Here is a 71,605-nt window from a genome sequence, read left to right on the forward strand (position 1 = left end):
TGGACTGCAGACCTCAAACAAGCCTGAGGTCTGAGTATTGTTATCTCATTGGCGCAATTATGCCCACTGCTGCCTGCTGAAACACACCCACCCACACACACACACACACACACACACACTTTCACTCCATTACCTCCAACCACACCCACTATCCAAATTAGTTCAAGGACAGTAGGGGGTGTATGTGAAGGGGGAGGGGGGGTTCGAGTGTGTTTTTGGAGGGCAGATTTATTGACGGATGAGGCGCCCTGTGACAAGTGTCCTAAATCGGTGCGGTCAGGCATGATCGTGCCATGTGAATCGACTTGTCAGGATCACTTAGAGACAACAATGGAGCGAGGAGAGGAGAGAGTGTGTTTTAGGAGACTACTGTGTGTGTGTGTGTGTGAAGGGATGTCAAACTTACTATAACTAACTTACTGTCTACTATAGTTCACAAAATGCTAGAGTCAGCAATTCATTTATTTATTTGTTATTGTATATTTAATCTAATATTTAATTAAAATTTAAATATTTAAATCAGTCTTGGTCTTGGATCTGTGTCCTGTCCTTGTGGGCTGTGTATAAATAGTGGAAGGAGTGTGTAAGAATTGTCTTTAGAAGGACTCTGGTTATCCTCGTCTTCTTTGCCCCTGGGGGGCTGAGATGACCATCCTGCTCACTGGTATTTTACTGCAGGGCCTTTTGAACAGTGGTCTTCTTGGGCAGGAGCTCCTCTTCACCATCACACCACAACTGTTGTTCCTATCTTCACTGTGGTTTTCACCTTTGGCACTGGTGACATGATGTTGCTATGGGACGAATTTCCAGAGAAGGGACGTTGCACAACAGTCGGTATTTTGTCGACTTTCATGGGACAGACGGTGTCTGAACTTGTGTTGATCTTTTCACATATCTGAACTGATGAACCACTTTGTTGGAGAGGGCACTTCCATGGGGGGGAGCTTGTGTCTGTGCTCGTGTTAACCTTTTGGTGGAACTTGAGCTGACGGTTTCACATCTATATTTTTAGTTTTTGACTCCTCTGAGATGTTTTTGCTACTTTTTGTAGCACGTGGGGCACGTGCTTTAAGAAGCTGTGTTACCCAACAGTTGAGGTTTTTCCAGAGGATTTGATGTCTGTGTTTGTGACTGCTAGTTTTGTCTTTGACACCTCCGAGACATGTTTTGCCACTTGTTGAATAGCCACATTTCGTCTGAGTGGCCACTTTGTCTGTGATGGCGTCTGAACTGAAGTATTTCTGATGACGCTGTCGTCCTCTGAGGTGTTTTTTTGCAACCTGCTGAATTTTCAGCTTTGACAAGTTCCATGAAGTTATTGTAATGTTTTGGTTTCCTTGTGTAGCAGTAACAGTAGCAGACTTTGTGTGTGTGTATTGGTTTCCACAGCTTGTGTTTGTTGTAACTGTGTAATCTGGGTAGACTATACCGAGATTATACACTACAAACAATATGGTATTTTTGTGATGTTGTAAACACAAAAATAGATTCATGTCTGAAACGAGCTCTTGCTTGTTTGATCTTCCAGGCCCTCCAGTGTGAATGATTTGTGATGAGATGAAGACTATTTTGTGTTTATCACAGGACTCCTGTAGTAGGCGATGGAGGTCAGGTCTTCAGACAAGTGGACTCCCAGAAACATATCAGGACATGTTAAATTAAATGTATATATTTAGCAGTAAACAATTAAACAAATATAATATTTGATACAACCATTAACCCAACCATACTTCGTTTTACAGACTTTTATTTTTAAGTTAAATTACAGTGTGATCTTCCAGAGTTTTCTTTAGATTAGCACAATGCTTTTGGCTCTGTTGGCTCTGTGTTTGGCTCTGTGCAAAAATAATCAACAATACTTCACAACATCCATCATATCAAAGGAGGAAACACTGACTGGAACTTGTCTGTTTGGATGTTAGATGAAGGAAGAAATTAAATGTGTGTGTGTAGATATAATATTGGGAAGTGATGGTAGAAGGGGTGTGTTTGTCAGTATGTGTGTGTGTGAGTGTGTGTGTGGTGGGCTCCATTGAAAGGCCTTTCCTTCTGCTCTATTTACCCAGGTGAATAGGGAAGCTGGACCAAGCCTGAGCGGGAAAACATGTCATTTAGTGCTGGGCAAAGTGTGTGTGAGTGTGTGTGTGTGTGAGAGAGAGAGAGAGAGAGTACTTGTGACTGTATGTAGGCACAAGATCTCAAGACAAAAAGTTAGCCGCGTAACCCTGAACCCAGACAAACAGGCACACACACACACGGATGGGAATCACAGTAGTTTCCACAGCTTATAAGACAAGCTTCCTGTTTCATGTGTTTGTGTTGTGTGAAAGTAGACAACTGGAGGGTTAGGAGGAAGTGTCTGCTGCTGCGTGTGTGTGTGCGTGTGCGTGCATATAGTATGATATTAGGGGATGTTTCTGGGAAGTCTGTGACCTGTCTTACAAACCTGACCACACACTTGTGTAGGATGTCAGCCTACAGTACAGTGATGTGTGTGTGTCCATTTGGATGTGTGTGTGTTACTTATAAAGACCCAGTGACGCCTTAATAACACGTTATGCTCACTTTGTAGAGACACAAATGTATCACTGAATCATAAACTGTAATTATATATAGATATTAACAAGATGCTTTAATAAAGAATTATTTTTCATAGTGTTCAAATCTGAAACTAAGCATAAGCTTTGTTGCATAACTTGTAAAATTATTCATAGAAAGTATAATTTCTGTGATTTCATGCAGCTTATGTGCAATAAAATATATCTCAAGCAATTTAATGACTAATTTTGATACAAATACTGAACATTTGACCATATAATGACCACATTTCTCATGTCTTGTATACCAAATTGTGTGATTGCTTAATTAAATAAGCATAAGTTTGAAATATAAATAATTGTATTGACTGTCATGTAAACAAACATTTCCTCTCCTCTTTTATTTTGGTATTTTTCACTCCTTCATATTTCAGTCTTTGTGGTAGATGACCTACAATGTGTGTTTTTCTGCTCTCTGACCCTGTTGGCACTGCTTCTGCAGTCCTGACCCACTTTCTGAAATGTTTACAGTTATTGTTTTTCGGCTATCTGCAGCAGGCACATTGGTCCACATATACATTTTTTTGGTTCTTAAAAACAACAAACAAAAACGGCCAAACGAATGGCAGCCAAATCTGTGAAGACAGTAACTGTTACAGGCCCTGGTCTAATCACCTCAGCAGCAGTCTGCCTCTCTCGCTCTCTCTCTCTCTCTGCACTCACCTCTCTTACCCTCCTATCTCTCCACCCTCAGTCACTCCTTGCTGCTCAATCTGTGTGTTCTGGTTGTGAGTGAGCAATATTGCATGAATGTGCATTTTGTGATTGTGGGCCAGTGGGTGCGTGTGGGTCAAACCGTGGCTGTGCAGTCCCCCTGTGTTATGGTCCTCACGTGCTGGCAGTCAAACTGGGGTCCTGCACCTTTACCTCTATCTGCACAACGCATAACCGAAAACAACAACTATTCTGCAAGAAGCCCAGATAAACAACGCACCACGTCTACACTACACACAGTTTGCATCTTTGTATACAAACAGACACTGGTGTGTATTATATGAAATAGGAAAAGTCATACCTGTTAGAACTGACACAGTGCACAGAATCAGGCCGTTTCATGTGGTTTTTGGTCACATACAGGTTACAGATAAGCCCCACTGAAAGCAAGCATGCCCCATACATACTATTTATCATTCAGTAATTTCACATAGAGCAATTTTTTGAATTAACCAATCACGGTTTACCTCATAGGTTGTGTATATGTGACAGATTGTTGGCCATGTGCCCTAACATAAATACCTGAATAACCAGTTGGCTGAATACACCAGATCTTCTCATTATTTACTATTTACACACAAAACAATATTGAAAATAATCTCCATCCATCCATCCATCCACCCACTCTTTTTAGCAGTTCCTCTTTTCTTTGCACTGTTGACATTAAGTTCATTTATGCGATCACATAACTTCATAACAGTCCTGTTATGTTTTAACATGGAAGTTGGTGTGTTTATCCAACTGCACGTAATATGACTATGTTCTTCTGCATGCCCTTCTAAACTGCTCCACACAAGCCGAACATATTTAGCAATCATCAGACAATGTTTCCTTTTGAAATTAATCGTTGCAGACATGGTATACAAATGTATGTGATATATGATAATTGAATGTTTTTTTTGTCCTGATAACTTTAAAGGACAACCTGCTGGTTGATAAAATCTAGCGGAGAACATGATGAGAAGACTGACACCTCACACTCATATGTCTGATTTAAGATTGGGGATGGACATGGTTGACTGCTACATTAGCTTAGCATAAAGATTCAAGTGTGTCTGCCTGTTTCTCCAAATTTGAAAATACTATTTTGTGTGTTTACTGTTAAAAAACAAATAAAAAAAGTGAAAGTAACAATTGGTACCTGTTTTTGTATGTATTTTTAATTAGAAGTGGAACAATGGACACTTCTTACCCTCAGTGGTCACCACTGTTTGTGTTAATTACACTACCCAGCCTGGCCTGGCTGTTTACTGGCCTCCATTTTTTTTTCCCAGTTCCTCGTCCAGCTCATTAAGCATTTGTAAAGCCTGATGAAGGGTGATGAGGTCAGGCCTTGAGGTCAGGGCAGGAAGATCAGTTCTTTGAGCTTTGTTGTGCTTGGGTTGAAACAGGAAGTCCACAATTGCACAGAGCTATTAACCAGTTACTTATCATGTGCTCCAAAGCTGCAAAAGTTAGTTAATGAATGGAAGTAGAAACAAGAATATTTCATTGTTTTGTCCATAGAATGTTAGAATACATTGATTGACTCCTCATAGACAGTCAGTCAGTAATGCAAACAATCAGTAGCTGCAGCTCTGCAGCATTAACACTTTCCATTACACAAGACCTGTGTCTTCATCACATTGTCCCCCCTCCTCCCTCCCTCCCTCCCTCCCTCCCCGCCCCTCCACCTTCTCTCCTCTGTGCCATGGATGGGGAGGGTATAGTTATCAGACTCAGCCAGCCCAGCCCAGCCCTCCTTACCTGACCGCTGCCAGCAGGGAGCGGCTGCTCTCGCCTGAATATCTCTGACCACAACAGCAACCAGGGAATGAGGAAATCAGGCTAGAGTAATCTATGCAGAGCCAGAGCATGCTGGCCAGCATGTGAATTCATGGCATGTGTGTGTGTTTTGTGAGCATGCACGTGCGCGCGTGTTTGAGGTAGCCCGCCATTTCTGCAACATCCGGCTATAAATCTATTGTGACACACAAACTGAATTTATGAGCCAATCTGCTTGCGACAGGCATGTTTGATTTGAAAAGGGAAAGGAGGATGGAATAAAAAAACTCTCGTAGTAAGAGCACTTCTGCTTTTTCTTTTGTAGGACTGAGTAATTTGTAAAAAAAAACAAATCTTGATGTGCAACCGTGTAACTGATTTAACTGCATATATAACTGCATGGATATAGATACATAAAATCTGAAACTTATGTTTGGACACATCCAGAGGAGACACACTATCACCATCAAATCTCAAGGAATGCTGTAGCAGTCATGTTTGTGCAACTGAGTAAAATAAAATAATACTGCAGCTGCATTTCTTGATTTTTTAAACTCCTCTTGCTTCATTCCATGTTCTTTCGTTTAATTAAAGAATCCATTTCTGTCATCTCTTCTGTCGTAGTGCGTTTGTGCAGGTAGTTGCTTATATACATGCTCTTTAATGTACATTGTAATCTGATTTATTGCTCAGAATATCAACAAACACTTGCCACAGGATAATCCGTGCATACATATATCTATGGATAGCAATACTCTGTTTAGATTACACATCATTGGCTGAATTTCTCCTTGTATTTTGTCTCAGCTAACAATGCTAACAGGCTAAATAGGCAGCTTTAGTGCAAATCCATCCTCTTATCTGGACAGATAGGCTAAACTGTGAGCGTAGTACACTGTGGTACAGATACTTTTAGTGCTTCTGTTACCATGAGACGAAAAAGGGCAATTTAAAAGAAAAGAAAATGATCGTTTCTGCTCCTTTCTAGCGATGCTGATGAAGATTTGAATAACTTTAAGAGCATCAAACAACAAGCATACTCAACTGGAGATTTATTTGTATTCATTTGAATGCATTTTCAGTAACACTGTATGTTTTAAATGCATAATATATGTTCCTAACTCTGCGATGTTTTGCCCTTTAGAACAGATACACTCATCTGAACTGAACAGTGTCTTACTAAAGCTATCAGCTCAAAAGCCACTGCACTACAATATGTTATGTCTTGCAATATCCATCAGGGTCTATATTGTTTTTGTCAATAAACCACTACCCCTCAACACACACACACACAGGCAGCTGCCTTCTCAGTCAGTGGAAGCAGGTGTCTGTGAACCTCGTGGGGTTTGGGGCTTTTTTTTTCTTTCTGGGTGTAGAAGATGGTGAAATTCCCAATGTGAAAGTCTGCCTCCTGCTCTGGCCTCTTTCCACTAGACACCCCCACCCACATGCACACAAACACCTTCACACACACACACACACATACAAAAACCACACACACTACAATTGCTGACAGTGAGATTCAAACCCATTTTGTGAATTCATGCAGCCCTCATCAAACCTCCACTATCATCTCTTTGCTGTCTGTTCACAACCCCAGCATTGTTTTAAAATAAGTTGAATATATGTCACATAAAACTGCACTAAGCGTGCTGACACCCACACAAACTATTTCTGTTTAGCCCTGCCTTAAATATCACAGTTCCTGTTAGATGTGTCTGTCTTGATGAATGTCATTTCTGTTTATGAATCCCTTTGAGACGACAACTTGACATGGGAATCTATATTTAAGGGGAGTGTGGTGGATCGGGGGGATGAGGTGGGGGGGGGGGGGTGCAGGTGGCTGGAAGGAGAATGTGTGAGAACTTCACTTGGAGGAGAGGTGGTGTAAATATATATAGTTTCTGGTCTGAGTCAGGGCCCTCAAAGGAAAACAAGTCTCCTCAAGAGACTGAGATCATACCAGTACATGTTGATTGAACGCCATTTTCTTCACCATGAACTAGCTGTGTAACATGCACATTAGTGCCCCCCCCCATCCATCCATAAAAAAAAGAGGCAACGGTTGGGAACATTTGCTTATTTCCTTCACTGGCTGATAAACTTTTTATGATATGCTCTACACAACTTTATGACAACAAACCTTTGTCGATTGAACACGTGTGTGTTGGAGCGAGGCGATGGGGGTGTATTTGAATACTACAGTCCTCATGGAAAACTTACAACTTTCCCTACAGGGATCAATAAAGTAAATCTTAATCTAAAAAAAAAAGCATTTGAATACTAGAGGCAGATTACATTGTGAAGACACCAGAGCCAATAGAGGAATGACACCTAATAGTGTTACTTATTTACACTCACTGCTTTGCAGTTTAAATATCTGGAAATGCTGCTTTTGACTTCTTCTTATTGAAATAAGAAAACATGAACACAAGTTTCTGTAATAAAAACAGCACACTTTATTTACTAGGCAGTATAGAAAAGTATAAAAACATGAAAACTTGGCATATATAAACGCTTTGATATAAAAAAATGTTTTGCTCAAAAAGCTAGTATCAAAAAAGGCGATAAAACATACAAAAGATTGTCTGCTAAGTGTTTGACATGGGCTACTGCAGTCTTAGTAAGAAAACGACATGCTGGTGTAGTTTGCTTTACAAAACAATACAAAACTTTTTTTTTAAAAATGATACAAAAATTGGGCTTTTTGTGTGTAGCATAAAATATCAGTGTTTACTACTCACTGTTTCTGTGGAGAACATAAAATTCAACTGCAGCTTGGTCTTACTCTTACTTACTGGGTGAGGCTCATACTTTCAAACATAGAAACACATTTTTTTTAAAAAATGTATAAATATACTCTCTCTATATATTTAAAATTTTTAACAAATAATTGTTCATTGAATGTTTTCCCGATACAGGATACTGTGAAGGCCAGAAATAAATCAAAAGTTGAAATGATAACTTAATTTTTGTAATGAAATAAAGATGCCAATATGGTTACCATGTAATAATACTAAGGCTGGCCCATTCTCTGTGTGTGTGTGTGTGTGTGAATAATGTGTAGTTACATGAGATGGCAACAGATCAAACACTTGAAATTCTCAGTAGACCCATTAAAAAAGAGTAAAAAAAAAAGTTTCATGAGTGAAATACAGAGGTCAGTTTTTGAAATCAATATCATGCCTTTGGATATATATGATAATGCTAACCGGGCTTAAATACTTATAATTACAACACTGCTCCATTGGCCAATTGTAAAACAACAACAAAGTCATCATAGAAAAAAAAACAAATAAATTAATCAAGTTGTTCTTTATATTAATATCAAAATTCGTAATTAACAATACAGCCCAATGCAAACATAGTCACCGTTTCCCCATTTATAATACAACATTGATAATAATACAGACAAGACCAAAGAGATGATAGGGTGTACGTTTATAAAAACCCAAAGCAAATTCTATATAAAAGATTTAAAAAAAATGTAAAGTCTTTGGTTGGTTGAAATCCAACAAGTGTGAGTGTAAAAACACCGGTGGCATAAAAGCCTCTCCCAACTGTTGTACCACAACAAATATGAACCCCACGACGCTGCGTCCAGCACAGTGGGGGTGTTGATGTTTCCGGATCAACGTGCGTCTACATGACCAGTGTCCTCGTAGGGTAAGTGTTGATGTACTTGTGGCTCTGTTCTGACGCCAAAATGTGTTCCTCTGTTTTCCCGCAGGTCACCTGCTCCCAGGAACTGAGCTGCTGTTAGGTAAAGGAACAGAGGAGGGGTTAAACTTTCGTAATGAATTTTATTTTGAAAGTATCGTGTGTTAAAACATATACACACCTGTAGTGGGCTATTCATGCCTCTGTGAGGGTGGTGGTAAGTTTTGTGTCCATCATCGCTCAACAGAGAGCTAGTAAGTAGATCCTGAACGAAAATGCAAAAACGAAATGTTATCATTAAGCTGATTTACCTGACAGCTGCACCATAATACAGATAGAACAAAGAGAATGGACGATTAGAATTAGCAAACATTCAAAAAAAGACGTCAAAGGCTAACTTACAGGTACTTCCTGTGCAGGGCCATTAGGTGAGAAGAGCTGTGTGTGGAGTTCTTGTGCTTCCCACTGCATGCAGGGGCTCCTCTCACATGGGGACTCCACCTGCAATCCACAACACATGATGGTCATGCAATGTGTCTAACAAACATATCGACATACACCAGCCTCAAACAATGCTCAGTTATCAAGAATGTTGAAAAATTGAAGATGTTAAAATCATTTAATAGTATTTTTATGTTTTTCTTCTCATGTTGAGTGAACATTACCTCTTGTTTTATCTTCTTCAGAGGAGGCTGCTCAATAGCACACTCCATCGGTTCCTGCTTGATGGACTCAACCATCTGCTGCTCCATTGTGGTATTCTGGAAAAGACGCACATCCCACAGTCAATTTCAAGCACACTAAAACATGCAGTAGTAGTTCGCACAACAGTTCAAAGACTCTCACCAGTAGTTTGAGCGGTCCATACTTGGCCTCTTGAAGGGCGAGGGTGGATCTGAAAGGTGTGGGTGTACGAGGAGTGGACTCTAGAATTGACCGACGGATGTTTGGAGTGCGGAACCTGAGAGAGAGAGAGAGAGGGAAGAAGGTGGGCGTTTAGGCAAAGACTGCTGCACCACACGTCTGCATCATAAACAGGGTGAGAGGCGAAGCCACTCACATTTCATTCTCCTTCTGGGACCGGACAGAGTGGTTGATCAGCGGCTTGGTGTCCACAGGCGAGCTCAGTGGTAAACTGTCGGTGTCAGAATGCTCTGGGCTCATTGACAGAAACTGCAAAGCAAAAGGAAGGAAACCAATCAATCAGAGAGACTCGACAGGTTTCAAGCAGTAATAATGTGGCTCAGATCATAGAGAGAAATCATGGAGAAATGGAGAGAAAAGATGACTGGAGCTTCAGAGGATGAGTTAAACTATGAGAAAAGCTAGAGCTAAATGGTTGGTTGTCGATGTCAGCAGATAGCAGGCTGGTGATTGGATGGATTCTGACACACTCCGCTATATGAACTACCTGTGAGGGTGAAAAGGATAGATTTCTGACTGGTGAACACTTGGGGGTAGAGCAGGTGAAACCAGCCCATGGTTCACGAGAGGTTCTTGAGCCCTGATTGGGCAAGACCCTGTCTGTTTTGGTCCTATCCGACAACGGACTGGCAACGGCCTCGCTCACTGAGGAGAGGCTCTGGGAAAAGGGCGGGAAAATATGGGTCAACGCCCACTACTAGGTAAAATCTATGTGCCTCATTTCTAAGGGATCTTCTTTATCTACATACAGCAGCTCATCAACATACAAATGTTAATATAAAATACTGTTTAGAGACAAAGACAAAAAAGCCACTTACTGAATCAATGACGGACTCCATGAACTCTGGGATAGTATTTGAGAATGCTGGGCTGCTGTGATGGCTGTTGCTGTTGTTGTTGTTGTTATTGTTGCCGCCATTATCGCTGTGGGCACGTGTTGCAGAGGCGCTCTCCTCAGGTAGGCAGCTCTGGTCAAGAGGCAGGGCTGGGGCAGCGGTCTGGTGATGAGGTAATGACATAGCTGTGCCGTCTGAACTGTTAGTCAATGAGCTGTGGCTCGCCCAGCTTGGATATGGCAAATTAATCTGGAGGAGACAAAAAGGAATGCGGAGAGTCAGGGCTGGAAACAACAACAGAGAAGAAGAAGAGGGATTCTGGAGGCTAAACATCTGACAATAAGAAAAATAGAATAAAGGGAACTTTATGTAAAGGTTGACAGAAGTGTTAAGTAGAGAGTTGCACAAGGGGTCACACACACACACACACACACAATGGTGATAAGCCCTGTTTCATCACTTTTGCAGAAACAGACCCCCCAGATGTTTCCTCCTCCTCCTCCTCCTCCTGCACACACACACACCCACATCCAACAACTGTCCTTAAAACCAGGGTCGAAAACGCATGCACATAAATTACGCTGTCACAATTTCGAACGCTGGTGCTCGTCCTAAACACAGATGCAGAGACTGTGACTCACTGGTAGTGATGGCTGGCCTCTGAGCTCATTTTCTGTTGACATGAGCAGTAGTTCGATCTCTTTCACCCTCTGCTCCTTCTCAGGGTCCTCCTCACTATAGTGTCTCTAAAAGAAAAAGAGGTCAGGAGAACATTAGCATTGATTAAACTTTGTTTTGCCATTCTGCCCCATAGTAACTCCTGCTGACTGTTGTGGTTGCTTAAACACTTTACCTGTATAGCAGCGGTTCCATGCTGAGGAGCATTTAGGATGTTCAAATGCAAGGACATGGGGAAGGGCACCTGTTAAAACACAAACATTCCCTCATTAATAAATGAATCTGACACAGATAGATTATCTGTCCACATCCCAAATTCCACTTACTCTGTGTGTGTCTGGTATGTGGTAAGTGTAGTTGAGTGGTGACAATGGAGGCAGCTGTGCATGACTGGGTGAATGGTGGGGGAAGCCCATGATGTGACTAGAGGTCTTGACGTAGCCGTGGCTGATGGACAGCGAGGAGTTACTGGCCTTTGCCGTGTTCTGAAGATAGCCCTCTTGTTCCACCTTTCGCCTCATGGTGGAGTTCCAGTGGTTCTTGATCGCGTTGTCGGTCCTGCAACACATGTGAACTTGGAGGTTAATTATTAGAGAACACATCCACACACTCACGGCATCCTGACAACACATCCTGGTACTTGATAGCATTATCAATACATGCACAGGCTGCCACAGATAGAGAAAGTCTCAGTCACAAACACACACTTACACATGTGCACAGTTGATAAGGTTATCAGAGTGATTAGAGTAATCTCCCTTTTTCCTGTCATTCCACTCCAAATATTCTCTTTATAAAGACCACCCAGTCCTAACGTTACCTTTAATAAGCTTGTGAATTGTACATTATGTGTCAACTTAATGTAGCATCCCTCCTTCAGTGTCCTCCCCACCATTTCAGCCTCTAAACCACAACATTGCGCAGCTAACCAAGGAGAGTTCAGTGATTCATTTCGCTTCTCTTTTTCCATCTCTCCGTCTTCTTCATTCGTCTGCCTCACCTGCCAGGGAGCAGCTTAGCGATTTCCGCCCAGCGGTTTCCCAGCTTCTCATGTGCCTGGTAGATGATTCTGTCCTCCTCCTCGGTCCATGATGTCTTCTTAACCTCTGGGTTCAGGTGGTTGTGCCAGCGCTCGCGGCACTGCTTGCCAATGCGCCCCTTCAGGTGTTTAGCGATCACAGACCAGCGCTTGGCTCCATATTTCTGGACCAGCTCAATCACCTGGGGTGTTTGTTGAGAGGGAGGTGAGAGAGAGGAGAAGGAAGAAGAGTGCGAAAAGGAAGAGAAGTGAATGGTAGTAGATGGCATGAGGAAAGAGGAAGGAGTAATAACAGGGAGGAGAGGGAGAAGTAGAGTACAAAGACAGGCAGGTGAGAACAGACAGAAAGAGAAAACAAGTTAAATCTCAGAAATCTATACTGTGTCCTTTAGTGCTTCTACTTTTATCCCATTTGTCTTCATCTATCTTTGAACTAGTAGGGGTGATTGGGAACACCTGCTGCTAAGAAGTGAGGGAGTTTCCAGTGGAACGTTAGCCACTCTGCTAATCATTACAGTGGCATCTGGGTGGAAATATAACTCCTTTGGATTAGCTCAATAAACACTCTACAGGTTGTCAGAAACTTAACATGTTAGATGTTGTGTAACCGCAACTTTCTTTTTGGGAAACTGTGCAACAGCAGTCAAGGTGTTGCTACAGAGTAGTTGCTTTAATCACACAGGAACACAAGTAATTGTTTTTAACCTGTGTGTCTGTCTCCTGTGACAGAATCCTAATACAACGCCACTGCTTTAAGGGTGCTTTCTTACCCTCTGGTCCTCCTCTTTGGTCCAGGGCCCTTTGATGAGTTCTGGGTTGAGAACCTTCTGCCACCTGTGTTGACACTGCACATCTGTACGGTTCTGGTCAGTGTAGAGAGCAGAGATGTGTGACTGATTTGTGCATATAAATCAGAAGCTCTGATTAACAACACAGTGCTTGGTTTGTTAGAAACATCGCACTCCCAAATGTTGTTTATCTCTTTGTCTGTTACAGAGAAGGACTACTTACTGTTAATAGGCTTGCGATGAGTTTCCAGTCTTCTGATCCATGATGTTCAACAAGTTTCTTTAACTTCTCATCCTGAAAAAACAGAATGCAGAATGTTCTTAAGCTCAAATCATTGTTATAGGGGTTGTAATCATAGCTGAAACAAAGTGTATTGTTTGGTATGTGCACACTATTAAATTGTCTTTTTTTGTTGTTTTTATTATTTAGACAGGTGATTGTGTGTACCTCTTCTCGCGTCCAGCGTGTTTTGCCAAGGTGGCGTTTTCCTGCCTTAGCCAATGATCCATCATAATCATGTTCATACATCTCGGTCTCCTCCTCATCCTCCTCACTACTGTAAACACTGCAGACACACAGATGGAAAGAAACATTTAGAGAAAAGGTGGAGGGGACTGTGTGAAAAGGAGCATTGTAAGACGATAGATAGCTTAATAATGGCACAATGAGGACCAGACTATTACAAAAAAAACACCTCCCTAATAATCTCTTCACAGAGTGCATAAAGACTTCAGCCCACTCTTTAACTCATCAGGTGTCAAGACAGAGAACCAGTCATTCTTGAAGGTTTGGGTGCAGGCTTTTAGCCAAGACACCCACAAGGGGAGGAAGAGAGAGAGAGAAAGAGAACGAGTGAAAGAGAGAGAGGGAGAGAAGCAACTCAGAGGGAGAGAGGGAGGGAGGATGAACAGGTTCCAATGTTTTTGGTTTCCACAGATACTGGGATTGGCACATGCGATCATAATTTTGTGCATGTTCAGACCTGCAAAAGGCATTGTATAGCAGAGCCACGCATGCTTGCACACACACACACACACACACACACACACACACACACACACACACACACACACGCAACACACTGATAGAAGTGTTTGGATAACCAATCAGAATGTAGAGGACGGACAACGTGGAAGCCAGGTAAGGTACTTCAGTGTCATACAGAGCGACAGGTGAACAGGAACCCCACCGTGTGTGTGTGTGTGTGTGTGTGTGTGTGTGTGTGTGTGTGTGTGTGCTTGTAGAGGAGGATGCTGTGCTATATGCTCCTTATTTTACACTGATATCATAATATTATCAGCAATTAGTACATCAGAAAGTTCCCAAACAAAATTAATATGTGTACAACAAAGCACAGATGCACTAGTTTAGATTAAAAAATGCAACATTGTGCATTTCGGAATAAAATTTAAAATGACCACATACACCCAGATAATAACCATTAAACTATAATTAAAGGATAATTAATAGTTTTCTCCTGATTAATTCATGCTGAGAATCATCAATTCACTGCATTCCTTGTCCCATGATGGCCACTGCTCACATTTCTTCACGTTATCAGTGTGAAACCATGAGAATAAACCAATAACCCAAACTGAAAACAATGAGTGGTAAAAACTAGAGTAGCAACTTCGACTGCCAGCGTAATTTAAGTAAACAGACGTGTTATTTTCACGGTGAAGTGGCGCTCATAGACCGATAGAGAATATAGAGAATATGACTTTCTACTAAAATTTAAAAAAAAAAATGTGGAGAACACAAGAAAATGCAGTCTAACTTCTTCACTAGAGACAACAAGTGCACAGAGGACGCAGCGAGAGCGCAAGTTTCCAAAACAGTGAGCGCTCGTCGCTCACAAGAGATGCTCCGGAGTGCGATCTACTTTTTTTTTTTTTAATATCACGGTGGTTTTAAAAACGATCCATCTTTGTGCCGACTAAACTATTTAATGCATCTATCTGAAATGAAAGCATCAAATCAGCATGTGTGTGATTCATAGCAGCCACAGTGACCTACATCCTCAATGATTAAACGTATAAAGCCTCTAGCTAAACAGCCATGTATTGTTCTTACGTATAAAGTATCAAAGTCCAAACACCGTTTTACGCACAAAGTTGCATTAAAGCGCGCGTGTTCGCATTCACACACACACACACACACACTCTCTCTCTCTCTCTCTCTCTCTCTCTCTACCCCCAGTGACAGCAGCGCGAGGAGCGCACATGCCAGATGACCACCACCTGTCATTGGCGCGAGCGAGGCACCCGCACCGCTGCTCAGCGTTAACGGCCAAAAACACACAAAAAACAAAAACCGCCACACAAACACCAAAAAAAAGAGCACAAAACACTACACAGCTCATTAAAAAACACACACAGGATAAAACCAGTAAAATGCACAGCAATAATGGCTCCGATAATACGCACAATAACTACGCCTGTACAGCAATAAGTTTAAAAAAAAAGAAAAACATTAGTTATAAAGGTTTATAATGTGTATGAGTTTACCTGTTTCTCGGCCGCCGGGTCATGTTAAAGTCTGGACAGCGGCTTGCAGGTTGCGCTGAGCGTGTACTTTCGCTATCTGCGCTCGGTTTGTTCTCCCGGCGAGGAGGCAGGTTGACATTAATTTAAACTGCACAGCCTACAGCAGACTGCGCTCCTCCCTTCCTTCAGATCCCGGTCAATTTGGCGCTCCTCACTGCTGCGCCCTACTGCGCATGTCCAAGTGTGCTTCAGGGACAGTCGGTTTTTTTTAAACTGCAACTACAACGAAAACAGAATAAGCAAGTTCTTTCATAAACTTTGAGGAAATTGTGATATTTTCTGAATAATAACTGATTTTATATATTTTTATTGAGATTATTGAGGGAGGTGACCCAGTGCTGTTTAAATCAAATATAGTTTCACACTTATTTACAGGATCCAGGCTACACCTTCTAAAAATGCATTATCTAAAAATCAATAAAAACACTTTGTAATAGTGTATATTAGCATTGACAACACATAAAATAACTTTTACAATGGGATAACATTTAAAGCTGAAGGATTTTACAGCACGGCGCAGATATTCTGCGTTTGAGACTTTATAAAGTGTCCTTGAAGGCACCACGTTGCTGCACTGAACCCTTGTCAAAGGCGCGTTTTGCCTGATAGTCCGCGCTAAACGCCTGTTTTTTTGTCAACACAATCTACTTCTGCTCTACTAGAAAAAAAAGGAGAAGGAAACTAATGCATCTGGATGGAGTAAACAATAGGTTGCAAATGCTTTTCTGTTGACTACCTGATTGTAAAGTGCCTGCTGGAGTGACAGATGTTTCCCTGTGATAAAACCTGCAACAAAACCGTGTCTTATCTTGTTCTTTAGTCGCCTACATAAAGTTTGAGAGAGGAAAAAAAGGTTTCTGTCTTAAAAACACGTATATATTGTTTTATGTTGTCTGGTTGTTTTCCAGGTTAGTGAGTTCCTATTTGAATATATGCAAAAAAAAAGAATCCCTCTTATCTAAATTATAATCAAGCTGAGCCTGTTTTTCTGCAACGATGAGTAATAACCTGCTGAATTCTTAGTTATATTGCATAACTTCTGCATTATTCTTAATAAAAAAAAGCACCCATGGCTCGTCCTGTATTACGATCCTTTTGTTTTGGTTGAGTTCTCCTTTCTCCTTGCGCCTGGCCTGTCCTCACTCAACCATTCATTGGAAGATGGAGGAGGGGGGGTGGGGTCAAGCTTTATTTGTATAAATGTGTCTTCTCTTTGTATTAGTTCCTCCATACGCGACCGTATTGTCCTCGTCACTTATAATCACCATCACCCCCAAACCAGACTATTGTCCCAGGGCAGTCATCATAATAGTGGGCTGATAACACGCGCGTACACACACAGACACATGGACTGAACATTTCACTGTTTGATGCAACAGCATGTAAGACTCAGTGAAGTGAAGCACTTAGAAATATTTATCTGGACATGCTTTAAATGGCTCTTCTGGTTAAGGGATATTGTTATTACAGGACTATAATATATATCAGATGCCAGGTTACAATCACTTATAGGGTTCAAATCCTATACACACACCTGTGTAAACAATGTGGTCCCTGTAAAAAAAAAAAGAAAGTTTTTTCGACTCTGGGAGTTGGTATTTCTAATCTATTCAAATCAAGCTTTAATTACATAGGAGCTATCACGCAAGATCACAATAAAAGCTGTCCCACATACAGTCCAAAGTGGGTCAGTAAAAAGGGATGCAGCACAAAAAGTACTTAAATACAACTTAATCTGTTAAAAGTAAATATATAAATAAAAACATTAGCATTCTCTGTGTGCACAAGTTTCCCCGTATAGCTGTTCGCTGAACAAGCCTGGCATGTTTTCCTTTCCCTCGAGGGTAATATTAAAAAGTACATCTTGTTATCTGAAACCAAATTTAAAGGAGGGAGTCAGGGTATGCAAATCCCCCTATATAGTAGGTTAAGCAGGAAGCCAGAGAGAGCCACTGACTCTTTTAGCTGAGGACATTTGCATGGGCGCGATTGGACAGGTTAAGGCCAGGTATTGTGATGGGCTGGCTGCCCCCCCACCCCCCCACCCCCTTTGCAAAGCATTGTGTGCACAGGTTGGTTCATTTGAATGCTTTTAATGATGGCTCCTGCAAGCCTGAGGTATTCTTATTATTATTATTATTCCACCAGGCTTTTCAAACCCACAGTGGTAAAGGCCAAAGAAATGTGCATTGTTAATAGTTTGTATGTGAGTGTGCGTGCCTTTGTGTGTGTAGAGGTGTGCACAGAGTGTGATCCTGCATGGTTATGTGGTTAAAAATACCAATATGTTACCTTTTTGTCAACTCTATCTTCATATGTTTCAGATTTTATTACAAATATGATTAAATAATGTGAGTAAATATTGAGAATCTTTGAATTTGGTTTATTTTAGCACTTTAAGGACCTTGTGTTTTTGTGTCAGAGGCTGCCAGGGTTGTGGGTTTTGCATTTTCCCTGCAGGGTGAGTCTCTGTGAAAGACTCTCCTGCCTTGTGCCCTTGGCAAATTATGTAAAGCATTACCTCATACTCCCTGCCAACTTTTAGGATGGGCTTCACCCCCTCACCCATGTGTACAAAGGCTTTGTCTTCTATTTCTCTGGGATTAATGTGTTTTTTAGATTTACATGCTGTTGTCCACAGATTTGCCATCGTCTGCTTTCACTTGATTCTGTAGATACCACAGTCATCCACTCGATACCAACCATTACATGCAACACTTTGACCACCTAGAGTTACAAAAAGAACATGCAATGGATGCACAATTATTATTTTTTTGTCCAAAAATATTATAATTTACACATTGTTTATCTATCCTCCAACCCCCCTTGTTCTTCTAGCAATCTGTCCATCCATCTGTTTAATCCGTCTAATCAGTGCAGCATTAATTCTAAAAAAAAAAAAATCCTTCTCGCTCACCCCCGATTTATCGATCAGACTTTCCGAGAACTCTTTGACCACATTCGCTACACAGATTTGACCAGATAAGACACTAGAAGGAAACAAACTCTCAGAAGCATCATAAAGGTGTGAAATGTCACACCTCAGGCTTGCTGAAGAACATTTTATTCATCACGAAAAGTCTTTGCTGAATGAAGACAATGCAAACATATATTTGGTATTACACTGTGTTGAAGATTTTTTTTTGAATCACAGAAGACAAGAGAAAAGCTGTTATCATTGTAAGACTGAGTCATACATTTCTTTTCTCTTAGGAAACATGCTCCATTTTCATTTCTTTTCAGGTGCTGCTGGGTTTTTAAAATGCCCTAGAAACATTTTAGAGTTCCTTCTCCGTGTCACCTGTGTGACCCTGTAAAGTGAGCCTATTTGTTCCTGTCTATTTGCATGCATGTGTGCAGTTGTTTATTTTGACATGTAGATGTACAACTATGACTTCAAAACGCAGGAAGTGGAATTTAGGAGGGGAAACCTCCACCCACCTAGAGGTTCACATGCACACACAGACACACACAGACACACACACACACACAGAGTAAATAAACGCTATCCCCTCCTGATATGAATGATGCCCCATCTTGTTCTTACTGTCAATTAAAGCTGCTCTTCGTCAAACTGTCAGTTGCAATATGAGACGTTCATTGTGAAAAGGTCTTTACAATTACCTAAGCACAAATCTTTCTTTATTCTGCTCTATTTTTAGTGTAGGGGAGACACGCCAAACCTCATATTTCATGTCAGACTGCAGATGTGCAAGCGTATACTTCACCTGCATCACAGGCAGTATCAGATTATTGTGTGACATTTCCATCATCTTACCTTACATCAGCACAGGGTGTGAGATCAAAACACTAAAATGGATTAAGAAAAAAAAAACGTGCATATTTCTTACTATAAAAGGCATTTTGCAGACCAATGCACAGAGTGCATGCACATGTTTGTATAAAGTACAAACACAAGCACTCTTTCCCCTTTGTGGTAGCAGGTTATAGATTTCTTGTGGTGCAAAACGATAGAAGGAAAAAATGATGTCACCATGGGGCGTGTGTCTGTGTGAGGTGTAGAGTGTGGGCTCAGATGGGTTTGTCTCTAACCATAGGGCATAACCTTTAACTAAATAGTTTTTCACACCCCGAGATCATAGGTGGGATAGAAAATTAAGCGTCTATTTCATGCAGGCAGACTGTCTGTTCTTTCTCTGCAGTTCATGATCTCGAAAACAGTGTAATGCAGAGAATGAAAAGCTTTTGTGTTGTTATTTCCTATCTATGCATTGTCTTTGTTATTGTGATCCAAGAGCAGGGCAAACCGTTCAGACATTTTTGATAAGTTATTATTAGTTTGATTGCTGCAAAGTAATGTAGCTTTTACTAAAATGTTCAGCCCATTAAGAATGAATGGAGAATGTTCTCCAAACTCCCCCAACTTTGACCTTCAACTACTTCTATACTACTTTGTCATACTTTAAGCTACAGAAACTGTTAGACTATCGTTCTGTTCAGCTATTTGACTACATTTCAACTTGTGTTTAACTATTTTTAAACTGTTTTAACTATTCCAATGATTCAACAATTTTTAAAATGATTTTTTTTACATTAAAGTGAATGGAGGAGCACTTTCAACCCATTCAACTTTGAAAGGCTAAAACTCTGTGATAGTTTAACTGACAGACACCATTTGACTTTTAAACTGCTCACAAAATGTTCAACTAATAAACTTGTATTCATATGTTGGCTATCTTGATTGGTTTTTGAACAGGAAGTAGTTTATCAATCAAGTATTTTTTGGGCTGCCACAGAGTTTAACATTAGCGCGTATTGGGTGGAATGTTGAGTACCAGAGTGGGCGGAATCTTCAGCAGAGTGGAGAGAGGCTGAGGAGATGCCTGAAAAAGAAATCTCTCTAACCTGCACTCAGGCCTGCAACGTCCAAGTTTTTTGGCGCAGCATATCTTCAGCATACATTGGCCGATTTCAGCCATTCAACTATCAAAATGTTCATCTCACAGAGAACATTCCGGGTCAAGTTTTTTTCAAAAAATTATAATTTTTCAAATATTAAGCAATTTTACTGTCATTTTTAACATGGGAGTCTATGAGAGAGCCCTTAAACAAGGGTCATCTGCCAAATGTTGATGAAGATTCTCAGTCATCCAGGTCATCATACGTAGAGAAGATGCAAGGCGTCTGGACTTGTAGAGTTTTCTAGAAGACGTTTCGCTGCTCATCCAAGCAGCTTCATCAGTTAGTTACTTCAACATTTAGTGCTATTGTTTTTAAGTTTTTTTTTAAGTTTTACCCAGACCCACCCACATAGGTCTGTAACCACATATAAACCATGTTTCCCCACCAAACAGTTAGAACTGATGAAGCTGCTTGGATGAGCAGCGAAACGTCTTCTAGAAAACTCTACAAGTCCAGACGCCTTGCTTCAATCTGCCAAATGTATCTCCTCCTACAAATTTCAAGCTACAGACTCCATTTTAGTCCTAAAACGCTCATTAGATGCTACTCTATCAAACTTTTTCTAATTCGGAATCATTTCCGCACGCCAGGCTCTCAAAGCTGGAGTGGGTTTTGATCTCTCCTCTGCTGTTACCATGGTGACAGGCTAACACACAGAGGCATACAAAGCTCGGAATTGCTCTGATTCTCCAGCAATTCAGAGCAAATCCTTGAATCCTTGGATCAGCATCCAAAGCAATGCTTCAGCTGCAGCAATCAAACTTGCATTTTCTTCAGGAAATGGCCCTCTCTAGTTAGAGTTAGTTTTTCCTTAATAAAACGTAAATAATGTTTAAGGTGGGCTGATCCGGGGCTGCAACTGCAACCGGAAATTACGTCACCACAAGACTTCTAAACACGTGTTTATTTTGTTCACTTTATCTTCTCGATTTTGTCGTAAAAGTGCATAATAGTGCAACAGTAACGTTTATTTTTTTGTTTTGTGTGGGTTATTAATTTACAAGGATTTAAAAGAAAAATCCGACCTGCCGTCTGTTTTAGGCTAATTTCAGACACAGCAGCAGCCGCCGCAGCAGCAGCAGCAATGGCAGCCGGGCGGTGAGACACATGTCACAACAGACTGTGAGCCGAATAACTTTTACCCTGGGGCCGCGAAAGACGACACATAAACAACATGTCTCGCCACAGAAATGTTCGGGGTTACAACTACGATGAAGGTACATTACTGTAGTAAGAAGTTGGAGTCGCTAACATGGCAAGGCCTCAAAGCGCCAAACTCGTTAGCCGCTAAGCTAAAATACACAGTTGTTGATTGTAGGTGATAGCTGCTAACGCTAGCTAGTTTAGTTGGCAGGATAACACTGCTGTCGTGTCACTTGGCACGCAGCAGATGCTAAATTACACCGCTGTATCAGTATTTACGTGTATACACAACATTTGAGACTTATATTACAACAGCAAACATCGACGTGATGTGTTCATGACGAATAATGTTGCTGTGTTTACTTTCGTTAAAGACAGCTACATAGCTAGCGTGCTCTGTATGTATGCTAATCAATGATTTAGTATCTTTGTGACCATCTAACTTATTGTTTAGTAAGGTATATTGACTTGATTGAAGTCTTGCAGAGTTTTGCTCAAGCCTGCTGTTATTTATATGACTATAGAAATTAACCTCGTTCCAGCACCACTGCCTGTTGTGCATTCTTAAAAATGCTGACAAAGCAACGTGACAGCTGTCACAAAGGACTTTTACAACTACATTCTGTACACAAATATGTTTGTACAATGCTGAGCTAAAGAGCATATTTGAGCATTTGTTGTTGTTTTTTTCCCTCTAGACTTTGAAGATGATGACATGTATGGACAGTCTGTGGATGATGACTATTGTATATCACCAGCAACAGGTTGGTTATTACTAAATGTGAATTTGTAACATGTAAGTTTATAAACTCTCAGCACTGAATTCATTTCTTCCTGACAAACACAACATAAGTTGTTTTCTTAAATTAATTGACTGTGAGTCAATGAACAATTTTATTATATTTTCATATATATTACAAAAATAAGTGTTATTGTGTGTAACAAGCGACTAAGAGATGATGTTTTTGGTTTATGTCCAGCGAATCAGTTCATCTACTCACGTCAAGAGAGGCAAGCGCCAAAGGAGGAGCCTTTAGAAGAGGAAGAGTATGAAGATGAGGATGTTCCTATGTCTCCTACTGTCAACCACAACCTTGACCCTCTTGATCAAGGTAGTTAATATAATTTGTGATGTTTTTTTTGTAATTTATGAACATTTCCTTTCAATTTTATTTGAGAATGTGAGAATTGAATACATTAAAACCCTGGTGAGTTTGACATATTTAAATGTTGATGTATTTTTCTTTGATTAATCAGTAATTGATGTCTGGATGACAGATAACAAAGTAGTGTCTGTGTCTACCTTCTGTGTTGTAGCCAAACTGTATTCTTGCCTGGACCAAATGAGGGCCGTTTTGGGAGATTCAGTTCCAGACTCTGTCCTGAGTCAGGCAGCCATAAAATGTGGATTCGACCCACAGAGGGCTCTGGATGCAGTTCTCTCTGGGGATGCTCAAACAGCCCAAGTCAACAAAAGTGGGACTGCAGAGATGCCTTCAGTAATGAGAGTTAGCCAGGAGAAAGCACCACTTCCACAAAGAACCAAACCGGAGGCCGTGGCTGAGAAAGGTACGCCTGGAGTATATTAATATAAGATCATTTTAATGGTTAAAAAAAATGTTAATTCTGAGAGTCACTGTACTAACATGTTGGGGTGATGTTTATTAATCATATCATTATCATTTAAGGACTTCTTAAATTGTTTAATAAATACAACACAGGATCTTGATAATTAACCAGCACAAAATTAGTCTTTCAGTTCACACACTGTAATTTTCCTTTAAGGAAAGTAGCTCATTCCTAAGCACTGAATAAAGTTCTTTCAATTTGCATTTGGCATGTTCTTTATATAAAAACTATAATTTCAGTGAAGGCAAATTTTTCCAGGTTGTGGGTTCAGACAGGAAATGCAAGCAGCCTCTGATTCTTTTCAGCTATTAACTACTAACTAACTGGGGTGTTCAGACAGTGGCCCCTCAACCACAGTAGATCTTCACAGCTGGCTTGTGAGCTGCAGTGGTAGTTTTTGCACAAGCGTGTGTGATGACACCTTTAAGACATGCAAATGTTTAACAAAGTGCCTTTTTTTCTGTTGTTCTTCTCTCTTGTTTATGGTACAACTCTGCTGTGTGGTTCTCTTCTCCCTCCTCTTCGACACCTGCCCTTGGCTTTTGTAAGGTAAGGAGCCTGCTTGGCTGCCTCTCACACAGACATTACATCCCAAGCACATAAACTTCAGACTGATGGGCGCAAAAGTACACATCTGAACGTGTTAACGAGTGCACTTAATTTAGGTGGCCTCTTATCTCAGCGTATGGCCGTCCCGGTGGTTGGCAGCAGTGAAAAGCATAATGTTAACCATAAAAGTGTTAGTCCAGACATTAGCAGCAGTATCAGTCTGGCACAGCTCATGTCTGAGCATGAGCAAAAGAGTAAGGGGACAAAAGTACCTGAAACGCGGCAAGGTTTGAACGTTCCTTCTCTAGGTACTTTGACCGCTAATTCACCACCGTCCATTTTGTCAAACCAGAATACTCTTTCACTGGGAACACTGGCATCCTTAACCATGTCTACAGCATCTACCACCTCAGCTCCCTCCATCCTTTCAGTTTCCCTCTGTAATTTGTCATTAAACAACCCCAAACCAACAATGGCAAGTTCGTCTGTGGCTGCTCCCCCTGGGTTTGGGAGCCTCAGTTTTGGCCTGCACAGCACTCAGCCCTCAAAGACAGTTGGGACAGAAGGCAGAGTTGATCCTAAGGGAAGCTTGTCTTTGGCTAATTTAATCCAGGAGCACTCGAACCGCAGCAACACTCTCTCTACTTCCCATAGCAGCATTCCTTCTGTAAAGTGTCAGGGAGCCGCTGCAAAAGCACAAACGGTCTCACTTTCTGAGCTTGCTTCACAGCACCAAAAAAGAGGGATTCACCCTCAGTCACAAAGCACTGAAACATCAACAAATGCACTCTCCTGCCTTGGTGGTACTGCGTCATTATCTCAGCTTGGCCTGCAGCATCAAACCTTAGCTTCCTGTAACCCCTTCAGCACTGAATCTACAGCAAATGCACTGAAGAAACCACCTGGCCTCTCTGAGCAGCTCTCTTTGTCACAGTTGCTGTCAGAACACAAAGCAAAAACCTCAACCACCTCAAATGGGTCACAGTACTCCCTCACCTCCCTCCTTTCACCAGCAAAACCAGAGAAAGCTGGTGTGATAGCAGAAAGTACTACAGAGGGTGGGACCCAGCACAACCAAAAACCATGCCATCAAATTGCCAAGACACATATGCCAGGACAGACTATTGATTTGAGCTCCCTCATGGCTCGGACGCATGCAGCAGGCCCTCATCTGCTTGACAGTGACCTACGCTCACCATCCTCCCCAACTCCTGGTGCCCTAGGGCTGGATGTTTCTGTTTTTGCACAACCTTCAGTATTTGCGATCACTTTGTCTGTTCAAAGTCGCCGGCAACTGAAGAGGAAGAGAAATATGTCGAAGGCAAAAGTAAAAGTTCCAAGATCAGGAAGTGGTTACCAATCTTTTTGCGAATCACTGGACAAACCTACAGAGCAGCTCGCTCCCTCTATTGTACCTTTCCGCTTTGACACACCTTCACCTGACGACATCGTCCGCGCTAATCAGAAGAAGGCTTTCACAAGGTAGTCATGAGGAATGCACTTACTTCGACTGTGATGAACTTCGTTACGGAACAAAACTTTAGATCTTCTGGGACCTCTTCAGGGAGACGATGGCCTCTGGATTGCCAGCCTTTATATCTGTGTCCCACAGACAAATCCTGACTTTTGAGGGGACAAAACGATGACAGATCATAATACCTGCTCTTATCTCTTGCTAAAGGATGCTACAACATTTCATTTTTATGCGCACACACATCTTAGCACATACAGAACAGTGATGTATAGGTCAGAAATGAACACTACTCAGTGTCTTTGGCTGCTTGGAAATATTTGCAGCCAGGTAAAATCTTTCACTGGACTGATATTTTTAGACATTTTAGATTTTTTTCATGTTAGTTAGATTTTTCTTACATTTTAAAATTTGAGTCTTATCGTGTATGATTTGATGGCCGATGGCTTTTTAATTTTTGTATAACCACAAAGTTCTTAACCAGGGAAACTTAAAGTATATCTCTTTTGACCTCTTTTCTACTCTGAGCTGCCTGAACCCTGGAAAAAAAGGTTGACTTTGTTTGCAGGTGTGCTGCAGCTATTGGAATATGGATCAGTTAACCATTGTGCTGGTTTACTGCTGCCTGTGTTTGAGATCATGAGGTTGACTTTTTTTTTTTTTTTTGGTTTGGAGGACACCTGGAGATTTTCCCATGGGGGAACAAGAACACACAGATATACATGCACGTGCATGCAGACACACACACAGACAGACAAGTGGATGCTTTTAACTGCTTAAAACAACAAAATAAGTTGGTTTAAGTTGAATGCAAACACTATGACTAAAAACTACTGAATGAGTCAAATGGTTGCATTTAAACTTGTAGCTTTTAATATGACAATGTACACATAGGTTTCATTTACTTTAGGTGTGTCTTCACACACTGCCAGAGGTTCATTTGTAAATTCTGAAATAAAGATGTGTAATGATATGTACCTCTGTGTAGGTGTATATGTGTGCTTTTGTGTGTAAGGCTTCAGCCCTCTATTCCTACCTTATATTTTTAAAATATGAGTATTTATCTTTGTAATGAGCCCATACTAAAGGAAGGACTAGTGGAGTCAGTGTATAATATTTAGACTTTAATTTGAATGTCTGTCTGAACTGCATGCAGCTCTAAAGGGTTAGGTTTCTTAAAGCGTCACGTTCTTATTTAGCGGTGCTGGTTTGTGAGGGACTTTCCCTTTAAACAACAAGCATGTTTAAGACCTTAGACTGAAACTACGTTCAAGATGTCCTATATCAATATTTGCAAGTCTTTTAGCCTAAAAACTGGTGTTTTTCTTAATATTGTTATTGTTAAAGGCAAAGTCATGTTCTTGCACTGCTTCTTTGTTGTCTGTAAGGTTCGTTCTCTATAGGTGAAAAGGTGTGGTTCGGGTTAGATGCATGTAAACTTTATACAGGTGCAGAATGCTGAGTGAGCTAGACCCTCAAGGTGTCAAACAGAGTGCACAGCCTGAGGGAAAGGACAAATAAAATTAGGTAATAATGACAAGTCAAACATTAGAGGCCAAACAGGTTTCTCAGTGCATCCTGGGGGTATCATGTTTGGAAATAATAAGAGACTTTGTGGTGTGTTTTGTGAGTGAATGTGTCTTATTAAGAAGTAGGTTTGTCCAGTGACTGTTTTGTCCTGTTCTCTTAAGGCGAGCCAGTGTGTGGGTTTTTAGCAGGAAGCTGCTGCTGTCTTGGAGAAAATGTCACGCCAAGCACACATCGACTCTGCACAGCAGCCGATCATCTTACTCTTGTGTGTCTTACACCACCTACGTAGGAAAATCTGATCATGTCTCTCAGCTTTCACAGCTTTGTCAAAGGCTGTCACAGATCAAATCATTTTGTGTCTTTACAGGCTCTGCAGTTCTGCAAGGCGTACATGTTGCACAAACATTTGTTTTTGTTGTGTTGTGGTACCAGCACTGGAAAACACCATTTTACTCAGTAAGTGGTCAAAAGACAGCAGGTGCATTTGGACTCAGTGCAAGTTCTTTGTTGTGGTGCACTTAAGTTAAAGGACAAAAAAAAGCTCAGAGGGAAACATGGTTCTTGACTCAAATGGAAAAAGTTACATTCATGGGATAGGAAATGTAAGAGTTTACTTATGTGCTATAGTTGAAGGCAACAAAGTGTTTACAGAAGACGTGCAGCATGCATTAAATAATAATTTTATTCATGTTATTTAACATTAGACAATCATTAAACCATGAGCTTCTGTATTGCTTATCGGCAAGTGTGGATGTTTCTTGTTTATAGTTGTGTTATTATAGATGTTGGTAGTAGACTTGTTTGAAGCTTTGCTTGCTCAAGTTGGAAACTTTAAGTGTAGGTGATGCTTACATTCAAGTAACTGCAGATATTTTCACGCACAATCCTTGTTTGGCCTCTCTATTGCTAGTTTAGTTTTTTCACCCATTCACTAGTCTCCTCCAGTAAGACAATAGATTTGGTAATCATGAAATTTGGATTTTGGTTATCTGTCATTGTAGGTTTTATGAAACGGAATTGTAAAAAAAAAAAGAAAGTAACACACTAGGTAACAAGTACAGTGTGGGTGACAGCTTCACAGGCCTTAATCTGTAGCAAACTACTGTGGGTACAAAAGAGGACAGGGCTCTAGATATCAGCATTTTCCTTTTAATGATTTCTGCCCACAGACAGAATGATGACTCAAAATATGGGTTTTAATAGCAGTCATCATACAGCCCTGTGATCCATGAGAATCTGTGTTTGGCCCCTTCCAACAGTTTCCTCTGTGTATGAGTCAATGAAAATTATCCTCACTGTATCATCACAATGCCAAAATAATGCACACAAAGTTTTATGTTTATGGTTATTATTCAAGTCTTCGAGTCTTTCTTATCACTTGTTCAGGTAAGCAGCAGAGCACAACAGAAAGTTGTTATCCTGAACAAAAGGTCACCTGAAAAAGGCAAGACAGTTGTTTTAGTTAACTATTTAAAGTGCCAGACATTCATACTGTGTTATGAAATCTAAAAAGAGTTACAGATAGCTTTGTGTGACTCAAGGTTCACTGTCTGATGCGTAAGTGGGAAGTGAAGGATGAAATGTTCAGTGGTGATAGTGGTACTAACGCTGTCTGTGTGATTCATCCTGAAAGGGGCCACGCAGGTCCTACACAAAGCTTTTCCCTCAGCCAGCCACTTATTTCCTTCCTTTACAATCATTTTCATTCATGTCTTTGTCTAATTTTAAAATATGAATGAATTTTTGACTCTGTTTTGCTCAGTGACCTTTCACTCTAAAAAAAAAGTTTTTTTAAATAAATTTAATAAAAATGCTCAAACAAGGGATTTCAGCCATATGCATAGAGCTTCATGTCCCTGAGGATGTTTGTCACAGCGCTAATCTGAAATAGCTGACCTTGTACCAGGTAAAGTTGCCCTGAGGCTGAGCAGAGTTCTGATCTTTTGCAGGTTTTAGCGGCCTCTAGTGGTAGCTAGGCCATTTCTTTGCTGCTGAATTTAATTTGCTGAATGTGTCACTAATAAATCACCTGAGTAAATCGCCCTCTGTCCACTTTTGGATCCGAATATTTACACTTGTTCCTTGTCTTGCAGAGCTGTCAGACGTTCCATTACTCAAATTTCCTTTCTTTTTTGTTTTTGCCTGCACTTCTGTGTGTGGTTGGGGGGGGCGGAAGAAATAATGTTTGCATATCCTGGGCGGCCTCCTCTTTTTCTGTGCTCAGTTGGGCCCTCAGGCCAAAGAGTACAAATGACTCACTCATTCTTAGTCACTGCAAGGGTCCCCTGTACTGGTGAAATCCTGGATGGGAGGATGCCAACTGTTTACCTGGTAGTCCAAACAGTGTAAAGAGATCCTGCTTGGAGCCTCAGAGGCTGATTGCACTGAAGAGTTGTTCTCATGCCACCCTCTTGCTAATGCTTCCCCCGAGGCCAGTTACCAGAAGAATTATCTAGCGAGCGAGTTGTTTGCAAAGGTGTTGCAGTCTTTCGACTGAGTGACATGTCCGGTAGCTAAAAAAAAAAAGGGGGACAGTTTATTGCTTAAGACCTCGGGCCGTGTAGCAGGGTGTGTCCGTGTGTTTTCCTCCCAGGTTATGACATATCGGTAAATAAAAGCCACCTACTATTTTCTTGCTATCTAATGAAATCATGTGTTTCACAGCTGGTGAAGCAGACCAGTGTCCTGTTTGGCACAGGTGGTAGAAACCTTCATGCCATTGACTGCATGGGAACAAGGAAACTACCCCCCCCCCCCCAGCTGCAGGAAGGCCCAGAAGCAGAATTCCCCAAAGATTACATTTTCTGTCATGTAGGCAACACTAAATGATAAATTTCTGTAATAATCATTTTTAAGTATTAATGAAACATTTTGTGTAGATCTTAACAAAAAACAGTTTTATATTAGATGCACCTCTGCTTTCATTGTTCTTTCTTTTCCACACTTTGAGCAGATGTGGATCAGTGTGTGGGTATCTCATTGCGTTAAGAAAAGTGTGGTGTGCTGCCTGACTGGTGCATCAGTGTTTCAGAGTGAAAGGGACTTTTTCCCTTCATGCAGCGCCAGTCATTCAGAGAGTGCTGGGTTAGAGAAAGTCCATTAATAATTCTGTTGAATCATACCACTTTACTCTCATTTTCCCTCAGGGTATGTCATTTTTTATGATGAATGAAATATATAGAACATGTAGGGGGATACACAAGATATTAGTAAAGTTTTTGCAATATTTGCTTTAGCAGAAGACGGTGAAATTTTCCAGCTTAGTTAAGGTCCTGTGACACAGATGTTCCATAGAAATCAATGTGATTTTCTGACATTTATGCTGTTTTAGACAAAAGAACAATTAAAAATGCATTTCATGACTTAACTTCTTCAGGTTGTAAAGAAATCAGCCAGTCTGCGGTACTAATATGAATGTGTTTGTGTGATCATTTCACCTCGAGCCCTGCACTTTCTGAGGTGACACCTTCTCAAAAGATTCATTCTGTGAATTGCTGTGTCACACACTGATCTATTTACGTGGAGACAGGAGGCAACGGCCACTTCTGAAATTAACCCTTTCTGAGCCAGGATGTGACTGCCACACACATACGTGTACAATACGCAGTAGGCTTGGCTGTGCAGCCCAGTCTAAATGAATCAGTAACAGGTTGATATGACTGGAACTGGTGGCCATTTGGGACTGGGATGACAAAGCAATGACCTCAAGTTGCGCTCTTGCAGAATATAGACCGGCAATCAGATAGATAGGAAGCAGGGTGCAACTGATTGCATAGTGTTCTGTCAGTACTCCTAAGAGTTCTATATTCTATTCTATGTACTAATTTGATACTGTATGCATCAGCTTTCAACTGTGCACTGCGAAAGGGTCATCTATGTCTTAACACAACATCTAGCTGATTTAAAATATGATTAAACATTAAATGATGATGTCTTAGGTCTGAAAAAAGCTGTCTCATGCTTAGACAAACGGTGAAACTGAGGCTGCTGCTCTGACTGTAAATGATAAACTGATTATTGAAAGTGTGAGCGCTGGCAACAATGAGTCACGGATGCCTTATTTTTTTTTGCTCTCTTAGCTAAAAGCAGAGATGCGTCCCATACCAAAATGGAATCTGAAGTGGTACCCAAAGTGGCCCGCATGACTGTCTCTGGGAAGAAGCAGACCATGGGCTTCGATGTTCCGAGGTATCTAGTTCTCTTTAAGAAAACATATAAACAGCGGTAAAGTCCTTTTCCTCCTTTTACATGTAATGTGAATAAACTTTAAATTGTCTCTGTAGTACGGGGGAGAACGGCGTTGTCGCAACTACTCCACGCAGAGGACCCACCCCTGAAAATGCCACTGCGACATCTGCCTCTGAGGCCACCTCCAAACGTCCTGAGACTCCATCTAAAGGCTCAAACGGGGACGAGCCGTCCTCAGGTCCAACGCCTGCCCGTTCTTCTGGGAAAGCTCGACAGTCGATCAATATCAAGGCTGAGCTGGAGAAGAGACAGGGCGGCAAACCCCTGTTGAATCTGGTGGTTATAGGTAATTGGTGAAGACTCCTAACAATGTGCACAGAACTATATAACAACACTTTTCCCCACATATATTATGCTCAATGTATCATCACATACATTTTATACATGCCTGCTCCTACAGTGCACACATTGGTCTCTGATTATATACTCTAAATATTAATAGGATCATTTTATTTCATGCCTTTGAAGCTTCAGAAGCTTCTTACAGTTTGAAAATACAGTATAGGTGTACCAGAAGACAGATCAGGTTTTCCCCTTGTGTTCTCGTGCTGATCCGTGCCATCTGCTGTTTCAATTTACATTGCATTTCGATGCTCCTTTTTTGGTGTCCTTTTTTGGTGCACATATATCAAAGTTAAATGAGTCTAACTAAAGACCTGCACAGTTGCTCAATCATATTTTCTCGTTCTCAGAAAAAAGTGACTTGGTAGTTTCAGAAGTGCAGATGATTCTAGTTTCCCACAGCCTATGAAACGTTTCGTTTTACCCCCCCCCACCCCCCCTTCATCCTTCTTCCCATTTTCGTCTTCCTTATCTTGTGCAATTGTACTTATTTCCTACTCCTGTCTCATTTCCCCTTGCCGTGTTTTATTGTCTTGTCTTTTCTTTCCGTTTTTTTCTCATCCCTCACTCCCTCCCTCCTCTGTGTCCTCATTCTTCACACCTTCTGTTGCTTTCTTTCGTCACTCCTCTTCCATTATTACTCAACTCTCTTTCTTTGCAGGTCATGTGGATGCAGGTAAAAGCACACTGATGGGCCATCTATTATATTTGCTTGGCAATGTCAACAAGCGTACCATGCACAAGTATGAGCAGGAGTCGAAAAAGGCAGGAAAAGCCTCCTTTGCCTATGCGTGGGTACTGGATGAAACTGGCGAGGAGAGAGACAGGTACACTTTGACCATGAATTCGCATGCAAAGACAAGAAAAGAATTATTTTGACATGTGGTCAGTAGCCTGACCCTACTGCTTAGTTGCCTAGTTGTCCCTATTCTGTTATAATCTAGTGTATTTTTTTGGTATTTTTCATTAGAACGTTGAGCTAATCAAACATGTTGTTGTTGTACAGTACATGTCCCCTGCTTGCATTCTCTACCCTTGATATTGAGTGAAACGGAAGCGAAATATTGCAGAAACAGAAAGTGACTTGGGTGGGAACCTCCTATATATTCCTTTATTAGTAACTTCTGAAATAAATACGTAACACTTGAGCCTCGCCCACTGCAGTTGACCATAATGCATTTGATTTAAATCTACTATACAGTCCCCTTATATAACACTTACCAGTTTAGTCAGTTTTATTTAAACTTTATTTGTCACTCCTGTATGTACAGTAAGTGTTTATGTACTTTGCTGATGATTTTTGCCCTTAACTGAATTTTTGTGTTTTGCTCCAGAGGGGTGACCATGGATGTGGGCATGACTAAGTTTGAGACAATCTCTAAAGTGGTGACTCTGATGGATGCGCCAGGGCACAAAGATTTCATTCCCAACATGATCACAGGAGCTGCACAGGTACTCAACACAAATCATTTCAAGCAGCCTGCACAATTCAAAACCTTATATATATGTATATATATATATATATATATAAATCCTGATATGTTGCTATATATTTTAATGCAACATTGACATGTGTCATTTATTTAGACATATTATTTAATGATGAATGAATGAATGATGACTAGCTCCAAATACAATCAATCATCAAATTGATCACCTCTTGAATAAAATGGTCTCTGTCCCTCCCTCTGTGCAGTGATCTCCTGCCACACCCAGCGTGATTAGAAGTAACTGTGGTGGTTTTGGGTGTTGGTGGTACAAGGTGTTTTGCAGACATGGGTGTGCTTGTTGGTCTTCCTTTAAGCAAACGTGTGCAATTTCGCTTTTTACCATATGACTGTCTTCACATTCGGGCTCTTTGAGTAGTGACTAAGGGGTTTCTGTTTTAGTCTGATGAGGTTGGTAGGCTCTCATGTCATGTGCTGGCAGTTTTTCAGCCTGTCAGCTCCAATAAAGCATAAATCTAAACTATGTCATCCAGAAAAAATACTGAATGAGTATTGCTTTTATCACAATTTAGATTGAATCTGTTTAAAATGAAGACTCACAAAAGTCTACAGGCATGTTGATAAACCTCTCATAGGAATGTGAATTGTAAGAATTGAGCATCTAGTGTGACTGTTTATGAGCCTGCCCCATCAAGAATCTTATACGATTTGATAGTGTAAGGAATGCTTTACACACTCTAAAGCATCACACATGTTTAAATGCTGACCTTTGGCTATTGAAATACGAACAGAACTAAGTTTGAGAGTCTTCTTCTTGCATACCCCTGCCTCAGCAGAAAACAGATGCACATGTTTTTTTTATCTTTCCCCTCGGCTCTCTCTCCAGGCTGATGTGGCGGTGCTGGTAGTGGATGCCAGCAGAGGAGAGTTTGAGGCAGGCTTCGAGGCAGGTGGGCAAACCAGAGAGCATGCCTTGCTGGTGCGCTCGCTCGGTGTTACTCAGCTGGCTGTAGCGGTCAACAAGATGGACCAGGTCAGTTCTGCTTCACACTCTGGGGATAATTTTCAATATAAATGGTTTAATCCTTAAACACTATAATACATCTGTGTATGTATGTACCTGCAAAAAAGCATTAGAAGTAACAGTCATGAATGCACAGTGAGACACACAGATATGCAGCAGAAGTTCATATTCTGTTCTGCAAATAATATAAAGACTTTGCTGTTACTCTCAGGAGTGTGTGTGAGATTTTTTTATTATTGTTTCCTATACTGGCCTGTCGGTTGCTGACACATTTCCATTTCAAAGCCATGCTGAAGATGAAACTTTCTTTCTGTGTATTTTTTCCAATACAAACTAGGTAAACTGGCAACAAGAGCGGTTCCAAGAAATCATCTCGAAACTTGGCCATTTTCTTAAGCAGGCGGGATTCAAGGTGCGTTGGTTTTCGATGTTCGTTAGTATTTCTAGCTCTCTTTTGTTGTTTGATTGAACTTTTATTATTCGTGTTTCCAGGAGTCGGATGTTTTCTACATCCCCACCAGCGGCCTGTCAGGAGAAAACCTCGCCACCAGAAGTTCAGTGTCAGAACTCACCTCTTGGTACTCTGGGCCCAGCCTGCTGGAGCAGATTGGTAATGCACACTGGCACAGATCATGCTGCCCAGAGCGTTTACTGCTTTTTAACTCGGGTTTCTCTGGTGTATAGTAAAAAAAAAAAAAATACAAGGTTACAAGCTCAGTTTTCACACTCCTTCTGCAGATGTGTGAATAGACATGATTGAAATGAATCATTTTACAGATTGTCTTTAAGCAGTTCTCACTATCATTTCTAAGCTGTGGTCTTATAACTTTAAATATTTAAAAGTTTCTTTAATCTGAAAGATTTAAAAAAAAAAAAAAAAATCACTCCAGATAATTCTAGTAAGATCTTTATCATGCCCCATGCAAAAGTCTGCCAGTAAAGTGATCATTGATGCAAGAATGTGTTCGGGCTCTGAAATATTGTAGTTTCCAGAGGATATAAATATATTATCAGCACTGATCTTTTTTGCTTAAATAAATGCTTCACTATAGTTCTGTTGCCTCACCTACAGCTTTAAGGAAATATATTCACTCATATCTTGCTGTCCTTTTTCTGTCCTTGATTGGCAAAAAAACTGTTATAATGAAATTTGTTTCATATATCTACTGACTTTATGGCCTCCTACAAATGAACCTCTGCAGTGTTCCACCAAAGGGATGGACTTCATCTCTTAAGTCCATCCAAATAATTATCCATCCATCATCTGAACCCGCATCGTCCTGCAGTGCAGGGTCACAGGGGGCAGGAGCCTATCCCACCTATCTAGGGGTGAGAGGCTAAAAAAAATAATTATAATCCGTACAATTCTTTATGCATTAGCTTTTGATTCTTTCCTCTACCATAATTTGACCTAGGATAAACAACAGTCAGACCCTGTGGTACTGCCCTTGTACCTAATTAACACATGGCTATCTGTATCAGAAGATTTTTTTTAGGAAATAGTATCTTTATTTTTTCATTGGTAAAACACTTCATACAAACAAGAGTTTGTAAGAAGTTGTTTAAAGACTGTAATTCACCATATGTCGCTGCATACGCAGCCCAGCTCTGCCTAAGGACTGTTTCTTTTACATTTCTAATATTGTATGTTTCCATTGTGCTGTAAAATAATCTTGTTTTTGTCTATCTGGTATTACAATGATATGCTGAGGTCAGGATATAGAAATCTAGAACATTTGTCTGGCAAATTATAAGAATTGTCATAATGACTTATGTACTGAACTAATGCCTAGATCTCGTAGTATGTGAGACTATACATTAGAGAACCACACATATTTTTGATCAGCGAGACATAAGAGATAGATAATGTAATTTCAGGAAGTGGATAAGTAAAGATGCTGCACAAGAATTTGTAGGAATTTTAACTGACCCAATCCAGGAGTCTTTGCATGTTTAAATCTGACAGCTGGTGAAAAAAATTCAAAATGACTCACTGTAGCAATGCAGTACTGACATAAGATAACATGTTTCAAAAACATTTTCTTTAGAGGTTTGCTGCTGCATATGCCAAATCGACTGGCAAAGTGCTGATTGTCCAGTACCCGAGAAAATGAGTCAGTGTCACTGGACGTCAGACTTCTCTAAACATGTATTAGCCCTTCCTGGCACTCATTGTATACTTCCTCTTTTTCTGTTTTTTTTTTCTTTTCCTCTATAGATGCGTTCAAAGCCCCTCAGAGGTCTGTAGACAAACCCTTCCGACTGTGCGTCTCAGATGTGTTTAAAGGTAATGTCAGTGCATACTGTCCAAAAACTGTATTTTTTCTTTCTTTTCTTTAATTGCTGTTGATGCTTTTTGTTCTTTCAGACCAGGGTTCAGGCTTCTGTGTCACAGGGAAGATTGAAGCTGGTTATATTCAAACAGGAGACAGGATACTGGCAATGCCTCCCAACGAAACCTGCACAGTTAAAGGTACTCAGTGCTGGCAGTCTAGTGTGGTCATTCACACAAAACGTCCTTAAGTTGCGTTGTCTTTTCCAAAGAATTGTTGAGCACACAATAATAGTAGGTTGATAAGAGGGCTGTTAGTGTGTTTGTGAATGTGGTGCTTTACACTGCCATCCAGTGGCATCTGCGTGACTACACTTTGTCTGTACTGCAGGGATTACTTTACATGACGAGGCCCTGGACTGGGCTGCAGCAGGAGACCATGTCAGCCTGACAGTCACCGGCATGGACATCATCAAAATCAAGTACACAAATGACAACAACTAACAACAACATATAGATGCACCGGGGGGAGAAGTAGCTCTATTTTTTTTTTTTAATAAAATGATGCACGTGGCACTCCATGTTAGTTTAGAGTTACAAATGCTTGTGCAACGGCTTCCTAAATAAATAAATAAATGAGGTGCACTGGGGGCATAAATGTGAAGAACTCCTTGGAGCTGGCATCACACAGTCTATGTAAACTGGCAAATGAACAGGGAACTCTGTGTAGGCAGCATGTGGGGATGTTTGGCATTGTTTATTTACACATACACAGTGTAATGATAGAAAAAATGGTTCAAACATAGTTTCACCTCAACCTTACAGGATTACAGCTGCACTGTCCTCATATCTAATTATCATTATAACTGCTTCTTTCCAGTGTGGGCTGTGTGTTCTGTGATCCCAAGGAGCCTATTAGAGTGTGTACTCGATTCAGAGCCCGAGTTCTTCTCTTCAATATTGAGGTTCCTATCACACAAGGCTTCCCTGTAAGTGATGGCAAACAAACATGTTCTCATACACAATGAGAACATGTCACACAATGTCACCTTTGCAATTTACATTGATTTGCATTAATTTCCCCAAAAAACCTAACTCCATCCTTAATCAGTGCCCCAAACTGCACCAACCAGCCTCAGTTAACTAGTCTTTGAGCCTGATTGTCAAATTAAATTATTGCATGTGTATTAATTCTGTGTGTTTGTGCGCTTAGGTATTGTTGCATTACCAGACTGTCAGCGAGCCGGCCACTATTAGGAAACTGATTAGTGTTCTACACAAAAGCAGTGGTGAAGTCCTCAAGAAGAAACCAAAGTGAGTTTTTCATCGATTACACAAAATCTATGATTTTTTTTTTCTTTGCTTACTCCAGTTATATAAAACCTTATCTTTGCCCTAATTAAAAACAGAGTCCAGTACTGATGCTGGTCTTTGAACTTTAAACAATGGAAATGTTGAAGGAGTGCTGCACAGAGCTTAATGTCAGTGTGTGGGAAGTGGTGTGTTTATTTAAGTAGGTTGCTGTTTTTCAAAGACAAGAATAGCTAGTTTGTATAAGTATCACAGTTTATTGTAATAATTGCCCTTTCATTTATTCTTGAAGAAATATTTCTGGGCACTTAAATTCTTGTGTTCTTCCTGTTAAGGTGTTTGAGTAAAGGCATGAATGCTGTTGTGGAGATTCAGACCCAGAGGCCGGTCTCATTGGAGCTCTACAAAGACTACAAGGAACTGGGCCGCTTCATGCTGCGATATGTAGGCTCCACCATTGCTGCAGGTGTTGTCACAGAGGTAAAGCAAACAACTGAGAGGTTAATGTTTTTTAACTGTCACTCAGGTATTACTCTCTTTCTTTGGTGTTCTTAGTCACTTTGTTCTTTTTTTTTCTTTTCAGATCAAAGAATGAAAAAAAATGAAAAAAAATAAATAAAATGAATCTATCGACACCGAGCCAGCCAGTCCTCGCACTGGAGGCTGCACGCAGCCAGAGACAAAGTGCAATTCCTTGAAGAGATGCCACTCATGGAGCCGTGATATTCATCCATCCATTTCACCAGCCAGTGCAGTAGCTGCTAGCTGATCAACACTAACTGCACAAATATCAACTAATACAGTGAAACTTACCACTGTATCCTCTCTGAAGGATGATCATTGATCTTGACTATAATGACACATGCTTTTGGCTTTATTTATGGGGTGTCAAGTCCAGATTAATTCTTTTTTTTCCATAGCTGGGCTCATGTAAACAAAAAAACAAAAAAAAGCATAAAAGAACAAAATATGTCATGGAGGGGGGGACTAATGTTTACTCTAATTATGGTAGAGTAGTGGGTGAACAATAAAGGGAATCCTTAATTTCCTCTTCAATCAAAGGAGAAAGAGACAGAGTTCTTCTTTATATTAACTAAAGATATTTGAAATGCTTCTACAAAGGAGTTTTTTCATTAAAGCAGCGCCGTGCTTTTTGAAGGGCTGGTCTGTGTGTAGTTTGAAGGTGTAAACGCTGTATGTCTGTTTGAAACACGTGAAATGAACTCGACATCAGTAGCTCATCCTTTGAGTTTTGATTTGAAATGTTCCCTTTCTGTCAGCTGAATCTTTTGGCACAATTCTACACGTCAAATCAACACAAAATTCACACAAAAGTCTGATTTGATTTTTCAAAATGTAAAAGTAAGTAGGATGTGATGATGTGGAGGTTATCTTTTCTGTGATGGTGACACAGCTGGGGATGTTCCCTCTGGAGTGGAAAGTATCTAAAAATCACATCTCGGTATGACTGTCATTGCGTGCATAAAAAAGGGGGACTTACACTGCATGCACTGTCCGAAAATAAGGTTTTAAACTCTAAATTTTTTTTTAACCTCATATGCCTGTTTGTCAGTTTCACAAAATGATTATTTAAGAAAATATTTTTTTTACTTAACTAACCATTAGAAGGTTGATCACTAAGACAACCTGCCCTGTAAAAAGGACATTGAAAACAGCTACAAACAAGTATACAGTGGGGAAAAAAAAGTATTTAGTCAGCCACCAATTGTGCAAGTTCTCCCACTTAAAAAGATGAGAGAGGCCTGTAATTTTCATCATATGTATACCTGAACTATGAGAGACAAAATAAGAAAAAATGTAGAAAATCACATTGTAGGATTTTTAATGAATTAATTGGTAAATTCCTCAGTAAAAGAAGTATTTGGTCACCTACAAACAAGCAAGATTTCTGGCTCTCACAGACCTGTAACTTTTTCTTTAAGAGGCTCCTCTGTCCTCCACTCGTTACCTGTATTAATGGCATCTGTTTGGAGTCGTTATCAGTATAAAAGACACCTGTCCACAACCTCAAACAGTCACACTCCAAACTCCACTATGGCCAAGACCAAAGAGCTGTCAAAGGACACCAGAAACAAAATTGTAGACCTGCACCAGGCTGGGAAGACTGAATCTGCAATAGGTAAGCAGCTTGGTGTGAAGAAATCAACTGTGGGAGCAATTATTAGAAAATGGAAGACATACAAGACCACTGATAATCTCCCTCGATCTGGGGCTCCACGCAAGATCTCACCCCGTGGGGTCAAAATGATCACCAGAACTGTGAGCAAAAATCCCAGAACCACACGGGGGGACCTAGTGAATGACCTCCGGAGAGCTGGGACCAAAGTAACAAAAGCTACCATCAGTAACACACTGCGCCGCCAGGGACTCAAATCCTGCAGTGCCAGACGTGTCCCCCTGCTTAAACCAGTACATATCCAGGCCCGTTTGAAGTTTGCTAGAGAGCATTTGGATGATCCAGAAGAGGATTGGGAGAAGGTCATATGGTCAGATGAAACCAAAATAGAACTTTTTGGTAAAAACTCAACTTGTCGTGTTTGGAGGAGAAAGAATGCTGAGTTGCATCCGAAGAACACCATACCTACTGTGAAGCATGGGGGTGGAAACATCATGCTTTGGGGCTGTTTTTCTGCAAAGGGACCTGGACGACTGATCCGTGTAAATGAAAGAATGAATGGGGCCATGTATCGTGAGATTTTGAGTGAAAACCTCCTTCCATCAGCAAGGGCATTGAAGATGAAACGTGGCTGGGTCTTTCAACATGACAATGATCCCAAACACACCGCCCGGGCAACAAAGGAGTGGCTTCGTAAGAAGCATTTCAAGGTCCTGGAGTGGCCTAGCCAGTCTCCAGATCTCAACCCCATAGAAAATCTTTGGAGGGAGTTGAAAGTCCGTGTTACCCAGCCCCAAAACATTACTGCTCTAGAGGAGATCTGCATGGAGGAATGGGCCAAAATACCAGCAAAAGTGTGTGAAAACCTTGTGAAGACTTACAGAAAACGTTTGACCTCTGTCATTGCCAACAAAGGGTATATAACAAAGTATTGAGATGACATTTTGTTATTGACCAAATACTTATTTTCCACCATAATTTGCAAATAAATTCTTTAAAAATCCTACAATGTGATTTTCTGGATTTTTGTTTCTCATTTTGTCTCTCATAGTTGAGGTATACCTGTGATGAAAATTACAGGGCTCTCTCATCTTTTTAAATAGGAGAACTTGCACAATTGGTGGCTGACTAAATACTTTTTTTCCCCACTGTATATATGATAATCTTAGCCGGGTCCTGTTTTATTACACAGTATTTGAATGGAAGCTGGATAAACTTTAGCCATGCAAAGGGATAGAGACAAGAATTACAAACAATAAAGTTTGCGCAGTATTTGACAACCACGATGGTATACTGTATATGGTGCAGTTGGACAGTAAAAATTCTTCTCACACTGGCTGACATAAGTCTTGTCCCAAATTTGCATTCTTTTGTGGTTTGGTGTGTGGAAATCATGATTTTCCTTCCACCAAACTTGACTGTTTTCTGTGTGAACCTGGGGTCCATATGGGTTCTAACAGGTCTTCTGCAATATTTGCGGCAATTGGGATGCAGTTCATTTGATGATTCATCAGAAAATTCAATCTTCTGCCACTTTTCCACTGTCCATCCTCTTTGCAAGCTGTGGGCTTGGGCAAATACAACACGCCTTTTTTGTTGTCTCATCTGTCATGCCGGTTTCCTTGCACTAATTCCCCTATGGAGACCACTGCGTGAAATAATTCGACTAACTGTGATTGTGCACATGTGATTTTTTGGTGTCCAGGCCTATTGTCACAGGTGAAGCTCTAATGTGATTGGTTGAATCATGTAAAAATGAGACAAGACTTTTGTCCATGCAAAAACACAGGTCATGGGCTTTACTAAGCTTCTAACATCATGGCACGTTTTGATGGTTCCATTTTGCACCATGTTATTAATGTGAAGTCTCTTGGCATTAAAATGAACCATTATTATTATTATTATTATATGTGCGTATGGGACAAGACTTATGTCAGCAGTGTATAATTTAATTATTAAATTTAGTCCCATTACTTTTGTGCTTGAGAATATAAATAGAGCGTCCGTATCTCTATCTATCCCTATCTAAGGCTTGATTTCAGATCCATGATGCTGGCATTCAGAAGCCAGAATATGTCCAAATAAGTTACTTATCTTGACGTTCACTATGATGAACTTCTAACACACCTCCTACATTAAGTTACAGTAGTTTAGAAATAATGAGGTTAACCAGTAACTGGTTGGGAGGATTAATATGCTCCCACTGCCCCACACCCTTTATTGTGTCAGACAGAGGAGGCCTGTTTGTGGGAGGATCAGTGCAAGCCAAGTTAATATTTGCCTGTGAGTCCATGTGGTGTGGGACGGTGCCTGCAGTAGCCCGCTGTCATTTTGTCTGTTTTGTTGCATCGGTTCGGGAGCAGTTAGTTGACAGCCATGTCGAAAAATTCGGAGCAACGTACATATCTGGTTCTGGAGAACTACATCGGAGGAAAGTTTGTCTCCTGTCAGAGCCACATCGACTCCTATGATCCATCTACTGGAGAGATCTACTGCAAAGTGCCTGACAGCGGCAAGGAGGAGGTGGGACATCCTCACACAGATGTTGTGCATGTTGTGCTTAATCAGCTGTAATCTGATGCAGTGTGCAGAGAAATTAAACTTAAACTTGATATTTTACTGAGGTCAGTTGCCACAGGTGTGTTTTGAGGTTAATAGCCTCTTTTCAGTGTTTTCGGCCTGTTTAGCAACCTTCATAAAATCTTAACATGACATTTGCACAGGGGTTCTGTTGAGCATGCATATTAAACCCCTGTGAAAACTGCAGAAAGTGATCAGGAGTTCTCTGTATAATGTGGCACAGATTTATTGAAATTCTACTTTGAAACATTGTTTTAGGGTTGATGCACCTTTGCTCTTTGCCAAGTCAACAGTCAAGTAATCATTAAACACATTTCAGGAAGGCATAGTATTCTGTGTCTGGCAGTGGTGTGTTACATCAAGATACACACAGGTCATCCAAAAAAACATGACATGTTGTCTTTTCGTCTCATGAGTCCCCACACATAGTGAGCCTGTCTCTGCTTGGGTAGAGAAAATCACCTGCTAAACCTGTTGCCTGCAGGTGGAGGCAGCAGTGGCAGCAGCTAAGCAGGCCTTCCCTGAGTGGTCAGCTCGAAGCCCAGAGCAGCGAGCACAAGTCCTCAACAAGCTGGCCGACCTGATTGAAGCCAATCTGGAGGAGTTTGCCCAAGCTGAGTCCAGAGACCAAGGTGTATTACACTGTTTTGTTTGTCAGCTAATCACTCAGGTAGTCAATAAGTGGTTATCACCTGTATGTTCAAATTATTTGGCACTAAAATCCAACTCATTATGCCCTGCGAGGTGTTTGTTTTATGGGATTGTTTGTCCTGGGCTTGGAGCCAGAGAAAACTGGGTCATCACTTTAAAATCAAACATGCATGAATGCTTCACAACATTTATGTTTCTCTCTGCACCAGAATATAAATTGTAAATATGCTAAATGGACACTTTGATTAAATATGGAAAGCTGGAACACTGCCCAGATTATTTTCGGAGCAGTTTGACCCTGTGAGTGCAAAATGGGCAAATGTTTAGGGGGTCATGCCTATAAGCCTTCTTTAACAGGATTATGTGAGGGCTGATTGGTAAATATGTCACCTTATTTCTTAATCAATGCACTCAGAAGTTTGCCCTCAGGTGAATCAAACAGTTGATCAAAAGGACGTTTTTTTTTTGTGAAATTACAGGTAAAACTGTGATATTTGCACGCACTTTGGACATCCCCCGCTCTGTATACAACTTCCGCTTCTTTGCATCATCTGTGCTGCATCACACCACCGAATGCAGCCAGATGGACCACATGGGCTGCCTGAACTACACCGTCCGCTGCCCAGTGGGAGTGGGTGAGGGCTCAGCGTTGTTTGCTTGTAAATGTCCAGTTTGTGTTCTCTATGTGTGTGTTTTTACAAGCTGTTTATGTGTAGCTGGCTTGATCAGTCCCTGGAACCTCCCCTTGTACCTGCTCACCTGGAAGATTGCACCTGCAATCGCTACAGGCAACACAGTGGTGGCCAAACCCAGTGAGATGACCTCTGTGACCGCCTGGATGATGTGCAAGTTGATGCAACAAGCTGGTAGGACTGCAGCGCTCACAATGCAGCGATGATTTACACAGACACACACCTAATGTTGATGTTCTCATAGGTGTGCCTCCAGGTGTGGTCAACGTCGTTTTTGGCACTGGTCCGAAAGCAGGTGACGCCCTTGTCGGCCATCCAGACGTCCCTCTGATCTCCTTCACCGGCTCCACGGCAACAGCCCAACGCATCACTGAGCGGAGCGCCCCTTACTGTAAGAAAGTCTCAATGGAGCTGGGAGGTAAAAACCCAGCCATTATTTTTGCTGATGCTGACCTGGACCAGTGCATTGAGACCACTGTGCGCTCCAGCTTTTCCAATCAGGTGAGACTTGTTTAAAAAATAGACTTTGTGGCAGTTGTAGAGGCTGTTTACTGAACACAGCATTCACACTTCAGCTCCTTTTCAACTCCTTTTTTTAACATCCTCCATGGATGAATTTCAACACTGATGTCACAATTTTGTTTTTATATTTACTTATTGCATGCTCTTAGGTGGTTACAGGGCTATATTACCCATCATGCAGGGTGTGCACCTATGGTCGAGCTTTAGACTTTTTCAAGTTTGTTGGTTATGAGCAATTAAAATGTTCCTATGATGTGAGCTTTGTTTGGAAATACACACATCCTGAGTCCATTTATAGATTCTTCTAACCTTTGTATTAAAAACCATTATAGTTTAAGGTCAACCTGCCAGTTAAAAAGTAGTACATGGGTTGCTTTAGTTAAGATTTTTAGTCATTATATTTATTATATAATATTATTGACCTGTTTAGGGTCTCAGCTGTAGATAGCTGGGTTAGGGGATAGGCCTGCAATGCAGGACAAAGTGGGTTCAGATGATAGGTGGATATAATATTATTATTATACTTCTAAACTAAAATGTCAGCCAATGCTTGATTTCCTCATCAGATTGTGATTCAAGGTACTTTTTGTATTTCGTTTTGTTGCTGAATCTTTTAACATTCTAACACACTGATGTCCAAAATGTGTTTAAAACTCCCTACAGACCTTTTATTGTTATTATTTATGCCAACAAATGAAGGTTATTTTCTGTGTGTAGAACATCTTAGTTATGGCCGAGGTGTAGTGACATAGTATGTCCACATGGGGGAGATCATAGCTCACATTATGTCCTAAGACCCTTTTCTCCTTTCTTTCTTTTCCTTAGGGAGAAGTCTGCTTGTGCACAAGCAGGATCTATGTAGAGAGAAGTATTTACCCTGAGTTCCTGAAAAGATTTGTGGCTGCAGCTAAAAAGTGGAAGACAGGTCCGCCCTCTGACCCCAGCAGCAACAATGGAGCTCTCATTAGTAAAGAACACCTGGAGAAGGTGCTGGCATAATGAATAATAATGTCATTATTTACAATGATTCATTTTTCTTATGAAACATTTTTGTTCCAGGTTCGCAGCTTTGTAGCTCTTGCCAAATCAGAAGGTGGCATTATCCACTGCGGTGAGGGTGTCGACCAGTTGGATCTGCCTGAAAAACACAAATCTGGCTACTTCATGCCGGCGACTGTCATCTCAGGCATATCTGACAGCTCCCGCGTCATGCAGGAGGAGATCTTTGGCCCCGTCACATGCGTCAACCCCTTTGACACCGAGGATGAAGCTGTTTCCAAGGGCAACGGCGTGCGATACGGTCTGGCGGCTACCGTGTGGTCTCGGGACGTAGGAAAGGTCCACAGGTTGGCAAAGCGGTTACAAGCAGGTCTGGTGTGGACCAACTGCTGGCTGGTGAGGGATCTGAACCTGCCGTTTGGCGGTATGAAGAACTCTGGTGTGGGAAGGGAGGGAGGGAAGGATTCCTATCACTTCTTCACAGAGGTGAAGAGCATCACTATCAAACACTGAGGGAGGTCTTAAACTCTTCACAATCCTCTCAGATTACTGCAGCCTCTTGTTAACTCAGATTTACAGATCACAAAAGTCTAGTCTAAAAAGTAGACACTATAAATCATGTAACACACTGAACACTTTGTACCATCATAGCCGAATGAGAAAAGGTGCAACCAGATAAGGCACTAGCTTAGTCACTGCAGAACAGAGTACACTTTGTGAATTTAGGAGCAGAAATTTAATCCAACACGCATTAAACATTCATGCTGCGGGTACGTGCCTTATACACTCAACAAAAATATAAACGCAACACTTTTGTTTTTGCTCCCATGTTTCATGAGATGGACTTGAAGATCTAAACTTCATTCCAGATACACAATATTACCATTCCTCTCAAACATTGTTCACAAATCTGTCTAAATGTGTGATAGTGAGCACTTCTGCTTTGCTGAGATAATCCATCCCACCTCACAGGTGTGCCACATCAAGATGCTGATCTGACATCATGATTAGTGCACAGGTGTACCTCAAACTGCCCACAATAAAAGGCCACCCTGAAATGTGCAGTTTTGTCTCACAGCAAAATGCCACAGATGCCACAAGCATTGAGGGAGTGTGCAATTGGCATGCTGACAGCAGGAATGTCAACCAGATCTGTTGCTCGTGCATTGAATGTTCATTTCTCCACCATAAGCCGTCTCCAAAGGCGTTTCAGAGAATATGGCGGTACATCCAACCGGCCTCACAACCGCAGACCATGAGTAACCACACCAGCCCACCACCTCCACATCCAGCAGGTTCACCTCCGAGATCGTCTGAGACCAGCCACTCAGACAGCTGCTGAAACAATTGGTTTGCATAACCAAACAATTTCTGCACAAACTGTCAGAAACCGTCTCAGGGAAGCTCAACTGCATGCTCGTCGTCCTCATCGGGGTCTTAACCTGACTCCAGATCGTCGCCGTAACAGACTTGAGTGGGCAAATGCTCACATTCGATGGCGTCTAGCACGTTGGAGAGGTGTTCTCTTCACGGATTAATCTCGGTTTGCATTGTTCAGGGCAGATGGCAGACAGCGTGTGTGGCGTCGTGTGGGTGAGCGCTTTGCTGATGTCAATGTTGTGGATCGAGTGGCCCATGGTGGTGGTGGGGTCATGGTATGGGCAGGCATCTGTTATGGACGAAGAACACAGGTGCATTTTATTGATGGCATTTTGAATGCACAGAGATACCGTGATGAGATCCTGAGACCCATTGTTGTGCCATACATCCATGAACATCACCTCATGTTTCAGCAAGATAATGCAAGACCCCATGTTGCAAGGATCTGTACACAATTCTTGGAAGCTGAAAATGTCCCAGTTCTTGCATGGCCAGCATACTCACCGGACATGTCACCCATTGAACATGTTTGGGATGTGCTTGACCGGCGTATACGACAGCGTGCACCAGTTCCCACTAATATCCAGCAACTTCGCACAGCCATTGAAGAGGAGTGGACCAACATTCCACAGGCCACAATAGACAATCTGATAAACTCTATGCGAAGAAGATGTGTTGCACTGCATGAGGCAAATGGTGGTCACACCAGATACTGACTGGTTCCGAGTCCCCAGACCGCCAATAAAGCAGAAACAAAATGCACATTTCAGGGTGGCCTTTTATTGTGGGCAGTTTGAGGTACACCTGTGCACTAATCATGATGTCAGATCAGCATCTTGATGTGGCACACCTGTGAGGTGGGATGGATTATCTCAGCAAAGCAGAAGTGCTCACTATCACACATTTAGACAGATTTGTGAACAATGTTTGAGAGGAATGGTAATATTGTGTATCTGGAATGAAGTTTAGATCTTCAAGTCCATCTCATGAAACATGGGAGCAAAAACAAAAGTGTTGCGTTTATATTTTTGTTGAGTGTAGTTTAAGAAGGCTTAAAGTTATGAGGCCTGCAGTACATACAGTTTGCATGTGTGTCAGGATAACCCATCAGACAGACACATTCAGGAAGTGTTCAACTGTTTTGTAATGCAACTGTTGCCCTAGATTAAAACACCTTATCGAAACTCAGTGTGTTTTTATGTCAGTTATGTCACCGTCGTCAGTAGAATGCACCGACTCTTGATAGCATCTGCACACAGTGTCGTTAAAAGATAGAAACATGTTGCATTCTGATGAGTGATACAAAAAGGTGATTCTGCTGACAGATAAACAGTCGTTTTTTACCTCGTCATTGTGGATAACATGTGGTCAAAGTCTGCTGTGTTTTTTGCTTCATGCGCGCCTTATAGTATGTACTCAGAGCTCTGTTTCACATTGACATGTTTTTTTGTCTGACCTGCTGACAGAAAACAAAATGTTTGAAGAAAGAAGTGAAGTGTTCGACTTAGTGTCTGGAGACAAAATGTCCATACTGAACAGTGAAAGTGTTGTCTAAAAGTGCTAACCTCATAATAAGTGATTAAAGTTAAAAGCATCATCCAAATAGCATCTGTAAATATGTTCCAAGTTCTGTTTAATAGAGGAAATTTTAACAAATTTTTACCACAGTATTTCAATTATGTGTATAATATATTCAATTATTTTTTTCATACAAACCAAACACTACCAGGTTCAGTAATCAGCCCCCTTAAGAACTGTCCTCTTGTTTAACCACAGTACAAATCACTGTTATGCAAAAATACTATGTAGTCTATGTTTTAACTGAGTGATGCTGTATGCATTGGATTTACACTTAAAAGTGAGGATTAGTATCTTGCAGCAAACTCACAGTATAACAAGTAACATTTAGCCTTAGCACTTGTAAACGTCATGGCAAAAGTGAAAGAAATAAGTTTAGACTGGGCAGGAGAAGTACATACAGGTTTATGAAAGTGTTTCTAGAACTGGTGAGAGAGGTATTATCAAAATGTTCAAAGAGAGTCAAAGAAGGAGAAAATTTTGGAAGGTTCGGGAAAGGAATCTAGTAAGAGGTGTGCCTAAAGAGCCAAGAACAGACACCTTTAACCAGACTGTAGTATGCTAGGGACAACTGAGAGACAGATTACACACACTGGAAGTGTGTCTTTTGGTCAGATGAAAGAACACTCTTGCTCTTTGGGCACAGAGATGTTGTCTTTATTTGGAGAAAGAAAGGAGAAGAGTTTTACACAAAGAACATGGTCCCACAGTCAAGCACAGCAGTAGCAGTATAATGCTGTGAGGATGCTGCTGTCAGGGTGAAAGGAATCATGAAAAAAGAAGACTATCTAAATGTCTTAGAAGAAAATTTAGCGCCGTCGGCAGCAAATTGTTTTCTCTTCCTACATGACAAAAACCTGAATCATATGCGTCTTCTCATAAAGAACTACCTCCAGGTTAGTAACGGGCATGCTCAAAGCCCTGACTTTAATCCGATAAAGATTTCTAGGGTTGTTCATGAGATGTACCTCAAACTAAAATATCTTTAGAAAACAGAACCTAACTTTCTCCTTAACTGTATTTAATCACATTTTTCTTGTTCTCCTTGGTCATCATGACTCCATGTGGAATGTGGGATGTGACCGACATCATGCATGCAGATGAGAACGTGTTGCACTTGGGCCGGTTCACTGCTAAAGTAGGAAAGGAGGGTGCACGGGGAGGGGTGCCCCATCCGTTAACAGAGAATGTAAAATCACGTCCCCTGGTGAGCTCTATGTGACATTTACCACTGAGCCACAGTGTGTGTGTGTGTCCCACCCTCTGTGTTTTGGCTAGGGAAGGGGCATTGTGCTATGTCATGCTGTGTACACACACACACATGCACACACACACTTCTTCCTAGAACATTGCGTGTGATGAAATGGATACCACCCAAAAGTCAGGTTGAAGGTCCAAAGCGACGTGTTTTGTTGCAGCAGCACACACACACACACACACACACACACACACACACACACAAGTCAGCATTTATTTCATTTTCCTCCATTTCCGTCCTGTTTCTGGATTTATCTTTCATCTCCCAGTTTCATTGAGAAGGGAAGGCCTCGCAGAAGCAGGGCTCGCCCTGCTGGTACGTGACTGAGGACACTGCCCATGGCTCCGGCCAAACCAATAAGCTTTCAACGTGGGCACGAGGGAAAAACGATAATAGCGCATCCTTCTATTTTATATCCACACAGAGACGTGACTATCTAGCCTGACAGAATATATAAACAATCTGTTTTCATGCTGGCTGCAGGGATGTGATAGACCTCCTGCAGAGCGTCTTCTCACTGATATGAATGTGGAATCGTAGCCAACTACCAACAACCGTTTTCTTGCTTTTTCTGGCTCCAAATAATGAGAAATGTTATCTTTTTTTCTGTGTTTTTTAATTATAAATCTGCACAAAGGAACATTTTCTATTTGGTTTGTGTATAAGAGAGAATAAAGTTGAGAGCATTGGAGTCCTGAGTTGACCTGGACTCATTATATATTTCCTCGTGTCCCAGATTTTGCAGCATTGTTTACATCTGTTACATAAACCCATCCAGTGTGACATCTAAAATTCACCAAATTAACTAAGAAAAAAAGGGAGACCAAATCAGTATTCAGTGGTTTCCAGCCCCCATGTCTTTTTTCATTGCTCTCTTGTCTGTATCTTTTTGAAAGCTTCCCTTTTTTCCCTCCTTTTGAGTGTCATGTGTCACACACAGCAAGCTTTCTCACCACCAGCCTCTCCTCTCAGCACTCCTCAGTCTCACAAGGCCTTCTGTCACATTTGAGGGAATTTTCCACAGTGGGTCAGCCTAGGTTTTTTTTCTTTTTTTGTGGTAGATAAGCCCTGAGATGAAGCTGAGTCCTGAGAAAATGCTGCAGTTCAAGCAGGTTAAGCAAACTCAGCCAGCAAACTCCAAGTGTGTCTGCAGGGAGGGAGGGAGGGAGGGAGGGAGGGAGGGAGAGTGTTACTTGGCTACAGAAGGCCAAATGTTTGCAGCTGCATGTCAGTCTCAGTGAGGTGCAATACAGTCAGCAGTCTGGAAATGCAATGGAAACAAACATACATACTTGAAACTGACATAAGAAAGGAAATGTGTCCTTCATTTGACTGAAGAAGAACTTGGATAAATGCTCACTGCACCCCTGCAATTTGTTTTTTTTTTAAACAAAATCATGCACTATTTAGACCGACACTGATTGTTTTTTCTTGAGTTTATGCCACACTTGGCAGGTTTGGATATTAAAACATTCTCCGATGCTCTGTGCTCTGCAGCCTAATCAACACTCCCTGACAGTCTCTGTTGAATTCCAAATACATTTTCATCTAAACTAACCAAGGACAAGATGCAACCCTAAAAATCCCATAATTTGTAAACAGGGAATGATCAGTGTATGCAAACAAGAGGGCTAAACATGAAGCAGTGAGGAGGTGAAGTGGCCATATGTACATATGTTAAGATAATCACTGCACACTGCAATGTTTTCTTTCTATTTCTAGTTGCAATGTTTTAAACACTCCCACACTGACCTTAACCAACTCCTGAGAAAAACTGAGAACAACTGAGAAAATCTGATGTTTAAAAAAGTATTCTATATAATTTTGGTTTTTGCTGAAACTGCTGAAATGATTGGAAACAATGGTTCAGACTCAAATTGTCTGAACACAATGAACTAAAAAAAGGCCAAACACAAGGTCAGGTGATGCTCGGCAGCTTTAAAAATAGACACAGGAACTTCATTACCTCTCTCAACAATGCACTTTAAATGCATGAGTTTTATTTTTTTGCATAATTCATCTATAACATTTGTCAGAACTACGAATTGATCAAATTATGTGTTAATCCTAATTATACATGGATTACAGCTTCATGCTTTGCACCATCTATCTAAGAGAGAGTCCTCCTCTGGGCTGATGTCCATGATAAACTTTTTCCTTATTATGTAAATCCATTACAGGAATTTTTCCACTGAGTTTCCTCAGAGAGATGCTTCTTACACACTAGTAAAAAAAAGAATCAGTTATTTTTAGCACAACCATGATCCCTTTTCCAGATTTGATAACAACACTGGCAGGTTTGGAAGTGTGTGTGAGTGTGTGTGAGTGTGTGTGTGTGTGTGTGTGTGCCACAGACTCATGGGAATGTGAGTTGGAAGTAGGGCAGGACTTCTTATGCTACAAACCCTTTTTGCTGTTGTGTGTGATGCTCCGTGTTGTGCAGAATCACACCAGCACGGACACACAATGTAAAAAGAAAGAAATGCTTCAGATTGGTGGAACATGTTTAATATGCTCATCCTGTCCTGTGCTAAATGTCACCTTGCTGAGGCTGTTTCCATTAGACAGGTTTGCAGTGTGTAACCAGGGCAGACATGAGAGGACACAGAATGTTTAGGTCAAACAAAGCAGAGGAAAAAAAGGGGAAATCAGGTCAGCACGGAGATGTTAGATTCTCAGGTGTTTACTGAATAAAAAAGCACGGAATACAAGAGTCTACAAAGGAATTTACGTAGAAAGGTATTTGAGCCTGAGGACAAAAATTACAACCTTAATTGTTCCGGCTGTCAGCATCAACATGTTTATCAGTCTTTGCTGAAGATCCAGAGGTCATCTGAGGTCAACATGTCTGCCTCTATCAGTTACCTAACAGCTCTCAACACGACACGGAACTAAAGTTGTTGTCACTTTTGTAGGCCATCATTCAACTACAGGGCAGCTCTGTGTGTGTGTGTGTGTGTGCTCAGTGTGGGATGATCTATCCTAAATTACTCACATCCACTTCTGACATGATGAATGTCTAGTACATAATCCCACACATTGTGCTCCTCTGTGTTGTTGTGAGTAACATGTTGTTGTACATGTTGTCATGTTTTCATGGTTCTGATTACTGTGTACGACCTTTTAGATTCCTCTGACGCCTCATGAAGTTGATGTTTTCAAACCTTTTGGTACATTATTAGATGTATTTTCCAGGTATTTACAGAGTTGAGCTGAATCATTGTAGACTGTGCGAATGTGGCTATTTCCTGTAAGTCTGCATTGCTTGATTATGATTCAGATATTATCCTCCTGGTAAATGAATGTAATCAGCTGTTATCACTCCATAGTCTTAACACTAGTGCGGGCCTCCCTATCAAGAGGCCCAGTAGGTGGATTATCACTGATTAATGATAAATGAGGTGCCTTGCTGAACCGATCTGTGACCCTGAATTTGGTTTCCTAACAATACTTGGTTAGGTTTAAACAGATTACAGCTGAATTTAGTCCAGTATGCACTGATTCACACAACTAAGAGGTTGTGTCTCTTTACTGTTATTACTCATCACCATAGATGATAACTCGGCCTGCTTGGAGTAAAAAAAGAAGCAGATTTGTGACGGTAATGTCTGCTGACAGTCATGAAGGCATCCAAATCCCATGATTATTGGTATTATTTGTAAAAGCCGCCATATAAATGTAACCTGACACTTGATTAAGGCAACGATTTTGAAATTCCATTCTGTCCATTTTCCTTTGACATTTAAAGACACATATTTAACAGACTGGCGTTAAGTCAGATTATATGGCCCCTGACAACCAATATTTATGTTTGCAGCTCATGCATCCTAATGATCTTAATCTGTGCTTTTTTTTTGGATTGGACAGCAATCCCGACATTTTTTTTACAGATTATTATTCAATCAGGTTGCTACTTTTGATGATGTAACAAGGATTTAGTGGTATGAATTTTAAGTCACAAGCTAATCCATTTTTATATAATACAGGAAACAGAGGAGACCTCCCCTACATCCATCCTGACCTGACAAGACAGTCTCGCACATTCTCCGGCTGAGCTGCTTCTCTGCATACTGATGACTGTATGAGCCCAAATTCTCTTCTTGAAAAATGCACCTCATGGCATTAACCAAGCTTGATTTCATGTTCTTCACAGAGGAGAAAGGATGACACCAAAATCCTCCCCCTGAACAGTGAAATAACGAAGCCAGCATGTCAGGGTGGAACTCTGTGCCGCGCCTGTCGCCTCCAGCATGGCTGCTTTCACAAAGGCCATCAGAGCTCCGCGGAGACTGCACAGAGCCGAGGCCTGTCTGTCGCTGCGTGGGTGGATCCGTGTGTGCGGAGAGATGGAGAGAACGAGAGAGAGAGAGAGAGAGAGAGAGAGAGAGAGAGAGCGAGCTGCTAACTTTATGCTGACTGGTCACTTCCAGGCTGTCCAGGAGCAGATGGCACAGTTTGGCCTATGATTCATCAGGCCATTCTCCAGGTGAGCAGGTCTGAGCTCATACACAAACACACAAAATATGCACCCAGGGGTAAAGAAAAGCTCACAGTTACAGTTTTATTTTTAATACCTGCTGAAGAACTTTTTTCACAGTCGTGTTTTTTTTTTAATCTATAAAGTATTACTCCCACTGTTCAGGATAGTCTACTCTAGTCCATCACTTCTTTCTGCTTATGGAAGCTCCTGTCTATCCTATCAGATCGTGCCTTAATCTAAATCAGCCAATCTGCATATCCCTGCAGTCAAATGTTCAATGCTCTCCTCTCTGCTGATGTCAGTTATATTCTTAATGTGCTTGCTGCAGCCCTCCTCCACCCCAGTCCCACCAGCCTTCATCCGCACCCAGGCCAAGCTCACTATAGTCTCCACATCAGACTGTTGGTGCACTGGGTCCTACTCACCACCATTATTAACAGTGTCTAGACCCTGGGTTAGGCTTTCATATTAAGTCTCTTCTAATGGAAAGGCCTTTATAGTACATGCTTACATAAGAAACTGACAGTCCTAATGAAAGAGAAAATCAACAATTATTTCAATTAATTTACATCCATTAGCGCTAAGCTACAGCTGCATAGAAACAAATTATAACTCAGTCTGTTCCTGCTGTAAGCAGCTATGAGCCTGCGTTATTCAGCTCTTCTACTGTGCATGTTTGGAACAGGAGCTCTGGGAAGACTTGAAATTAGGAATGCATGATAGTATTTGGTAGCAGATGTTGTCTTTAAAGTTGACACTGTGCACCCAGTGGAGCCATCCAAAAGTGATGTGGGTTACTGTGCAAAAGGGCCGTTTGTCTGCAGGTTATTCAACACCACAAGTGTAATAAGTTAATTTTACCACAGGACAGGCTTAATAGTTTCTGTAATTAGGTGAACAAAATGTGACTATACCAAAAAATTAATAAAAAAAAAAAAGCTGTATGCATGAATAGATGAATACATATTTGGCACTATACCCATCTGTCTCTATCTTCTGTTTTTTGAGCGCTTCCTGACATTTTATTGGTCAGCTGGTGACACACCACCTCTGGGAACACACACAAAAAGATCAAACAACTCACACACAGCAGAGTGTCTGACCCTTCCTGGCACATGACAGAAAAGGCGCCATGTGGCCGCTCTGTCTGTTTACACTTGTTTCCCGTCCATGACCGACAGTTTAACCAGAGCTCCGTCTGACAACGTTGATCCCACTTTGTGACACGGGGACATAAACATATGTAGCCATGTTCCTCACGTACCTCCAGCTATAGGCTCATGTAGCAGGTTCATTGTGTATTTATTGACCTAGTCATTGATCCCTGTGCATACATTTAAATATATAGGCCATGGCTGTTTTATAACACACCTCATATTTACCTATCAAATTAGCATGAGGTCAATTCAACTGGTCTGTGAACTTAGATTCAGTCCAGTAATATTATTTCAAAAGTGCATTGACCTTCAAAGGATTCAGTGACACACACGCACACACACTCCTTGCTGTCAGCTTGTACAAGCTTTTCACGACAATAGCTCCTTGTCTCGGTGCGTTTCCTGACTCAGCGCGCAGAGAAAGGGAAACTTTCCGGGGATTCTTTTGCTGCATTATCCTTGTCCATGAAACACACACACACACACACACACCCATCTGCAACTGAACACTCCCAGGGGACAATCACATGATTTTGGTTTTATTATTATTATTATTTTTTTTTTCACTAATTACTCATACACCGTCACAGCTGTGACTGCTTTTTAGTCGAACAATGAGCCCATGCACCATTCATGGCTGGAATCTAATTTCCGATACGATCAAAGTTAGTTTTCCTTTTACGTAAAGCATCCCACCAGACACTCCTCTCATAGGAAGGCCATGACACACTGGAACAATAGTAGCTCAGTGTATGAGTTTTTAATGTGTTCGCTCAGTTTTCCTTTATTCCCCCAAAGACTTAAGTGAATAAATTTAACTTCATTGAGACAGTTTCAAAAAAATGTTGCCAAAATGTTATCTTTGACTCCCATCTGTCCATCTATGGTGTGGTATAATCTTCAGTTTATACAGTCAACAACGTCTCTGAGTTTGTTGTTTATCAAAAAAAAGCTGATGGATTTTTTTATTTGTTTTTTTAAATTGTTTTTCTGCCAAACTGCATTACATTAATCTTGTTTTATTAAACATATCTATACCGATCTATATCTACCCTTAGTTAATCGGACCATTTGGCATTAAAGTGTGTGTGTGTGTGTGTATTGCATAACACACTGTTTGAGGAGTGCTTGAAAAGGAAGCTGAGTGCTTTTCCTCGGGTGCTGACAGTCGTGCCACTGAAACCAAACTATGGGATTAAATAAAGAGAAAAAAGAGAGATGATCTAAGAGAGACACGCTAACAAAGAGGGTTGTGTAGATGCACAGCAGGGTCTCACAACACCCGTAGGCCAGCAACACAAACAGGCCCATTGGGATGCTGTGCTCAGGATACCAGGAGACAGTGAAGAGAGGAAGAAAGAGGAAGAGAAAGACCTGAGAGCAGAGAGGACAGCAAGATGATTAACAGGAAGTGTAGTCGGCATAAGTGGTTCCACATTAATATCAGTTTCAACGGATATTAAAAATTTGTTTACAGTCATGATTCTGCAGTTCGGAGGAGCGAACTAGCATTATTAGTGGTATAATTCAGAGACATTTTCACAGCTAGTCAAAATGAAACTTTTATGTCATTTTAACACTAATGATGGGTATGGATGCATCACAATTATAAGATGCGGAGCAATGGGCCACTTCATTCTTTATTGTTTGAGTTATTTGAGTTTCCACTTTGCTCAGCTGCTCTTACCCGATAATATAAAGCTGTTACATCACACCCTTAACCTGTGCTATGAGGTTTTTTTCAGCATCAAAACATGTTTTCCCAACCAGGAATTTCAATCAATTGACCTTTTCCTCTCCAGCTAACCCGTGATCCCGTCACACCAAACAGACTGCTCGACAACAAATACTTCCACATGCTTTGACTGATGCTCGAGCATTAAAGTGCTGCTGTGTTTTTGTGATAAAGGTTTGAGGAAAGGTCTGTGATTTGATCTCAGTCCAGATGTACACAGTTTTCAGCTGATGTGTCTTTATTGTAGCCCCATCTTTAACTATCTGCAGTTCCTTTGAGGCTTATAAACGCCTGAAGACATCACAGGCCTTACAGCTGCCTTCAGCTTTTGCTTTGTTTTTTACACTCTTTGCCTTTAGTCTGGTCTTCAGTGCAAAGCTTGGCTGCATTCAGACAGACAGACTGACCTTTTTGAAGCCCACCGGGGGGTTTGGATCTTGTGGTTAATCCTCTGGAGATGAAATCTTCTTCTGATCATCCACGAGGAGTCATGTCTATCATTCTTCACCTTTGTTCTATTTTTCTGATCATCCAGTGGACTTGTGCTATCATGTTGTTTGCTATATTCTGCACTTTTTTTTAGAATGCAAACACTTCTTATCTCTTAATTTATAGGACTGTTTTGATGGGCATGTTCATACACGTGTGTTTGCGTCCCAGACTCTCCGGCCTGTACATGATGGACAGAGGGAGGAGACGAACTCATTCCTCCGGCTGCATGTTGTCACGTCTCACCCGTCAAAATCTGTAGTAACAGCCTTGACGTCAGTAGTTTTGCTGTGCTTTTATGTGCAGCTATGTGTAAAGGTGAAAGGGGTGGATTTGGTGACAAAGAGAGGAGGAGGAGGAGCAGGAGGAAGAGGAGGAGGAGGAGGGGAAAATGTTTTGGTTTTCAGGAGGGAGTACGAGGAAAGTGTGTGTAAGGTTCGAGTCAGTGTGGAGCCAGAGTAACAACATGATGGAGGAAGCAATGTTTATACGCACGAATGAACGCTGGACTGAGGTTACTGTAATACAAATGCTCACACACACACACACACACACACTGATAATGCATGGAGCATAGTCCAGTACAATTCAGCGTGGAAGGGTCGGTTTTGTTTACGTTCAGCGACAACATGTGATGCTGTGAACACATTTTTCAATGCTGGCCAATATATGATGGTCGGCATAGGTCAGCTCTACACAACAGACTGCTGTTATTGACCAATTATAATCAATAATGTGATTAATTTTGGAATTATTTTGATAGAGCACACTACTGACTGTCTTGTTGTCAGTTGTCCAGAGGTCAAATATATATGCTTGGTGAAGTCACAAAAATAAAATTCTGGCCACCAGATTCTAATCAGTTTATCCTTCAATCTAAGTGGAAGTCTGTGACAAATTTAAGAGAGGCATTCTAACTTCATGAGGATGGGACGGACAGATTTATGTGCCTGCTGGGAAACACAATGCTGTCGCCGAGGCGGAGACATAATAAGAGGGGATTAACAAAAGAAAGATCAAGGGACGAGACAGGAGAGAACAGAGAGTGGGTCGTCACCCCCTCATGGACTGACAGAAGCTTTGTGCTTCCTGTATCTATTTAAAGAGTTGTATTGCCCACAGGGTTGAGTCTGTGTGTGTGTGTGTATGAGTGTGCAAAGGTTATGGACTGTATAAACAGGGATGGGATTTGTGCATCAATTCTTTCCTGCATTCACCTCACAGATTTCTAAGTCGCTGCCTCTTCCATAGATGGCATCAGATTGCGTGTGCTTGTGTTTGACCTACAGGACTCTGGCTCAGACTGCTGTCTCCATGGTGAGGGGCTGCTTCCTGTCATCAGAAGGCTGGGCTTCCTGTGCTGAGGACGCCTCTGCAGTTCATGTGGTAGTGATGCCTCATATTAGACACTTTTTTAGGGGCCATAAGCTAAATTGAGATAAATCCATGTGGTGCTGGCGCGAGAATATACGTCTAAAAAACAAAGCAGATCGTGCTCCGTGCCGACAGAGAAAAATGGGCAATTTTTTCATCCCATTGTTTGAATAGCAGAAACAGCATCCAGGAAGCTGTCTCAATCCTCCAGAAGCCCTGCACCCTCTATGACTCAGTCTCACTCTCATCTCAATTAGATTGTAGCTAGCACGCGACAAAGAAGGTGGAGCAGAACGGGGAGGGGTGAAGTTTGAGTCCAAACTAAATGCAAAGGAAGCCTCTGGAAATAGCCGAACGCATTGTCTGACCTGCCTGCAGTGTCTTTTCTTTTCCTCCTGTAGGCTCCATCCCTGTTCACCACACCCCCGCACTGCACTGTACTGACTGGACAGTAGACACACAGGCACCAGAGGGGAAACTATTTCTCTGCATGCTATTCTTTGATGGAGGCAATCGGGAGGAGGAGGTGGGGCACCTTCGATGACATAAATTTTGCAGATGTGCGGGTGTGATGTAAACCCTAACATCTGTTATACCATAATAGCATTTTGAATAAGAAGCCTTTGTCACGTCTACAATTTTAAGCAGGGCCAGAGTTTGACTTTTTATTTACACTAAACTGACACTAAATGGTTCCTCAGAGGTATGATGGGAATTCTCATGGCCTTTCCTACTTAACCCCTCACAAAATAATGACAAATGTTTACATAATCATGCACATAAACTGCTCTGTAGTCCCAAGACCAGCAGGATTTCTGTTCAATGACCTAAAACAAAGACAACCAACATATAAATCAGACTGTAAGATGAGTTCCATTCATGAATCCATGTTCTTCCAATTCAGGTTGTGGGGGCAGCAGTTTAAGCAGGGGACCCCGGACCTCGCTCTCACTAGCCCCCCCTCTTATAGCTCATCAAGACATTCCTGGGCTGGCTAAGGGATATAATCCCTCCACCATGTTCTGGGTCTGCCCTAGGGCAGGGGGGACCCGGATATATAAATTATCACAGAAAATGTAAAGCCAGCCCTCTAGCTTGTCTGAAATGTGTGAATGCAGCAGATAAGGATGAAACTGAAAAGTCATTTCGAGTAGAGTTTGGTGACATCCTTACAAATCTGCTGCACTGTACTGACTCTGGCTTACTGACATATTTGATTTGAAGTCATGGAAAGCCATGACCGCAGCTTTTGCAGTATCTGATGGACCTGTTCATCTGACAACACTTGACATTTCAGTCAGCACAGCCTTCCTCCCTGCATGCTGAGGCAGTCAGCATCTTTACGTAATAGCTGATATGTATCAAGCAGAGCTAAGAGAGCAATACAGAACGGCGAAGATTGAAGAACACCCACACTATCTCAAACACAGCCTGTCTCTGTGTGTGTGGTACCACATTTAATCTAACCACAGGAAGCAGTGGATGGAGAATGTATGGGATGCCGGAGTTATAAAAGTGTTTTCAACCATAAAGAGTTGCTGCCTACTCAGAGATTAGATAAAAGAGACTGCACTCGGGGCACAGAGGTGTTGTTCTGAATTGAAAACCAGCCACTAAAACCTGGGCCGAGTACCTGAAATACCTCCTAGATTTTTTTTTTATACTCTGTGAGTGCCAAAGAAAGGTTTAATACAGTCACTCTAAAACACTTTCCTGTGATTGTCTGAGCTTTATGACTCATTGTATCGTCCTGTGAGGTGAACGGTGCCCATCTGGCACACGAGAAGAACAAATGAAACCCCTGAAGAAGAATAGTACCTGTGCTGTTTTGGCTTCAAAGTGTGTCCACATGCACACAACACAAGTCGCTGTGTGGTGACAATGGTAAAAAGTGGACACAGTACGGTATTTATAAAATAGCAAGCATGAAGTGCACATGTATGTATGTTTGTAGCCTAAGTCAGAAGAAGTCCATTACTAGAACACTTCCAATAAAGTTACTGACTTCAGATTTTCTGCATAGTCACCCAAATTGTTAATAACCACAAATTTAATAGAGCATATGCAACACTATCTGTTTCCATGGTGACAAACAAAATAATCAATATTTAAGCTATGTTTAAAGCTTATGTAAATATTTGAAGCATCAGTAAACGTATAAATTAATAAGAAAGTGGTGCCTAATATTCATAAAATAGAAAGTAATGCTGGCAGCTGACCCTCACTCCAAATCCTCCCATGATGCAACACCAGGGCAATGATGCAATTCAGTATAACAGTGATAGCCTTTGGCATGGGTGTTACTACACACAAACACACACACACACACACAGTGTAAGTGTCAAACTTTGATGTGAACATGCAGGGACAGAATGAGAGAGGACTGACAAAATGATTGAATTTGGATTCTTATGTAACTTCTTGCTCTCTCTGTGTGTGTGTTGTTCACATCCTCTGCAGCATCATCCAATCAGATTTTACAAGGACAGGTGATGACTGTGTCCACACACATTTCCCTCATCCCTCTTTTATTTCCTTATATCTATCTGGATTTATTTCTCTTCTTCTGCATCTGTGCACATCTGAGCTAACACAGATTTATCTGCATGTACATCCTTGCTGGGAGTACAGGCCGATCCTCAGCCCATGCAAGCAGAGAGTGAGAAGAAGAGGAGGAGATAAAGGAAAGGAAGATATTTACTGTATCACAGAAAAAGCTAATGACTGTGAAGAACAAAGGGAGGAGAGCTAAAGAAGAGCTTGTAGAGAAGATGTTTGGCTGTGATAATGAATACATTGGGATGAAGAATGAGGACAGGAGAGAGAATACAGAGGCAGGGGGAAGGAGGGAAACGCTTGCTGACAGACAAGTCAATTAGCAAGCGGTGATGAGAGAGGAAGGATTACAGGAGGAGACACACACACAGCCTTAAATAATAAGCAGTGATAATAGTGATGCCACATTCACTTTACCCTTCTTTAATGACTCTGTCCCCTTCTCTTTGAGACAGGTCTTCCTGCTCTGTATGCAAGACGTGTCCCCATTCTCCTCCACCCTCTGTGTGTGTGTGTGTGTGTGTGTGCACATGCATCAGCATATCAAGATGATTCAGTCACTGAGTAGTTTCACCAGACCACCAGTCCACAGACCTGTCCTGCATACTCATTGGTTCAGGAGATGTGCTGCCTCAGCCAATGAAACGGCAGCAAGATTTTATAGCCATGCTGGATTGTGCAGTGTGTGTGTGTGTTTGTGTGTGTGTGTGTGAAAACGGGAGAGGCTCAGAGGCCAGAAGACAGAAAGACAGATGGTCAGAGAAGAACAGTAAGAAAACATTTTGTGAATGTAGGAGACACAGTGTTTGTGTCTTCTGGCTGTAGCATGAGAAATGATGCAGCATGATGACACATTAGAAAACCCTCCTCATGAAGCAGCAGGAGCAGACGCTGCTTATTTATCAGCCTCCCTCCTTCCTCACAGACTGCAGGAGTGTACTCAGTCATGCTTTGTAACCATGTAAAAAATGTCCAACTGCATAAGGATATAGAGCAGATCTTGTAACAATTAGCATCAAGGTGGGTGAATGAATGGATGGATGAATGGAAGATGCAGCTCCGCCTCCGCCTATATCTCACTTGTAGGTGCTGCCATGTTGGAAAAAGAGGCCAACTTTAAGCCAGAGTCTGCTCGGTGGAGTGAGAGGTGAAGCTACCCCCCCCAAACATCTACCTATCTCCATGTCAGACTAGTAGCTTCACTGCTGTGTTGGCTGCTTATACCATGGTGTTCCTTCCTCCTTTTTAAGTCAACAATAAGACCCTGTTTAGACTGGGGAAAGTCCCTCCAGCTGAAGTGGGATCAAATCTGGATTGCTTTTATAGGTTTTAAAGGAAAGTAAACACTCGCCCCTTTCTCTCGGAGCTTACCCTGAAGCCACGCCTCCCAACCAGTCTGTGACTTCGGCCATCATGCACGTACCTCTCTGGTGTGCGCAGAGCAGGAAGAGAGTGACAACCAGCCAATACTCCACGCAGGTGCACCTCGCGTAGGATTGGCTGATGTTTTTAGCGTTTTATAGCTTCCACAGATGATTAATATTCTTCGTTTTAAAGCAAAACTGCCAAACTAATCGGTTGCTATCGGATTGTAAAGAGAAGTTACACTAATTTAACAAAAAGTGCATCAAAATGAAATCTCCTACCCTACCTTTAAGCCAAATCTGGCTATTACACACACACGTCCAGGACAAAATGCGCGCATGCGTTGTTTCGTTCATTCCAGTCTAGAACGCATGTCAAAATTAAACTCCAGGTAAAGCTTTTGTAGCCGTGCATTGCGCGGATTGAAATCAATCCGTTTTTTTAAACAGATTTGCGCTGTTCAGATTGAGAAAAAAAACAGTGCATTGTTTGAACTTTCATAACTCTAATCATCCATCAGCTTTACAATCATTTATAACTTTTAGAATTTATGTCAATAATATATTGCTGGATCTTTATAGAACTATAATAACTCCCTTAATTATGTATAAACTACCTCTGTCAGTGCACTAATACCACAGGATTTCATGTACTATTTCAAACTTTGGTGTAAAATGAGGACGATAGGGTAAATGAATTACTGTATGATGCTGTCAGACCTCTCTTTGCTTCTGTTCTTGCTCTGTGAAGTCTAAAAAATGAAAGAACTCCCACTACAGGAGTAGAATGTACAACACACTCATCTGTGAGTCGATCTGTTGGTGGGATGCTTTTGTTGTTTATTCTTATATTGATGCAAATATTTCATCAGAACCTTATACATACCGTCGGTCTACTATGACAGGAACGTTTCTCCAATCTTGCAAAGGCACATTGTGTCTTTAAAAGAACAAGTGCTTCAGAGGGATTTCTTTGCAGCTGTCAGACATTTTCTTTGTTTTCTGTTTTTTATTCTGTTTTTATCGAGATAGAGAGAGAGAGGTTTTTTTTCTTCCTTTAGCTCAGTATTCTTTGAAACATGGCCGAAACATTTCCATTTCAAAGCTGCACTGGAGACTGTAACTCAGTGTGTGTTTGTGTGTGTGTGTGTTTACGCATCCCATCAGTGCTGGAGTTTCTGTGTGTGTCAGGCTGCTGAACTCCTCCATGAGGACAGCTTTTAGAAATTTTTCGCACAAATGTTCAGCGACATCGCTGCTTTGCCTCTTCCCCACAAGCAAAACTCTTATCTTTTCTATGCTCTTCAAAGGCACCCAAATGAATCAGGAGGAAATGCACTTTATTTCCAGAGAGGAAGTAAGTGAGGTGAAGAAAGGACAAACTACACCTTCAGCTTAGGCTGCTCCATTATGAAACAAAGAGTGCATGAGGACACAGCGTGCTGTAATGACTATCGATCTCTTCTATGTGTATTTAAACAGTAAGTGGTCATGAACATAAAGAATCCAGCTACACATCCTCCACTTCTCAGTGAGGTGTGTCTGTGGTCACTTGTTTGTATGTGTTGAGTTTTCATGTGTAATGAAAGCAAACTTTTGCCCATGTTTCATTGTTTCTTTTGTTCTTTTTTTGATGTGAATGTTTGTTTTTCTTGTGGTTATCCTGCTTTAAGTCAACCTTTCATCCAGTCAGGGTTCAACCTCTGCATATACCAGCCCGTAGTGAGGTGGGGGTTCTCGGGGATGGGGAAGTCATCGTGATCGTATAGCTGAAAATGGCGTTTGTGCAACAGAAGCGGGTTTCCTTGTAAAATATGTTTAACGTTGTGAATTTGTGTGTTCTAAGATGATCTTTAACTAACTTCCTACTCTGTTTTCTAAAGCCTAATATTAATCCGACCACGATAGAAAACAAAGCTCAACCACAGGTGAAAAACTAAACAAGCTTGTGGTATGAGGGGGACTTGAACCACGGACTCCTGAGTACAAGTACTTCCCTTATGTTCTGTTAGCAAAAACCTATGTGTCATATCTGACAGATGTATTATTAATCAAATCAGGCACTGTTTTCTTGAGGACATTTTGGGACACACAGCAGTTGCATGGTGTACTCAACTACAAAAAAATGCGGTTTACTACAGTAATACATGTTAAACTACATGTTTGACATAGATCCATGTAGTACTACAGCTAAAAAACATTTTGCCTCCAGAACTCATCTACAGTAACTGGTTAAATCCTCATTGCTAGAAGATGACTCATTTAGACCCTGTTCACACTGGGGAAATTAATCCGGCTAAAGCCAGATTGTGGCCGTATCTGGATATATCCGGATAGTTTGTACAACGTGAATCTGGATATATCTAGATTGATTTCAATCCACCTCTCGGAGGTGGATCTAGCTGGATTGGCTTACATCTGCCTCAGGTCTGTATGCAAATGCGGCTGGTAAATCCCATTAGCGACATCATACTATAGGTTCACAGCGACGGTGTCCGGGTCGCATAAAAATCCGTATGTAAACAACCGTCGAAGTACGACAGCTACGGGACAAAAAAACCCAAGATGCATGCACGCACACGGTCCTTCTACGAGGTGCCACCTAGTGGTTTGGAGGGCAATAAAGGCGGGCTAAACTGGATTGAGCACTGACATGTGAGTGTGATAGCCAGATTTGAAAGTAGGTCTGAACGTATCCAGCTCAAAGGCTATTCAATCCCATTACAGCTGGATTGACTTTCTCCAGTGTGAACAGGGCCTTAAATAGCCTCCCCCTTGTTGCTGTAAATGCACGAGTCATTCAGTGCTTTGGAGTCAGAGATTTTTTTTTGTCCACACAACATTAATATAAACAAACACAAAACTTTCGGCGTCCAGATATCCTCCTTTCATCTATTTCCCCAAAGCTGGAATCAGAAAATACACATTAATGAATAATGAAGGTGTTTACAAAACAGATGTGGGAATGTGCAAGCGTGTGTGTGTGAGTGTGATGCGAAGCAGAATAAGCAGTGCTGATGTATAATGGAAGCGGGTGTAATTCAAGAGGCCCCAAATCCCTGTGCATAGATAACAAATGCATGTAAAACAGAGAGAGTAAAACAGCGAGCCTGAGAGATGAAAGAGAATGAGCAATCAGCAGAAGATAAAGTGATTCTCAGTGGAGGCTGCAGCTCAGCTCGCTGTCTTTCCCAGCTTCTTCCCTGCACTACACAATTACTTAGTATTTATTTTTTATCAGCTCTATGTCTGTTTTGGGCTTAATTTACTATAAAGAGACCTGTAAAAGCCTTCACAGGATATACAATAATAATAATAATAAATCAGACCGATAATTCCCCTGCAGTGAATATTATGCTTCTTAGCTTAACCTTTTAACCTGAAAGGAATTTAAAGGACAGGAAATACCTTTATCCAAACTTCTAGGGTCACTGCTGATAACATGTTCCAGTCAGCATCCGGGTGAAAGGGCACAATAACCCTGGCGCGTTAATGCTATTTTTTTTGGATAAGCACCGATGTCCAAAAGGAAACTCTACCACTGGAAATGCTAACGGCAGCAGGTTAAGTGCACTTCCACATGTGCTTTCTCTGTCTGTGCATGTGAACAAAAATACTCCTACCCAGAATATCACCATAAACTAAATATTGACCTAATTATTAAATATTTGTACTCTTTAGAATAAAAAAACTCAAAATTTGAATTTAGAGATAAATATTTTTATTCACCGCTCATCCTGTCATTTCTATTTTGGTCAACATGCTACAACAGCAGCTCGGAGGAAAATTGTGTTTATTTTAATTAGGAATGGACAATGCTCTGTCGCTTTCATGGGCACTGCTGTCCACAATTGTATACAGCAACTGAGCCTATTCCACTTTAGAGACAAATAAACACTTCAGTGAATCATAAAGCATTAAAAATGTTATGTAAGCAACAAACTCTCATTAGTTTGCCAGTGTTACAGTTATTGTATTACAACTTCTATTTGTTATTTTTGTGAAGCTTAAATATAGTTTCTACTTCCTGTTTAAAACTTTGCAACTTTTGCAATCTCAGCTGCAATAAATACCTGCATGTAATGTAAATCAGAGAACACACACTGTCAGGACTCATTTTAACCTAAACCTTACTTAAACCTTGGACTCTCAACCATGTTGCGTGACCCTCCACCATCCCCTCCAAGCTGTCCTCACCAGAAAAGCGACCCAGGAGGTCGACATTTCAGTCTATGAAAACAGGACCCCTGAGCGTATCTGTTCGTGGGTGAAAAGGTGAAAATGGCGACTGTCTGTGAGCGGTTTTCCTTGTAAAATGTGTTTAGAATTGGTCTGTTTACCCCTTACCCTGTTTTAATGCCTAACCCTGAACCAGTCATGTTCATGTTAAAGCTAGCTGCAGGTAAAAACACAAGAAAACAAAACAAAAAAACAAAAAAAGGAAGAGGGAGCGTTGGAGGTTGATCTCCAGACTCCTGAGTAAAAGTCAGTCAGTCAGTTGATACCCACCCTGCCCCTGTACCAGGAGTTCTGCAGCTTTATTGGATGATGTTGGCTCTATCAATAAAATAATGTTGTATGTCTGAAAATACATTTCTGTTAGCAGAAACGTAACCATGAGTCGCATCAGACCCATGTTCAGATGACTTAACATATTTTACATTAACATGAACACACTTTGCAAGGACATGTTGTTTTTTTGCCACAGGTATGACTTTTGAATCACTTTAGAAGTTATTGCTCATTCTGCCCCTGCTTGTGTTAGGACAGAATATTCGCCCCTTAAGTATATGTTATAGTGTTTATTGGGTTAAGCTTTTAATAAGATTTATTATCTGAGAACAAAATAGACAGTGATACAAAACGTGAAGTCAGCCTGACCTTCTTTACGTTTGAAAAGTTGCTTGCTGCTACTGAGGACTCAGGAATGACCTTACAGCACAGACTTAGCTCTGAGTTTAGCTGCTGCACCCAGACTGCGTCAGCTAAACACAACTTGTCACCGTGTTGCTTTAAAGTCGTCTGAGGGGTCCTGTCAGCAGGGAGAGCCGTTGTCACCACGGAGCTGCCAGTAAAAGCTGACATTTACTGTTGATGTCTTGCGGTGTTTACACCTTTAAGTTAGCATCAAAGTCTTCAGTTAATCCCGGACAAATTAACGCGGGCCATGCGTTAAATTAACTGTGTATTCTATCTGCTAATGGGTTTATGTATCAGAATGCTCAGGAGCAAATATTTTGCTCTCCGGTAACATATAGAGTAGCTTCGGCTGACAACTCACTTTGTGTTGGGGAAAAGAAAAACCAGGCCACATCCCCCGGGGAGACAGACTGAGGCTCATATCCAATGCTCTTTATGAAAGAAAGCTGTCCCCCCTCTGTCAGATCTCTCTCTTCTCCCCATGCCTTCATCTCTCTCTCTCTCTCTCTCTCTCTCTCCTCTTTATATTCATCTCTGTCTCTTCTCTCACATCTACTTGCCCCTCCAGCACACTCTCCTGTATTTCATTTATCTGGATCTCCTTCTCAGAATCTATCAGGATTTCACTTTGAACTGGTTTTCCTCTTGCTTGCTGCACATGTGGAGGGCATTCATGATGAAACTCAAATTTTTGCCTCACAGCTAGAAAAAAAAAAAAAAAAAATGAGGTGCCTCGGCTCGTGGTTTATCATCCTCACAGGATAAAAATCATCCAGACATGATTTGGCCTGTGTCATTCTGAAAGATAAGATGAGTTCATACATTTCATAAATGTTAAAACAAAAATCATGACACTTTTCTAGAGTTGCAAAATTACTCTGCAACTTTGAACATGTCCTGTTTCTTCCCTATCAGCTGTTCCCATCTCTTCTCTCCTCCAGCTCCTCCTCATATAGTGTTACCGTGGCGATAGTGACTGGTCGTTGGTGTGGCGCCAGATAGGAAGCAGCTGACTGCCTGTGCAGGAAGTGGACAATAAGGGACACACTGAATGTCAGGCGGGGGGAAAAAAAAACTGTGTATACATCATGTGTGTCAGTAAATGTGTGCACATACCATTGTTTCCAGTGGTGCCATGTAGGGTAAAGGACAGCTAATTTATTTAAGTAACACTGATGTTAGAGTACAGCAAGGCTATAACTCAACACGTCCTCATGAAAAAACAAAAAAAACAAACATTTGTTACGTTTATGCTAACGGAACATACGATTATATTACAGGACATTAGGTTACATTTAGATTAATAGAAGATATGATCACATTACCCGACATCATCCCAGCATGAGACAGATACGGCCTCAAAAGTCAGAGTAAGGAGTCAGAGGTTTGAGTCCCCATAACACCATGAGCTGTTTGGTTTTTGGCCATTCTTAAATTTCATTTTTACCTGTGTTAAAATTTAGATTTTTGGTTAGTTTTGGTATAAAAACCTACTGATTAACACATTACAAAACATGGTAAGGGGGTTAGGTAAACATCTTAAAACCACTCCTGTTTGGTGTTGGTGTTTTTGGCTAGTCCCTGTCCCCATGTAGGGAAATATGCATTATATGCTTATAATCATTTAACAATGGCCTAAAATGAAAACTTTTTTGTTCAATATTTGCTAAATTGCTTGTCAGTGTCATGTGCATTACCTTACAGGGAACTACAATGTACACCCAAGCTGTGATTTCATACCCAAAGCACAGATCAGACAAAGAGGAAATGATTGGCATGCCATGAGCTGCCTGACAGACAAAGGACAGAAACAAAGCGTGTCTGTAAATAGTTGCTGCTGGACGTCTGCATGCTCTCTGTGGCTCCTGCAGACTTCCTTATCTGGGAGGCATCAGCTTGACCGCTCCTCTGAAGTCAACGCTTCTCATTGTTCCTAGAAAGGCTGGAATTCCACAGCTGGTGCACAATGAAAGTGACAGAGCAGGGACACAAGGCAAAGTTAAGGTTTGACATGAACCTTATATGGCAGGAAAAAGACAACGGGAAAAGGGCTGAGGGCTCAATAGTGAACTATGAGCCACACTTATAAATACAATATTCTGTAATTCAGACAAATGACAGTAGCTCTATATACATTAGCTCTTTTAATTATTTGAAAATACAATGAGGACACCACTTAGCACTGCTTAGTATAAAGACAGAAAAAATCATTCAGACTATCTACTCTCTTGCAAAATCACATAGGAGGCTCATACCCCAGCATAAAAGTAAAACAAACTATACAGTAAAACAGGAAAACAAACAAAATATATATGTCCCTCATGAACAAAGATACTTTTTTCAACTTGCCAGAAGTTTTTCATTACAAAAAATTCCCTCTGTCATGAACTCAGAGCATTCTGTCATTCAGACAGAAGTCACTGATCCATACAAGATTAGAAATTATTTGGAAACTCTGCTTTGCATCACTGTGAACCCTGTTCTTATATTCCCTCTCCTTCATTCTTCATCAGTCTGCTGATGCCTGGACGTCCTTCTTGACTGTATCGTGCATATTTTTCCTGCATGTTCAGACAACACCCTCATGAAAAAAGGCCACATTTGGTCAATGATACATCCTGCAGATACGACACATTGTTACTTTTATGCTAACGGAACAAATGGACACATTGCCCACAAACGTCCGTGTAAAGTAAAGTAAAGAGGAAGGGCTGGGGGTGGCTGGCTTTCACTCAGGAGTCTGATGTTTGAGTCCTCCTGACACTGTGTGCTGTTTTGTTTTCAACCTTTGTCGACAGTTAGTGTTTGTTTTGAATTAATCAAAATGTTGAAGGTTAGGCTTTAAAAACAGACTGAGCTCATCTTAAAACACATTTTACAAGAAAATATGCACATGTTGCATTTTCAAGGATTGAAATATAGACCTCATGTTACAGCTTCCTGGGGAGGACAGGCTGCGTTCAGACTAATAAAACATGTATATTTCATCTTGAGACTCTCCTCTTGACTCATTAGGAAGGAGCCTTCTGCTCTCTGTCAGAGTGGAGCTACTGCATTCAGGCATTAATGAGGCTGACTCCACCTGCTGATACCGAACCCTCTCGATAACATTTTTTTCTGCTCTCGGCTTGTTTCCAAATTGCACAAAGTGCCTCTGGTCAAGACGACAATGTAAAATAAGCCTACTTGGTTTTAGAGCCCTGCCTGTTAGCTGGAGCTCTGTGTACTGTATATGGTTATAGTCCTGCCCTTTTTTGTTTTCCAGGCAGAATAAGATCAGTATCCTGATGAAAAGATATGCTAAGATGCCCTTCGATCTGTGTCCTTAGGGAAACATGAGTGTGTGCGAGCAGGTAATATTTCTCATAGTCTCCTGTCAATCATTCAGTTGAAGACTGCATCACTGAAAAGGTCACAAGATGTCTGCTAAACAGACAGAGAGACAGAGAGAAAGAGCAGAATATTTTATCGCGATAAAAAGTACAAAAGCCTTTTCACACAAAGCAGAAAAGTAAATCACCTGATTTAACGACTGCTTCTAAATAAAAACCATCCTTCTCTTCCTCGTTTACATAATCACATCTTAACACATGACACTTGCTGCACCGCATTGTTGCGTTCTGCACCGGAACGGAATGTTCCTTTAGGTTTCCTACGCAACCTGCTCAGATCAGGTGAAGCACCTGGTCAGATATGTGGCCCCAGTTTTCATCAGCCAATGTCGTGCTTCCACTAAGAAAATATGCATAAGCCAAGTCACATGATGGAGTGATACAACACCATGGTGGTGCAGAGGCCCTGCAGTGTGCTGAAATAAAGCAAGAGAACCAGACACAGGGCTGTATCTACAAATAGATGCATACCTAAAGACAATGCATGGTCATGAGGTTCTCATCAACAATGATTATCAGTAAACAGAAATGTTTCCATCATTATCATCAGTAAAATATATCAAACAGTAATCTGGTGCTGCTTTCTCCCTGCACTGGTCATGTGTTGTAACCCAGATTCATGACATATGATGTAATACATCAGAAGAAAAACTGAAGTTTTATGTGCACACAGACACACAGACAGGAGCCAAATGCCTTTTTAATTTATATTAAATAAACCTACATTATAGGTGCTATTTCAGTGGTTGAAGAGACAATGTTTTGCAACATAGTATAATCAGTCTCATTCCGTATTGCTTAATGCACAATGACAGGACTTGTTCTTTTTGTGACAGCAGGATGGATGTAATGGATGTAAAACTAATAGATATAAATTGGACGCAACATATTCCACTGAAATATT

General features: G+C 41.2%; 3 protein-coding genes across 5 annotated transcripts; 2 read left to right on the plus strand and 1 right to left on the minus strand.

Moving 5' to 3' along the window:
- Positions 1–8,132: 8,132 nt before the first annotated feature.
- Positions 8,133–15,645, minus strand: myb (v-myb avian myeloblastosis viral oncogene homolog). Of its 2 annotated transcripts, none has more exons than XM_028397852.1 (15): positions 15,509–15,645; positions 13,449–13,566; positions 13,224–13,295; positions 12,983–13,075; positions 12,174–12,394; positions 11,500–11,731; positions 11,349–11,417; positions 11,137–11,241; positions 10,478–10,744; positions 9,796–9,908; positions 9,582–9,696; positions 9,401–9,496; positions 9,138–9,236; positions 8,917–9,000; positions 8,133–8,828 (listed from the first exon to the last, which is right to left on the minus strand). In XM_028397852.1, the coding sequence occupies exons 1-15, from the start codon at positions 15,529–15,531 to the stop codon at positions 8,718–8,720; spliced, it is 1,818 nt and encodes a 605-aa protein (XP_028253653.1). In that variant the 5' UTR covers positions 15,532–15,645; the 3' UTR covers positions 8,133–8,717. The 2 variants fall into 2 exon arrangements, with proteins under 2 accessions (XP_028253653.1, XP_028253652.1); XM_028397851.1 differs by having other exon boundaries at positions 8,133–8,831.
- Positions 15,646–21,352: 5,707 nt separating this feature from the next.
- Positions 21,353–38,674, plus strand: hbs1l (HBS1-like translational GTPase). Of its 2 annotated transcripts, XM_028397087.1 has the most exons (18): positions 21,353–21,687; positions 22,312–22,377; positions 22,594–22,725; positions 22,931–23,182; positions 30,872–30,980; positions 31,076–31,326; positions 32,044–32,209; positions 32,717–32,834; positions 33,717–33,863; positions 34,192–34,266; positions 34,347–34,464; positions 36,073–36,141; positions 36,223–36,327; positions 36,518–36,608; positions 37,007–37,115; positions 37,340–37,440; positions 37,773–37,917; positions 38,021–38,674. In XM_028397087.1, the coding sequence occupies exons 1-18, from the start codon at positions 21,645–21,647 to the stop codon at positions 38,030–38,032; spliced, it is 2,109 nt and encodes a 702-aa protein (XP_028252888.1). In that variant the 5' UTR covers positions 21,353–21,644; the 3' UTR covers positions 38,033–38,674. The 2 variants fall into 2 exon arrangements, with proteins under 2 accessions (XP_028252888.1, XP_028252889.1); XM_028397088.1 differs by lacking the exons at positions 30,872–30,980; positions 31,076–31,326; positions 32,044–32,209; ... (9 more) ...; positions 37,773–37,917; positions 38,021–38,674 and adding an exon at positions 23,797–26,239.
- A 3,149-nt stretch (positions 38,675–41,823) lies between these two features.
- Positions 41,824–45,918, plus strand: aldh8a1 (aldehyde dehydrogenase 8 family, member A1). Its single transcript, XM_028398168.1, has 7 exons — positions 41,824–42,097; positions 42,639–42,786; positions 43,285–43,440; positions 43,522–43,671; positions 43,742–43,998; positions 44,845–45,006; positions 45,079–45,918. Exons 1-7 carry the CDS (start codon positions 41,951–41,953, stop codon positions 45,529–45,531), a joined length of 1,473 nt encoding a protein of 490 aa, XP_028253969.1. The 5' UTR covers positions 41,824–41,950; the 3' UTR covers positions 45,532–45,918.
- The last annotated feature ends 25,687 nt before the right edge of the window (positions 45,919–71,605 follow it).

The sequence above is a fragment of the Parambassis ranga genome, chromosome 24 (assembly GCF_900634625.1).
Source record: "Parambassis ranga chromosome 24, fParRan2.1, whole genome shotgun sequence".
NCBI lineage: Eukaryota > Metazoa > Chordata > Actinopteri > Ambassidae > Parambassis > Parambassis ranga.

Excerpts from the sequence above, each read along its gene's own strand:
- myb (XM_028397851.1), bottom strand. The coding sequence starts at position 15,531 with ATGACCCGGCGGCCGAGAAACAG. Across the intron at positions 13,076-13,223 it reads TCATCGCAAGCCTATTAACA|AACCGTACAGATGTGCAGTG; the intron begins GTAAGTAGTCCT and ends TACACTGACCAG. Across the intron at positions 11,418-11,499 it reads ACATACCAGACACACACAGA|GTGCCCTTCCCCATGTCCTT; the intron begins GTAAGTGGAATT and ends GTGTTTTAACAG.
- aldh8a1 (XM_028398168.1), top strand. The coding sequence starts at position 41,951 with ATGTCGAAAAATTCGGAGCAACGTACATATCTGGTTCTGGAGAACTAC. Across the intron at positions 43,441-43,521 it reads CCGCTGCCCAGTGGGAGTGG|CTGGCTTGATCAGTCCCTGG; the intron begins GTGAGGGCTCAG and ends GTTTATGTGTAG. Across the intron at positions 45,007-45,078 it reads GTAAAGAACACCTGGAGAAG|GTTCGCAGCTTTGTAGCTCT; the intron begins GTGCTGGCATAA and ends TTTTTGTTCCAG.
- hbs1l (XM_028397087.1), top strand. The coding sequence starts at position 21,645 with ATGTCTCGCCACAGAAATGTTCGGGGTTACAACTACGATGAAG. Across the intron at positions 23,183-30,871 it reads GGAGGCCGTGGCTGAGAAAG|CTAAAAGCAGAGATGCGTCC; the intron begins GTACGCCTGGAG and ends TTGCTCTCTTAG. Across the intron at positions 31,327-32,043 it reads GTTGAATCTGGTGGTTATAG|GTCATGTGGATGCAGGTAAA; the intron begins GTAATTGGTGAA and ends CTTTCTTTGCAG.